At 32.3% G+C, this 72,089-nt stretch overlaps 3 protein-coding genes across 4 annotated transcripts in view; 1 reads left to right on the top strand and 2 right to left on the bottom strand.

The window, feature by feature from the left end:
• Window positions 1-7,271: 7,271 nt before the first annotated feature.
• Window positions 7,272-38,824, bottom strand: LOC134274829 (integrin alpha-4-like). Its single transcript, XM_062757069.1, is given in 23 exon segments — window positions 7,272-8,458; window positions 8,948-9,070; window positions 10,510-10,524; window positions 11,307-11,408; window positions 15,053-15,175; window positions 15,596-15,742; window positions 17,270-17,435; window positions 18,000-18,460; window positions 18,723-18,875; window positions 19,498-19,553; window positions 19,556-19,699; window positions 21,089-21,289; window positions 21,625-21,747; window positions 25,124-25,229; window positions 25,811-25,981; window positions 28,377-28,430; window positions 28,931-29,016; window positions 31,902-31,982; window positions 33,631-33,667; window positions 34,049-34,300; window positions 34,720-34,811; window positions 36,298-36,425; window positions 38,594-38,824. Coding segments are annotated over 23 exon segments (3,615 nt in total). The 5' UTR covers window positions 38,746-38,824; the 3' UTR covers window positions 7,272-7,816.
• A 5,495-nt stretch (window positions 38,825-44,319) lies between these two features.
• LOC134275029 (receptor-type tyrosine-protein phosphatase alpha-like) lies at window positions 44,320-64,238 on the bottom strand. 2 transcript variants are annotated; one of them, XM_062757273.1, is made up of 20 exons: window positions 64,147-64,238; window positions 63,222-63,365; window positions 62,758-62,860; window positions 61,027-61,115; window positions 58,900-59,063; window positions 58,636-58,729; window positions 55,058-55,122; window positions 54,813-54,846; window positions 54,353-54,450; window positions 52,380-52,508; window positions 51,156-51,304; window positions 50,124-50,259; window positions 49,732-49,875; window positions 49,411-49,504; window positions 47,111-47,184; window positions 46,327-46,461; window positions 45,883-46,002; window positions 45,027-45,181; window positions 44,705-44,840; window positions 44,320-44,441 (listed from the first exon to the last, which is right to left on the bottom strand). In XM_062757273.1, the coding sequence occupies exons 1-20, from the start codon at window positions 64,220-64,222 to the stop codon at window positions 44,400-44,402; spliced, it is 2,181 nt and encodes a 726-aa protein (XP_062613257.1). In that variant the 5' UTR covers window positions 64,223-64,238; the 3' UTR covers window positions 44,320-44,399. The 2 variants fall into 2 exon arrangements, with proteins under 2 accessions (XP_062613257.1, XP_062613263.1); XM_062757279.1 differs by having other exon boundaries at window positions 46,327-46,451; window positions 47,107-47,184.
• Window positions 64,239-68,063: 3,825 nt separating this feature from the next.
• Window positions 68,064-72,089, top strand: part of LOC134274838 (sodium/potassium/calcium exchanger 4-like) — a 5,782-nt gene continuing 1,756 nt past the window's right edge. Inside the window, exons 1-6 of the mRNA XM_062757082.1 lie at window positions 68,064-68,082; window positions 69,431-69,625; window positions 70,354-70,457; window positions 70,744-70,844; window positions 71,548-71,852; window positions 72,019-72,089. The exon at window positions 72,019-72,089 is cut by the window's right edge and continues 145 nt beyond it. Of these exons, the coding sequence (XP_062613066.1) occupies window positions 68,064-68,082; window positions 69,431-69,625; window positions 70,354-70,457; window positions 70,744-70,844; window positions 71,548-71,852; window positions 72,019-72,089 (795 nt within the window). The remainder of the gene's footprint in view (window positions 68,083-69,430; window positions 69,626-70,353; window positions 70,458-70,743; window positions 70,845-71,547; window positions 71,853-72,018) is intronic.

The following is a 72,089-nucleotide window of genomic DNA, read 5'->3' on the forward strand; positions in this document are numbered from 1 at the left end:
AATCTGAATGCAGAATTTTTTGTTTTTTACATATTTTTTTCAAAGTGCGTTAAGTGTCTCCATGATAAAATATATTGATGTAAACTCTTAACGCACTTTGAAAAATTTTTTCAAAGTGCGTTGATTTTGTCCCAATTTTAACGCACTTTGAAAATTTTTTTCAAAGTGCGTAATTTTTTTAAAGTGCGTTGCCACAATGCTGAAATGTCAGTAGCTCGTTTGTCCTGCCTTGTCTGTCCATCATACAATTAATTATGTTTTGATTTTAAATTAAATTTTTTAATTAAAATTTCTGCCAAGATTAAACTGTACTAAACTTCAAGATCAAGAGGACAAAATAATAAATACAATCCGAAAATTTGGTCAAAAGTAACGGACCTGTGGAAAAAATATGAACATCCTATTTCTAAACGGCAAAGTTAACATTCTAGATAAGTAGTTAAATTTCAAAGTCAAGGTACAGTAATACCGTGTAAGTAGAATTTTTAGCGAGGATTTAATTTTGGCATTACTAGCGAGGGTGCTGACTTCGCAAAAAAATTGAATTTCGCTAATAATTAATTGCGCATTATTTGTAATAGCTTCTTTAGTTAGCATTTTAAAATCGCTAAAATTACTTCTCGCTAAAAATAAAATACCAGGTTTAAAGTATAAATCAATTAATTTGCGTCTCACTAAAATTACCACTTATACGGTATATCTTTTTGAAGAAGCTGTCAAAAGAAATGTAAAATATATGAAAGTTAAATTTTCTCTCGTTTAAAAATTGAAAAGAAGGCCATACTTTAAGGTCGATAGTTTTAAATCCCCGAGTTTAAAAGATATCTTGTTACACGAAGAAGAGGGTACAGTTTGAGCTTTATTGTGCCCTAAAAATTTAATGTTCTTAAAAAGTTATGAAATTGGCTTTAACAATAGTTGAGAAGATGAATATGATAAATCATTAAAGAATGTGGCATAAAGGAGGGCCTCTCCAGAAATATGACGTCATTAATTTGGTACATTTCTACGTTTTATGCAGAAAAGACCCAAAATGACTTATTTCTCTGCTTATTTTCCTTTAGAAAATAATGTCTGCCACTGTCGCCCGCTTTAATTTTTGGATATATTATGTAAAATCAGGGTTCGACACTAACTTTTTTACCTTGGTGGACCACAGGTCCACTTGTCAAAAATTATTGGTGGACCTTCTCAATATCTGGTGGACCTTTATAAATGTTTGAATTAATGAATGAATCATTATGCAAGGCATTAATTAAAACTAACTCTTAATACATACCGATTCCAGTCAGACTAATAAAGCATTAATCTGACCAGTCAACAGAATCAGATCAATTAGGGACTAGTCAGATATTTTTTTCAGAAATATCGTAAAACTAAATAAAAAAGGTATTCATCTACAAACCAGGGACCTATATACTAATACATGTACTAGTGATGGGGAATCGGAAAAAAAATCAGAATCGATTATCGGTAATAATCGGCTGGGCATAATCGATTAATAATCGATTATAATCGAAATTTTGAACTTTAACAAAATTAATATAGAAAAGTTGAAACTTATTCACATTTCTGTCAGACTTTTACAAAAAAAAAAACATTTACTTACATAAAATATTCAAAAATGTTAATTGAAATTTCTTTTATAAAAAATGGAAAATAATATTTTGTTTACTTTAAACAATATAGGACTATATAAGACTACTGAAACAGAATGGGAATTTATTTTATTTTTTTTTATAAAGTTCATTCAATGGGTATTTTACTGATATTATATATTAAATACATGTATATTTTTCTTAAAATTAGTTTTAATTAGTTAAAATAATAAAATTGCAAGTCTAAAAAGTAATTATCCAGAAGTTAGACTTGTATGTATGATAATAATTACGTTTAAAGATTGACTAGACTAATTATGTTTTCCTTTGTATAGTAAAACCTTGCAATATTAGCATTTGCTGGTATTAGTCTAACCCCATATTTAATCATGGCGGTAAAAGTATCAACAAGACACGGAATCCTTCCATGTTTTCAACGTTCATCACTACTTTTATGCTCTTTGCACTTGGATTTGGTAATAAAATTAAAGTATGACAATTTTATTTTTTGTTAGCGATGTCGACGACATTTATTTTATCATCGATTAGTAGCATCGAAGAGCTTCTAACGACCGACAATCGATTGTCGGCGACAATCGTTCCATCACTAACATGTACTATTATATAGGTCCCTGTAAAAACCAAATTTGTTTTTTAATAATTATAATTAAGTTACAATGGTGAAAACCTGCATTTATTTCACTTGCAAAGGTAGATTTAATTTAAAATTCCAATTATTAATTAAATTGTTAAAATATTAAACAAGTGAATTTTTCAGGTATCTACATGTATGGCTAGGTCATTGTTATTTACTACGATGCAAAACTGACACAGGTATATGTATGTGTATTATTTCATTTTTTTTTTCTAAATTTATTATTTATTCAGTATAAGTATTGACATAATGTATATCAAGAAAAAATGTTAAACTGCAGATAATACTTTACCAAATGTAAAATGCGTCTATAAAAAAGACAACAATGCAGAAATGCAGCTGTCAATCAATTCTAATTATCTTCAACAGTGTGCGTTCAGGCGTGAAGCGATATCCTGTTACCCTGTTTAATTTTCACACCTTTCTAACAGAGAAGAGACTGGCTAAATTGATACGGACTTTTCATGCTTCTTATTCAAGGTCCGTGTCGAATGTTCTTGCGCTTCAATATCATTATTAATATTGGAGTTATCAATTTTACATGTAACAGATTTCGATTTAAAGAAAAAAACCTTGGAATTTCACTGTATTTAAATACAGTGTTTAAAATTTTAAGTGGACCGACGGTCCACCTAGTCCAGAACATTTGGTGGACCTTCCAATTTTTTGGTGGACTCGGGCCGCCGGTCCACCGTTAGTGTCGAACCCTGAAAATACTATGAAAAATCACATATCTCACAATCTTTGTGGGCGACGGTGGCAGAGTATGTTTTCTGAAAGAAAATTCCACTGAAAATTGATGTCTTCTGCAATACGGGAAAACGCACAAGTTAATGACGTCACAATTAGCATTTAGGAGGTCATATGAGAAAAACGATTTTTATATTCTTACTACATGGAATTCCAATGAATCAGGAAGAATGAATTTTAATTTGTTATATCACTTTTATATTTTAGAAAAATTCAGGGCGTAATTTGTAGAGAAACTGTACCTTCTTCTTTACATATCAAATATGAACGCAGTATCACCACAGTTAAAAGTCGACTAACCTTCAAAGTAATTAAAGTCAAGGGTTTAAATGAAGATAAATTTTAAAAGATCTTGTCACAGATCAATAATAAGTCACTGTGAGCTCCTTTCTACTCTTTTTAAAAATTTTATCACCAAATTTTGAAAAAGTATTTCAAACTTCAAGGATCAGGCCCCGTGGCCAACGTCATAGCAACTTGAAAGGTCTTGTCATAGAAAAATTAACCCTTTCTACACGCATTGCAAATTCTTGAACAAGGTTTAATTTTAAGGTTAAAAATTTGCAGATGAATGAAAATTGATGCCCCCCTCAACTTTGCAAAAGCGGGGTAGATTGAAAGCATTCTAAAAATTGTAAATTGCTAGAGGAGATAGAGTTGTTGCATGCATAGATAATTAATGCGGATCTTTTAGATACTAGTTTTGGATGATGATCAAATGTTTCAAAAAATATTGTTTCAAAAGTTTTTTTCTGTTCATTAACGCCCCTTCAAGAATTCTGTCCTCAATTATTGAGACACCAAGAGCTTACCGGGTGGAATGTTGCAAATAGTGACCTATACTCAGACCTTGTGGCAACTGAGCAGTAACATGACCTCAGTTCATATCGTCTTAGGATCGGATTTTAAGGACCAATTATATACTCTACGAATCTACAGCAAACGCTTTGACTACTTCCGCGAAAATACGAATCTGATTTACAGTATATACTCTACGAATCTACAGCAAACGCTTTGACCACTGCTCTACACGACCCAAGTGTTTCTCTGTGTGTTTGATTGCTTTGAACATATTTCAAGTTATTGTTAACATTATGTCAACGTGATTTGGATTAAGTTCCAAAAATTTTTACCTAAATTGTTCTCTGCATTGTCAAGTGTAATTGCTTGATTTTTAATTTTACCTTTATTTTTCCTTTCAGCATCTTTTTAATCTTTGGAGGAAGATTCTCCAAAATCATTTAATGAAATAAATATATTTGACAGTCGGAAAACAACTATTTGTTTATAACTGTTTATGTTCCTGCTGAAATGAATATAAAGCATGACATATATGGCAGTGATATATATACATATATATCCATGGGATTTCATATTACATGTACTACATTACACTCGATTCATACACAAGCTTCTTACACATTCTTTATAAACTACAAATAACTTCAATTATAAATTACTATATAAAATCTGAATAGTAAAATTTTACTTCCAACAATATTTCTTTTCACATTTACACAAATATGTACCAGTACAAGACATAATTATGTATTATATCCATATATATATATATAAATGTCTTTCAAACAAAGCAATCATCATTCACAATTACAAATACAAAAAGAATGCTGGAATGAAATTAATCATTATTGCAAAAGAAACAGACAGCGATAAATAAAGCAGCAACCATATTAGATATTTGGAACATTGTCTTACATATACTAGTATACATAAACCCTTTTAAAACCTTTTTGACGATTTGCGTAATATTTAACTACATTTCGAAAACGCTTTTTTCATCATACCTATGAAAGATACAGTTGCAATTGGTTCAACTTGTCTGACGTTCAAGGTGCACAATTTTTTTTTTTAAATATTGTCCTTTTTGAACGTTTACCATTACTACCTTTTCTTATACCAAACACATTTTGACTTGCTATTCCCCCCTTTCTCTCTGAATTTATAATTTATAATTTATGTGTCTGTGCAGTAATGAATATATGCATCTCTCAAATTCAAGAAAAATACATATGGTATACAACAGAGTATCTACCAACATCTCAAATTATCTGTATTATTATTCAATTTGAGAAAATATTAAAGTTAAATTTATTTTTCGTTGCATTATTCATTGACACATATTCATTCAGATATGTTGCATAAGGTTTGGCGTATTCTAGTTTTGTTCCTCTATTATGACGCATTACGTCGACGTGGAAAAACTTCTTTAAAGATTCCATGTCCTCTGAATGATCGCTTATCAAAGCTCATCGTAGAAGTTATTTGTATTCAACTTCAAGTTACCATATACATGAAGAGGTTCATAAAAAGGTACACAGTTTTCTCTTTCATCTTTAGAGCCCATCAAGTAATAGCTATAAGGAATTTCATTACATTTTTTAAACATTTGAAAATGGAGAACCAATTGAACTAAGCAACCACTTAGCTGTGAATATTTCAACTATAATGGTAACAAAAAAGAGAATATACCTATCAACTACGTCATAAAGATAGTAACCTCAATGCAGACTTAAAAAAAGATAATGACTACTATTTCATGAATTGTCCGGCATACAGAAGACAAAGAAACAAACTAAGAAAAATCTTATGAGTCTGGTGTACCATTTGAGCAAAAGATCCTTTTACATGGGAGATCAGAGTTTTCCTGTCAAACGAACCTCAACATTATAAACCATGTACAAGAATACATCAGGGTAACAAAACGCTTAAAGTGCATTTCATCTTGATACATTTTTCTTTTTGTTGCTGAATGTTATTTATACAAATTATTTGTTATACTATTTCTTGATCCGGATCGATCTGTGCGAATCAGTTGTGCTTATGTGAGAGAGAGTGTGTGAAAGGGTGTGGGTGAGGGTGTTCCTACCCGTGTTGCATTATAAAGTTATATCAACTCAGTTCATTGTAATGTTATCCATGACCTTGTACAGAGAGAGTATTTATAGGCAGTTTCCCTCTTGCCCTATCTATTCAGTAAATCTAATAAATATAGTTTAAATCAAGGATCAAGACCAGAAAATATAACCTGTTCACGTACAATCCCATGCAAAAAGAAAGAACCTTTTGCCCAACTTTCATCAGCTCCAATAAGGGAGTGACGACTAGGAATTATCTGATCTTTGTAGCTGTCTTTACAATTTATAAAGTCTTTAGACACAATTATGCATGGTAAGATGGAGGATTTACGCACAGAGGTGGTAGAATTTTCTCATATTAATGCAAAACAAAACAAAACCATGTAATTATATAGCTGTGAAATGCATGAGCATATTCACCATTGTTGTTTTTGGAAAGAAAAGATGCAAACTGTACGATGCATTCTTATGTTTTAATACTACTAAATTAACGATTACTACATCTCTTCTTTTTTTTAATTATTTTTACATGTACTTTCATTTTAATTTAAGAAAAAACTAGAACATATTCTAAAGCTTTAAATGATTCTTTCTCATCTTATTTAATGTTTTTGTTTCTATATCCTAAATTTTATAAAGATTAATCAAAGACTATTACGTCATAAAAAATATCTCAAGAAAGATATATTCGGACATAAAATACAAATAATAATCACAACTGTATTTATAATCGGTACACATAATAATACCAGAGATGTGAATTTAAAAGCTCTTTAAAATTCATGAAATGCCTCCTGTATTTATCAACCCCCTTTACAAACGTATTAGTAACGATACTATTTTATACCATCCATGCTCAGTGTCATGCAAAGGACATTACATTATCACATAACTAAAATCTGCTAAACATGAAACGTGGACTGTATGTATGCTGCAATAGTCGAATGATTAGTAAAGCAGACAAAATAAATTCTATATACAATGCGTCATCTCATTATATTCCAAACAGCACCTGCATGGACTAACATTTTTAATAAATTGAGATATTTTTAACAATTAAGATTTCTAAATCTTTTAATCATTTCACGTTACTGTTCAAAGAAGTGAGAAAGAGAAATTTTGCAAAAAGGTTGAAAAAAAAAGAAACCGCCTGCACGGAAATACAGAATTTTTTTAAGAGCATAGTGAAAGAACATTTACTACAATGTGACTTTTTTTCTTCTGTGATTTACGAATAGCAATCATGTAGGATAACGGTATAAGTGAATAAATAATAATTAAGCAACATCACATATATTGTAAAAAACGTGCAGTAACTGATCAATCACAACCAAGTAAGCCCAGAGGAAAGAAACAGATTACGCTGCTTTATGAAATTAAGGTCATCCTGACCTGGATTCTGGTTCTGATACTTCCGGTGACTCTGGAGCTGCCGCCCTGTCTGTGATACCAATGTACACTGTTACTAATATTATCTTCTAACATTACAATCAAGTTTACGTAAATAAAAGACTATAATCAAACCATAATAAACTTAAACAAAACAAAAAAAAAAAGACATTAATATTAATTCCAAATCACTAAAAGCCTTTGACAACAGTCTGATACTTCTTGGTTGTTAAGCATGCAATAAATAAACGAGAAATTGTAGAATAACCATATCCCTCTCTGGGAACACCATTTTGGAAAGAACTCAAAAATTAATGTCTTCTTCTTCTTCAGCATAACCATCTAAATGGTGTCAGTGTGAAATGATGAAAGGGACCAGAGACCCCTGCTAAATCAGTCATATTATCTATCAGTCAAACACTTAAAGCTGACCATGGCCACATGATATGTGATATGTTGTTAAAGCAATTTCACAACATTCATGAGTACACCTGCGTTTGTAGACAACCATTTGTTAAAACATTAGAAGAAACATACATTTTTTTTCTTCAAGAATCGTCTTTTTTCTTGTTTTTGTTAACTACAGCATAATCAGGGATTTCATTATCCTCTGATTTTGCTGAATCTCCTAAAAGTGGCTCTTTTTGAGAAGTTTTCCTAGATTTATCTATTTTAGCATAGTCAGGAATGTCTTCTTCAGTCTTTGCTTCCTCATCCTTCAGACTGGAAGGTTCTTCCCTAGGAATCAAACTTGTCCCTTCAGTCACTTTTTCTTCATCATCCTCTATATCATCATAGTCCATGCCGGTAGGCTTAACAACAGCATTCACTGGGTTATCTGAATGTTTAGATACAGGGGCTTCTACCACTGGCCCAGACCCTGCATCACGACCTGCCTTAAGATTCAAATCTTCCATTAGCTTATCTAACCCACCCCAATCAGGTTCTTCACCTTTATTGGTTTCAAAATCTAAATCCTCCTCCTCTTCCTCTTCTTTCTTCTCCTTTTCTCCCTCCTCTGTTGGAGTTGTAAAAGTTGATAATTTTGGCTTTTCATCGTCTGTTTCATCATTCACTTGAACAACAGTTGCTTGATGAAGATTGTCAAAATCATCATCTTCATCTGGTTTTCCTTTGCTTGCTTTCTGTTCTTCCATTCGAACTTTGTATTTTCTTTTAAAGAATCCTTTCTGCAATGTTAACAATAACAACAATTCATTAATCACAAAATGGGTGAAAGTTCACAAAATAGCATAAAAGTGATACCAAGTGAAACGATGTCAATCGATGCATTCTATCACAAAAATTATACACGTTACATATATAACTGCATTGAAAACTAAAGTACAATAAAAATTCATGGCATGGAATCAATAAAGATGAATTTCTATGCTAACTAAATGTATAAGAACCATATTCTTTTTATGCTTTTTTATGACCAAACATATGAAAAAATATTATTAAAACACTTGTATATTGTAAATCACTTTTTATATTTTACCTTCCATAAAACGAAAACGATGGCCCCAAGAATAATGACAGCAATAACAATAGACTATATAGAGCAATTACCACAATTCGTGAAAATTTTGTCTCGCTAATAAAGAGTCAATGACTATCTCGTGAAAATAAGGTGTCACGAAAATTAAGTGATCTACAGTATGTTATTCATATTTTACCTTCCATAGACCGAAAACGATGACCCCGAGAATAATGACGGCAATAACAATAGGTAAAACAATAGCCCAGACAGGAACGTCCTCTTCCACTGGTTTACAGTCAATTCTAGTCACCACTCTGACCTATAAAATAATAGACGTGTACAGTCAATTCTAGTCACCACTCTGACCTATAAAATAATCATTTAATTCTGGTTATAACGCAGTATCTTAATGGGAAAAAATACATCTTATTAATATAATTGGATTGCCTACGTCACAATGGTGTCAAAACTAACAATCCTCCTGGCGTTACATTCCATTTTTTTGTAAAATTTGAAGTCATTTTCAAGACAACCATATAAAGCGTAAACTGTCCCAACCTTATACATGGGTTAACATGATTTATTAGTGTTCAGTCCATTTTTGACACCACTCTGACCTATTGAAAAATAGTGTACATGTACAGTCATTTTAGTCACAATTGCTATATCATATTGATATATGTACAGTCAATTTTGATGGCTACTCTGATATATCAATTAAAAGTAAACAGTCAATTTTGGTAGCCATTCTGTTCTATCAAATAAAACTGTGCAGTCAATTATGCCATCCTCATATCCCTCATTAAACACATCACTATAAAGCAATTTGTGATCTAAAATACTGTTATAACTTAACTGCACTAAAAAGTTCAACAATTCTGCTTACTCTTAATTCTACTACACATACTATGTACAGTACAAGAGTCATTCTCTCATTTTCTCTCTTTTTTCAAACAAATACATATATCTACCTACTTAACATAACTAAAGACAGACCAAAGATTTTTATTAACATAACTTTGTAAATAAATGAAAGAGCACAAAAACAAATGTTATATTATTATCATCATTGAATTTTATCTTGTTCAATAACATGTACATGGTTTACATAATTTACACTATTTAATTATATTTAATAAAACTTGAGGAAGGTTTATCTGTACAGGTATGTGGTAAATTTTAAACTTCCTTTAAACTCAACTAAACAAAAGAATTCTGTTATTTTCGAAGATTTTTTTTTTTAATAAGATAAAAATTGAAATTTGAAATGAGATTTAGGAAGGAACATGATAATGCTTGACCAGATAAGTTTGAACAATGTACATTTAACAAACACCTCTTGATTACCATTTCTTCAACATTGTCACAAGACATCAAAATTAATGTATTATTTGTTTTGTAATGTTAAATAAAGAATAGACTCCAGTTAAGAAGGAGAGTTTAAGTAACTGTTGCAAATCTATCAACAAAACTCTCATCCATTCCACAGTGATTCATGCAATTGTTACCTTAATAAGTTTTTTTTCCATTTTTTCGTTTATACATATTTATAATCAATGTACATGTACTGTATGAAAATATATATGCAATACTCGGTCACTCAAATATTTAATTAAATGCAATTACATGTAGGTATCATAACACAAAATGCATATCTTTTTTTTTAAAAATAAGATTATAGATTGTTTGAAACGTGCGCAATAACATACTGGCATCAAAACTGTTGTTTTAGTTATGGAACTCCCTAATGCTACTTACTACGCAAGTCTCGTTCTAAAAAAAGAAATTTGCCTTTCATTTTTTTGTAAGAAAAAAAGTCATTCAGAAAAAGAAAGAAATCAAAGTCAAATTGGAACATATTATAGAGATAAAAAAGATTGAGGACATTAAATGAGCTCAAAAATTTCTACTAAAAAATAACTTTACCATACATGTTACAATGTAATCATATTTTTAATTTTTACATTAATTATGCATTGCCATTTGTTTATTGAAGTTCAATGTTTAAAAAATATATAAATCATAGGTAAATCTTTATGCATAATTTCTAAGTTTTAATATATTTAATTATCATGAAATTTAAAGCATAATATATATACTCAGATTATAAATATGAATGTCCTTCGTCGCATTTTTAAAAAAAATATATTCTATATCTTTGTATTTAAAATATCAAGATGAGGATATGTCTCTATATTTTTCACTACTCACTGTACAATTGGGGTTCTAAAAATAGTTAAAATTTGTTAATAATTTATATGGCATTTTCCCAAATTTAAATTTCAAATTCCCTGATAGTCTCCAAACTGTGTGTTTCTTAAATAAATTATAGTACTCCAATTAATTAAGTTTAATAATTTTTTTTTAATTTCTGCAATAAAATATAAAATTTGTAAACAGCATATCAAATGAATAAACAAAATCAGTTAAATGAAAGCAGCACTAAATTTCAGCAACAAAAAAATGAATGTTCTAGTATTAAAGTTATTAATTGTGTGTTAAACATTTAAATATTGTCAAAAAACATTTTTCTACCATGATATACATGTACATACCATGGCCTCTCCTTGAACCTGTAAATTGACTGCTGGGTTATTGGTTTTTGGTTCAAAGGTGGTTACTATGGGAACTTCTGGTATTACATTCCCTGTTTGATCCTGTAAATACAATATTGTAATTCTATTACAATTAACCAAGAATGATTGACTGTTTAAATATAATACTGTAATTTGGACTAATTCAATAACCACAAGTCCTATTACATCCTGAAAATTCAATAGTTTAATTCTGGAACAATAGCAAACATGAATATCGGATGATGTAAATACAATATCGTAATTCAATAACAACATATAAAATCTTGAATACAATATTGTAATTCCAATGCAAGAAATGTCTTATCTTGTCTTGTATTCATTTTTAAAATGATTTTTCACAGGATCAAAATGTTAACCTCATTAATTTTGAATTTAAATCAGGGTTAAGAAATAGAATAAATATCTTAAACACATTAGAATTTTGTCAATAAATAAAATATAAATTAAATATAAAAATGAGGAATCTTATCCCTTTTTCATGAAAAATGTGTCTCTGGTTAACATCACTGAAAATCTTTATTATAAGATAAAATATGCTTTGATTAAGGCACTATGCAATGCTATTCAACTAAATAAATGCACGTACATATATAATTCAAATAATACAAATTTCTGATGCAATACAGGTTACATAAATATTGAAAATCAACATTGGATCAATGGGTTTGATATTCCAACTGAGTAATTCTTAAAATGTACAAATGTACACATAAAAACATAATTTATAAATTGTAAATCATAATCTCCTAATCTGCAAATTGTTCTATCATAATTTACTATATCCAACATAACTCCATTGATGTCAACATTTTATAGTGATTCATAGAATTGTGATTGGTCAACTTATGACAAGTCAACGGTCTTCTTACTATTTGTAAAAGGAAAAATTTACACCTTGGGAAATCAGTTTACTATTTACAAATTAATTAGGTTCATGTGACTGTTTGTTTTAAAATTACCAAGTTGGAATCATGATAATGAGCAATTTAATATATTGAATTTTTTTTTTTTATGAACAACAGAGAGCCACTTAAATATTTTCCTGGCCAATACATTGGAATGACATTTCATATATCAATTTAAACAAAACTTAACACAGATTTTACAATATATACATATGTACTATTTCATTAAAGCTGAACACTTCTCATAAATAGGCACTGTCAGATTGGTATATAAACCCTTCATTTTCGTTACACCCGATTGCACACTCCAAACTCAAGGCCGACATGTAGTACGGTACTCCTTTCGTTGTCTTAAATTTTTTGCGTTTATTTCTTGTTTTTATGTGCATTTTCTGTTTGCATATAATGTATTGACCTGTATTTTTCATGATACTTTTGTCCTATTTTGAAAATATAAATTAAATTTGATAATTTCATCGTGACAGAGTTGCAGGGCTGTGTAAGATGTACGTCTACACTCGTCAGATCTCTACAGCAAACTACATTGAATTGATAAGCGATCTGCTCCTTATATATGAGGTTGTAGGGAGAGCGTTGAAGAACAGGAAATATGGCGGACTATGCCTTTTTACCTGTAGTGTTCAGCTTGAATGCATGTAGTATTACAATTACAGCTACATTATAGTTTAGGGCCTATATTTCAAATTTATTCCCTAAAATCAAACAAAAGGCAAGCATTAACTTGACCTTTTTTTTTATGACAGTCAGTTTGAGAGATTTGATAGATATGCAAATATTGTACAAATTCAGAGGATTTTTGGAGTAAGTATCAATTGAAAATTATATTGCTTCAATATATACCTCTTTTAACTACTTACAACACTTGATGAAGCTATGACAAAACTCTACAGAAACAAAATATATTATTTTTTTCATAAGTAGATTTTTAACCCTTGAATCAATGGTAACATCTTTTTATGAGTATAACGATGGTAATTTTGTTTGTATATCAATTTTTTAAATGCAGTTAACATTAAGTGATTTTTAAATCATGCCCTTTGGAAAGGAAAGAAGAAATCGAACCAGGAAAAAGTTATTCAACATGCACAGTTTGGGGTTTTCCTCTTGTGGCAAAATCAATTGAAAATTACTTATTTGAAAACTTAAATGTAAAAACATTTTTTATCAGAGTGGTTTTGCACAGAAAAAAATTTGAAGAAAATACATTTTGGCCAAGTATATATTTTTAAAAATATTTCATGTGTAATTGAGTTATCTTTCTTTTATAAAAGGTATATCAATCACATTAATCATTTTAATCACTTTTGTCAATGAAAAGTCACTCAATCCAAAAGGGATATCCTTATAAACACTTGGTAATGAACAATCACTTCATGGCTCAGGTATAATAATCATTTGCAAGTTATTTGTCAGTGTTTCTTTATATACATATGATAATCATATGTTTTCAATGAAACTATTTAAACACTATACCAGATTAGCAGAGATACATGTAGTTGTGATCTTTGAACTTTTTTTTTTACAATATACATGTAGTTCAATAACTATATAGTGTTACTTTTCAAAAGGGAATGTTAAATAAAACTAAAGGGAAAAAACAATAACATATATTACAATGTGCCAAAAGTGAAGATAATTTTATTTTTTCTCTATATATTTCATTGAAAACAACATTTTTTAAAACCACTGGTATGACATCATTTCTGGACAGATTTTATCACAAATTTCTCGGTAATCCAATAAATTGTTGTAGTTGATATAAACAATAGTTTTTATCTGATCACTATTGATATTTTAAAAATATTGTTATTTTACTTCGACATGAATTTTTAAGTTACATACTCACAATGAAATATAGTCAACGTTAACTTGAATTTTAGAACTGATGTCAATTGAAAACTTTTGTAAAAACTAAATACTTATTGATCTTTTAAAGAAAGAAAACTACACATTTTCTGGTTTAAGTTCTGAAATAAATAATGAAATTGACAAAAATTGACCATTTGCCAATGATTTAAAAAATGTTGTTTTCAATGAAATATATAGAGAAAAAATAAAATTATCTTCACTTTTGGCACAATTACAATTACAACATAAACAGGGAGCAATGAAAATCAACACATTTAAATACACAGATAAATCTTACCTCCATTCCCTATTAAACAAGAAAAGTGTGGGACAAGAACATGATAAAACAAGCCATTCAATTCATTATTTCATTTCTAAAGCAAAATCAATTCACAAAGAAATAAATAGTTAAATGATGAAAGGAAAACTTTTGTATGGGATTATTGCTCGATTAAAATAAGGGCATTACTGTAGATCTACTTTTGTGTAGCGATTGGAGCGACACTAATTTTAATTAGATTAGGATTATTGATTCCAAATAATAATTAAAATCCTTAAAATTATCCTTCACTCGGCCAATTTTTCAAATGTTCTGAACATATCTTAATAATTTTGTTCTGCTTCTATATAAAACACATCTATTTATGCTGCATTTTTTTCTCTGAGTATGATACAGACCAACAGCTAAATGTAAGAAGTAAGGTCTTAACCATCTCCTCAGTAGCTCGATAAATAAGGGCATTATGATCATAGATATACGTGTATTCTAGAATTACGTTAGAATATTACTAGCTTAATGTACAGATAGCAAAATGTAATTTATTTTTCCCCCTTGCAAATAAGCATGAAAATGTTAAAAGCTGTAAGCACTGGAAAAATCAACAGAGGATTATCCTTAATTTTACAATTTGCAGCATAAATCATACTTACATTTATTATATCGTACAAGTTTTGGACAACCTCAAAAGAAAAATCCACTGAAATGAAGCTGTCATACATGAAGGTTCCAATATCACACTCCAAGCTAGAGCATGATCCTCCAACACTGCAATCCTGAAAATATTTGGAAAAACACAAAGCTTAACTGCACATGCTGACTTAGTATACATTTTTCATACTAATTTTGAGGCCATTATTTACACTTTGAAATGTCAACAGATTTTCCCATTATTTCTAGACCATGACAAGGAAATGAAGGTGTGACTGGGGATGCTCACTCCTCCATGGCACCTGATCTCAACTCTGGAGGTGTGTGTGTTTGCTCTGCTCCTAATTTTATTGTTTAATGTACTTTTGAGCTTAAATACTCTTCGTTATCTCCATATATTTCATGTTAAAAATCTTGCCAAAACATGGCTGAAAACTTGCCGACTTAGCGGTAAACAATATTCAATCAATCTTTTGATTGTAGAGAGTTCTGAATGGACATCTCATTAAAAAACAATTTTTTATTCAACATGAATGTTTACTTACAAAATTGGTCCCTGATCTTGAATTTCTAGCTTCATCAAAGGGAACCGTGAACGCTCTGTAGGTTAGATTGGTCATACCCTCAGGCTGTAGCCGGAGATTCTGGCATCTTATCAGTGTGTCATCAGTCGCAGCGGAAACATTTAGAACCTTGTGGATAAAAAATAGGCATACATACAGCATTAAATTTAATATATTGAAAAATTCTTAAGCAGTACTGTATGTAAAGTGTTTTACAAAGTGATTTTAACCTAAAACAAAATCACAATAAGCAAAATTTTTATATCTCGTAATGGTGAGGTGCACTGAATAACAACTAGCTGATGTGACTTAAGAATTCAAGTTATTAAAATATCGTTGCCCGCGTGGTGCAGTGGTTAGAGCGTCTAAAGTCATGAAGTAAAGAGTTGATCCCTAAGTAGTGGGTTCGTATCCAACTGTGGGACATGATCAAGAGTAAACAAATTAACTTTACACCTGAGTCACTAGATAAAAAAAGAGGCTTTAACTATCAAAGTTTAATACCAAATACCATGTAAATGTTTGCTTTAAAATTGTCCTGCAAAACAGCTGCTTTTTAAAAGAAATTAAATTTAATAATATTGCTATTAAAACCAGAAGTCTCTGTCGAGACTGAAGCTCTCCTGGTTTGTACTTATAGCAAAGGAAAAGAAAAGTACTTAAGCAGTTGGAAATTGAAACTTTTCAACAGCAATAAATTGAATAATGATCCTCGATTAAGTCTCTTTATGTTCTTACTGCAGTCTACTTGCATGCCACATTTATATTATAATCAGACTAAAATTGTATTTGGAGTAGCATTTTGAAAGAATTTCACAGAAATTTCTATTTTTAGTAACCACGGCAACACCGTTCATCGAAATCAAAAACTGATATACAGAATTATGTATCTTAGTGTAGTCTACTTGTGTGCCAAGTTATATTGAAATCAGACTAAAACTGTAGAAGGAGTAGCATTTTGAAAGAATTTCACAGAAATTTCTATTTTTAGTAACCACGGCAACACCGTTCATCGAAATCAAAAACCGAAACACAGAATTATGTATCTTTGTGTAGTCTACTTGTGTGCCAACTTATATTGAAATCAGACTAAAACTGAAGAAGGAGTAGCATTTTGAAAGAATTTCACAGAAATTTCTATTTTTAGTAACCACGGCAACACCGTTCATCGAAATCAAAAACTGATAAACAGAATTATGTATCTTAGTGTAGTCTACTTGTGTGCCAAGTTATATGGAAATCAGACTAAAACTGTAGGAGGAGTAGCATTTTGAAAGAATTTCACAGAAATTTCTATTTTTAGTAACCACGGTACCACCGTTCATCGAAATCAAAAACTGATATACAGAATTATGTATCTTAGTGTAGTCTACTTGTGTGCCAAGTTATATTGAAATCAGACTAAAACTGTAGAAGGAGTAGCATTTTGAAAGAATTTCACAGAAATTTCTATTTTTAGTAACCACGGCAACACCGTTCATCGAAATCAAAAACCGAAACACAGAATTATGTATCTTTGTGTAGTCTACTTGTGTGCCAACTTATATTGAAATCAGACCAAAACTGTAGGAGGAGTAGCATTTTGAAAAATTGTTTACAGACAGAAATTAAACAGACAGCTAATATCGCATTAAAAAAACTAGGTTGTCAACTTACAATTTTAATAACTTTAACTTGGCTAGACTGCGGATAATTAAGGTCAAAAGTCAATGTGTCCAGTAGATTACTTGGCCCAGTGTTAACTATTTGTATGCTGTGGTAAACTTCTATGGTGGGTTTTTCTGGAGCTGTTTTGGTTATGTGAACCTCTGGGTTGGCAGCACTAAAACAAAAAGAACATCAACATTAGGTCACAAATAATAATTGGTCTTCTTGTTATAACATTTAATGTCACATTTTAACTTAAACAATCTGTTGAAAAAAAAGAACCACTAAATGATTGTCTAACTTTACTTTAAGTTAGGATAATCCACCCATATTATGCTGAATCATTCATTTTTCCACCAAGAAATTAGAGAATAGACAAGGAGAACAAATTTTGTGGGTAACTTTCACTTTCAAAAGTAAATAATGTGAATGATTAGTTTGTTCTAAAAATCTTTCACTTTCCGGAATACTTTATGTTACCCAATGACCTAATTTCATTTTAATTTCTTCAAATTACTGTGGACTTTCCATATGATTCTGGATGATTTTAATCACTATACGAGGGCCCTTATTTCCTGACAATTGAAAAGGGGGGGGGGGGGGTGTTACAGGGGCGGTGGTGTTAAAAGGGATTATACTGTATGTTAGATTAATGCAAAAGAGAAAAAGTTGGTTTCAGTCATTGTAAAATTATCAGAGGTGAACGAGTTACAATAAAAAAGAAGAGAAGTATACTTACAGATTATAAGTAGCATCCACTTTTGTAATTAATTCCACAGATTTAGTATAAACATTGTCCTGCATACTAAGATCATTACTGTCTGATTTCACCTCTACTCTCAAATTAAAAGAGTCAGTCAATGGCAGGACTTGACTACTGTCCAGTTTGATAGCAAATTTGAATGTTTCTCCTCGGGCCATCTTTTGCTTATTGAGGGAACACTGCACTGAACCAATGTCTGGTGAACAGCTTACGGGAAGGTTTTTAGTGATACTCATTGTGTCCGAGAGGGTCATGTTAGGGTGGAATTTAAAGTAGACTTCAGTGTTGTAGGACGGTTCTCCATCATTACTGACGGTGGCTTCAATGGTGTATTCAGCCTGCGGTCCCGTTATGATCTCGTCGGGTGCCACGACCATAAGTTTGACATCTGACTGGCATATGTTATCCGTTCCACACCCATCTCTTGCCAGCTCGTACTAAAAATAAATTAAGTTCATAATAAATCAATAGTGTGCAGTAATCTTATAGACATAAAATTGTACTTTTAAGTTCTTAAAATTGTCAAAAAAAAAAATAAATAAACAATATATAAGGCACTATTCATGTAGGCCTTTCAAAATCTGCCTGTACCTGGTACTTTTACCAGAGCGAATAACTGAAAAATATGATGACACTTTTTTTTAATTTAAATTGCTTCTCAAAGGTACCTTAAGCTTTTTTTAAGCACTGTGCACTCACTGAATATTTCCGAGTCTTGGCAAATGGGTCGTCATTATTAGGATCAAACTTATTGACCATGGGACAACCCACAGTGCACTCTGTACTCCCACTGGTAGATACCGTAAACTCCACATCAAAGACCACAGGAACAAACAATCCCCTCATCTTATTCTATAAAACAAAAAATATATGCATTATTATTCTGTATATAAAGGCCCAAAGGGCTGTAATGGTAACCAGCAGCTGAATATCATACAACCCTGTAAAGGATTTATAGAATGACCATTTGATACCTATTAAGTAATGTTATGAAAATTACTCATCTTTCAATTTCTCTGAAATCAGGACAAAACTTTAGGAAGAGAAAGAGTGATAAAAACTGTGGATTTTTTTTTTTGATCGGAAACGATGGTTATCAAAATTTTCGCGAATTGTGGTTATTGCTCTATATAATCTTAAAGAATCTATTATAATGACTTGTAAGAATTAGATTTTCTGCCGGAGCCTTGAATATGGTGAAACTTCCCGTCATTGTGTCTACACAAGTTTTATCTGATTGTTTCTCGTGAATAAAAAGTGATTTATCAGCTGTTAGTAAAGGAAAATCAGACATGTTTAAAAATTTTTCTGAAATCAGGTCAGAACTTTAGGAAGAGAAAGAGTGATGAAAATAGTGTATTTTTTTTTTTATCGGAAACAATTGTTATTGTCAAAATAAGGATTTGATGCTTATTGGAATATAAATTTTGTTGCATCCATTTATGAACCAAGCCTTGATTGAATAAAACCTTACCCAGTCGTCTTTGATAAGGACTTGTAATGGAGACTTTGGGCAGGTTAGTTCTGCCAAAAAGGAGCAAAACTGCCTTGAATATGGATGATTGAGGTCATTGTGTCTACACAAGTGTTATCTGATTTAATGAAGCATACACGATCCACATTAGAGCCAGTGCTGGCCCTAAATTCTGTATCAGCTGTTACTGTAAAGGTCACCACTGAAAAAAAAGAAATCTTAAAATAAAAAATGTGATTACTGTAAACCAACTTTTATTAGCGTGCGAGAAATTTTCGCAAGGTTTGTGTCATTGAGAGTATTTCTCGCTGCGAACCAAAAAGTATCCATGTCTTTTAACAACAGATCCAAAAGGGCTTGATCGCATAAATTAATCGTCGCGAATTACTTTAATCCCGGTAAATTATGACATAAAGTAGTCGTAAATAAAAGTTGATTTTGTGCTTTATTTGTTTTTGAATTTTTAAAATTGATGCTTAAAATTGTAAATTTATAGTAACAGTAGACTTTGTTCTTTTTAATAAATATTTGTAGAATGGCTGAGTCAGACACAACTTTTTTTAACTGTCATTTATCAGTTTTTGAAATATGTTTTTTCAAAACAATGAATATATCCATATAGTACATGTACAGCATCTACAAAAATACATATTTAGCCTCAGTGAGTTCAAATTTTGAATTCATGGTTTGAGGAAAATTTATCTGTGTCTTAGAATTTGATTTCATGGATGAAGAATTCTTTCATTATTTTTTCATAACATTTCACATTTTAATTTTTTTTTGTATAATGTTGTACAACACAAGACTTTGTGGTACTCATCATACCTCAAAAAGAAATAAAAATTGAACCCTAACAAAAATTTAATAATTTCACAATATAACAGCCCCTGCCCCTTACGGGTTTTTTTCAATATAATCCCCCTGTACAGTGATAAAAATCATCTAGAATTATATCAAAAGTCTGTTACAGTAGTAAAAGTAAAAATGAAACTTGTTTTTTATCCCATTTTTCAGGGGGAAAATGTATCATTTAGCATAATTTGGGTGGGTTATCTTCATTTCAAAACAAAACAGTAAGATTTATTTTAAATCTGAATCCTAGAGCCAGGATCAATTGCGATATTTTAGATTCAATAAATTTACGTGTTCAATTGTAAAACAGTTAAGACTAAATCATAAGGTCATAGCCCACCTGAGAATTTTAATACAGTGATAAAAATCATCTAGAATCATATCAAAAGTCTGTTACAGCAGTAAAAGTAAAAATAAAACTTGTTTTTTATCATGTTTATCCCATTTCTCAGGGGGAAAATGTATCATTTAGCATAATTTGGGAGGATTATCTTCATTTAAAGAAAAGTTAGACATCATTTAAGTAGTTCTTTAAGTTTTTTTTTTTTTCCAAAAGATTTTTTGAAGTCAAAATATAAACATAATAATAAAATAATTATTTAAAGAGAAAACATCAAAGTTTTTTTTTTCCCCAAAAGATTTTTTGAAGTCAAAATATAACCCTTTTGCACAATTTTCTAAGCACCCAAGGCGATTTAAAGGGATTATACGGTATATCAAAATGTATACAATAACTCACACACATCAGAAGGAATATTATTTCCCTCATAATCGAAGCACACATTTAGTGTGAACCCCTCCGTGTTTTGGGGTATAATTGTAGCCTTTCCCCCTCCCGCTGGTAGTGATAGGTTGGTCTTTGTGTCCACTACCATTGTGATTGGTCGATTTGTGTACAGGATAAAGGCCATGTCCGAATTGTAGGCACCAACAGCTAAATCTGAAAAATATTAAAATATACAAGAATGAATGAAGTTTCTTGTATATTTACCTACAAATTATTAAGAATGAATATTCTTCTAGGAGAAAAATATTTCACAAAAGAGAAGCACTAATTCTTTTTATACAGTTGACTGTTTACTTTGACATTTAAAGTATATACAATAAACAATAAAATCTCTGCAAATGGTTTTTTTGCAAATTAAAATTGAATGCTAGCAAAAAATGTGAAAACAGATCACCACAAAAAAAAATGGATATAGGGTTTATTGCTCATGATAAAATCATACAAATATAAATACCTGCTGGTCACAGTAATTGGGTGCTAGGGGCTACCAAATGTGTACTGTTGAAGGCCTGCAGTAATTGTCTGTGTCAAGTAAAATCCTCTCCTGTACCCCATATACACATACACCGCTCCCTGTCCGTCATTCTCAAAAGGTGCCCCAATAACTACGTCTTAAAAGGAAAAAAAAGGCAAAGGTTAAACAAGTTAACATTCCAGGGGTAGGAGAAAAAATATTATTCTACACTTTATCATCACATCACAATTTTTAATACGCAAGTTTCAAGATTGTAACTCTCCTACTATAGAGGCGCGAAAAGTATCCATTTCAGCATGGAGGTGGCACAGGTTGTTTCTGTATACAAACGTGCAGAAATAAATGAACGATATTTATGGCTTTTAAAATTTACTAAATATTATAGAAAGATAATAATGTTAAGAAGTGATGCATTTGATGATTTTATCAAGCTCAACTATGCATATTTACAAATCTACTTTCAATTATAGGGTACTTGAAAACCAAAGAAACGCCTGACGTAGTCTTTATAAAAAGTAACTGATTTTCCTGATTGTACAAACATTTTCTTAAGAGGTTGGAGGGTTTTTGAAATACAATAAGGAAAAGAATCAATAAGTCAAAATATAATAATCAGATGCAGAGAGTATTAGAGGTTCCCCTGAAAAGTCTCACATCCACTGATATTTTCTTTTTTGTTACGATTTCTTTCCTTTAAAAATTTACGCCTTTACATTAATTCGGTTATTCTCCAGTTGTAAAGTACATCCTTACAATCATGTAGTTATGATACACCAGTATATCAATGATGCAATGTATACAATATATTTGTCAAGGGCGCTTTTCTGGAACATCAAAAATATACACAAATAAACAAATAAAATCTCTGCAAAATGTGTGTTATTTTTATGCAAATTAAAATTGAACTTCAAAACAAACAGATCACAAAAAATAAAGTGAAAACAGATAAGCCCACAAAAAAATGGATAAAGGGGTTTATTGAACTTTTTCAGTAATGATAAAATCATACTTAAAAAAATATAAATTTACATAAAGCAAGAAAAAAATAAATAAATAAATAAAAATTAAAATATATATATCTTCTTTAATCTATTTCTTGTTTTAAGAATTCAATGAAATCAGAACTCATTGTGTAGGGTATTTCAACAAAAAAACAGTAAAAACATTAATACTTCAATCCACTTTTAAAGGTCAACTTAACAAACATTTGCAGACAGAGGGCTAACATTCAATGCTGACAGATAAAATAGCTCTGTGTCAAATAAAATCCTCTCATTGCAGTATTCAGTACAATGGGAACCCATATACACATAATCTACCCCACCACCCCAGCTCCAAACCAGAGGACATAGAGAAACAAACTTAGCATCAAAATATGTCTTTTTGCCTACTGAACTACCATACCAAATTTGAACTTAATTGGGCTACAATAAAAAAAAAGTTATTAGGAAAAAACAGAAAATTTGTGGGGAAAAAAGGCAAAGGTTAAACAAGTTAACATTACACGGCAACGAAACTCACCTCCTCAATGAAAGAGGGCATCAAGGGAGATAATCTCGAAACTTGCATATTGAATCTATCAATTTTGAATCATTCCTCCATTAGAATAGCAAAGCTCTAAGTCCTGTGATGCTTAACATCAACAATCCGATGATACATGTTCAAGTTCTTTGAAATCACTAAATTTTGGTTTTCAAGGTACAAAGAGACCCATGAATTTAAGTCCATCACAAAATCCAATTTTGCACATATATTACTACTGATCAATTCTTCAATCATGAAATCAAATCCCCTTGAACCAATATATTCTACTCAATCCACTTAAATTTGGCCCTTCTAAAATATGTGATTTTACAGTATTATATTCAAAACAAAGATTTATTCCCTTTGGATAACAATTCATATATATCCTTGACTTCTGAATGCAACATATTAGTAATATCTTGTACTTATATGCAAATGTGAGAAATGATTGTGCTCAAAGCAGAAGAAGTTGCATTTATGAAACTATGAATGCAATTGATGGGTGCAGGTTCTAAGTGGGAGAAAACAGAGAAAATGCAATGAAATATATACAATACAAATGGAGATAAAAATAATTTCCCCCAAAAAAATTAGAGGAAAAAAATCCCCTACCCCAATAGACCAGCCAACAGAAAATTGTAACCTATTTTAGGATTAAGAAGATTAAGGTAACATAAAATACATGTACAAGTGTAGAAACCAAACTTTTTTTCCAGTTGGGGGGGGGGGGGTTGTCATTATTCAGTGGAATCATAATTTCTGTAAATTTTAATTCATGGTAATAATACATAATAATGATAAAATACATAATAATTATTATAAAATGAAACACATTTTCTTTGCCTTTGTGCATGTATCAGTATGTCTTCTAATTTTTGTGTAAATCTTATGACTGCATACATACATGTAGGACAAATTTATCCCGCACAGGAAAATGGGCTTTACCATATTACATAACAACAGACAAGAATGTGATCTAATAATAGTTTATAAAAACAGAAAACAGGAAGGACATGTATCTGAAAAATTTTAATGACTTAATATAAAATTAATGTTCAAGTTATATAAAAGTACATGTTGTTAAAGACAAGTACAATTTGCAATTTTTTTTTAAGTATCTCCACTTTTTAAATATCGAATTTTAAAGTAGACTATCAACGTTTTTAAGTGTATCTACTTAATGGCTGTCTTTTCCAAAGTACTTTTTTCAATTATCACTGGCTATATATATTTAACTTGGAAATCCATTAACGAAGATATATAGAAAGTGCAGAAAAGTTAGGGAAAAAGTATTATTTAGCATTCAGAATTGATTGTGAACCTAAGTTCAACCCAGAAGTAAAATTTACAGAACTCATTAAGTCTGCCTCGTCTGTATGTTCATGCAATATTGGTAATGATATCCATACTAGCCATTTTCCATTTTTCAAATTAATTTTAGAAGAAAACATATCTTGTCACAACATAGTCTAAGGACTTACATTTGAAAAGAGCTTAAATATATGGCTACATGTATATAAATAATGTCCATATAGCAATTACACTTACAAATGTGCATTTGAAAAGCATTAAAATAAATAGCCATTATCTGATATTATTTTCTGACTTATATGATATCAATTATTTACTGTAAACCAACTTTTATTCGCATGGGAGAAATTTTTGCAAAAGTCTCGTCATCACGATTATTTCTCGCCACTAAATGGTCCTGAAGGTGTCTGTGTCCAAAAAATGCTTGATCGTGAAAATTAATCGTCGCGAACTAGTTTACCCTCGGTAAATCGCAAAATAAAGTCGTCACGAATAAAAGTTTGTTTACAGTAACTAAACACCTAAATATAAGAGGAGGAGGTGGGGGTGGGAGAGGAAGGGGTGGGGGAGGAATATTGACTTTTGGACGTAAATGTTATCCACATTCAACCTTGTTGCTTCAGTAAGCCTCTACCATACTTGGTATTCTGGTACGAATATATTTTAGATAGACTTACCATTATAACCATCCTTGTTGAAATCATTAAGATTGGCCATGGCAAAGCCAAACCTGGCCCCTCTAGCTTTGGATCCTTCTAGTGTCTGTTTCACCTCTAATTTGTTCTAAATAGATACAAAAAACCTGGCTTAATGGTTTCTGAATACTGTAGAAGTACTTTTTTCCGTGTGGTATTAATTTACGCTATGTACGCGGTCACAAATTTTCCGAGGAAATTTGTTTATAAGTATTTAATATATGTAGGGTATATAAGGACAGTCTAAGAAATCCACATAATTTTCTACCTGCGAATTAAACAAAAAAAATTGTGGAATTATGACATTGTGGAAAAAAGTAAGTCTACAGTATCATAAATTTCTCAAGTGAGCACCCCCCCCCCAAAAAAAAAAAAAATCCTGCTTATTGTAACAATTATCATCTTGTCTTCAAAGAAGTCAACTTAGCATATAGAAAACACAATTTTTTGGCTAGTTTTGTCAATTTATTCAACTTGTCATTCATGTATAGTTTTGTATCTTTTTTTCAGATGTACATGATTGCATAATATGCCATAGAGCACTTTATGTATTGATGCACTGTCATACATTAGTTTCTCTTTTTCCATAGACTTTTCATTAGCCTGAAATTTTCTGTGGACTAATATGTACATAAGACTTGACTTTTTTCTGTAAACTTATAGACTTACATTAGTCTGGCTTTTTCCGTACACGTACACCCGCCCTTGCTCCTGATTGCTCTTGTAGTAGTTGGAGTAGGTCTGCATGTTACCGTACATAGGAGCTCCTACCAGTAGATGATCGGGGCCTCCATTCTCTCCGGGTACGACACACAAAACCGACCCAAAATAACTCCCAGGCTGCAAAAAAATTAACAAATAACCGACCCAAAATAACTCCAAGGCTGCAAAACAATTGACAAATAACCGAATAAAAATAACTCACAGGCTACAAAAAAAATTAACAATTAACAAATAAACAACCCAAAATAACTCCCAGGCTGCAAAAAAAAACAAGAGGCCCATGGGCCACATCGCTCACCTGAGCACTGTGGCTAAGAAAAAGTAGAAATTGGTTTATAATTAAATACTTTAAATCCGAAAGTAGTCCAATGACCAATTTTGGCTTTGCTATTCTTCGTAAGATGATTTTTTTAAAAAGAATTTTCCTATATATGCCTATGTAAAATTTGATTGGCCATTGTAGCCCCGCCCTACCACCAAGGGTCATAATTTGAACAAACTTGAATCTACACTACCTGAAGATGCTTCCATATAAATATGATCAATTATGGCTTTGTTATTCTTGACAAGAACATTTTTAAAGAATTTTCCTATATATTTCTATGTTAAACTTTGGTAGGGCATTGTGGCCCCGCCCTACCCCCAGGGGTCATGATTTGAATAAATTTGGATCTACACTACCTGAGGATGCTTCTGTATAAATATTATCAATTATGGCTTTGTAACTCTTGAGAAGAAGATTTTTAAAGAATTTTCCTATACATTTCTATGTAAAACTTTTGTTGTTTTGCCCTAACCGGGGGTCATGATTTGAACAAATTTGAATCTACACTACCTGAACATGCTACCAAATAAATGATAAGCATTATGGCAAATTAAATCTTGAGAAGAAGATTTTTAAAGAATTTTCCTATACATTTCTATGTAAAACTTTGGTCGGCCATTTTGGTCCCGCCCTACCCCTGGGGGTCATGATTTGAACAAACTTGAATCTACACTACCTAAAGATTCTTCCATATAAATATGATCAATTATGGCTTTGTTATTCTTGAAAAGAAGATTTTTAAAGTTTTTTCCTTTATATTCCTATGTAAAACTTGGGTCGGCCATTTTGGCCCCACCCTTGCCCCGGAGGTCATGATTTGAACAAACTTGAATCTGCACTACCTAAAGATGCTTCCATATAAATATGATCAATTATGGCTTTGTTATTCTTGAAAAGAAGAAAAGAATTTTACCAAATAATATTTCTATAAAACTTTTAAAAGTGATGGCCCTAGGGGGTCATGATTTGAACAAACTATATATCTTATATAACTTGAGGATGTTTCACCACATATATTCAACTTTAAAATGGCACAGTAGTTCGGCATATATAGATTTTTAATATACATAGGGTACCAAATTTTCATTAATTCCCAATTATCTCCCCTTGAATGAGGGTGACAAAAAAAATTTGAACAAACCTGAATCCCCTTGACCCAAGGATACTTTGTGGCAAATTTGGTTGAAATTGGCCAAGCGGTTCTTGAGAAGATGAAAATGTGAAAAGTTTACAACAACGACAACAACGACGACGACAATGACGACAATGCCGACAACGACACAATTTTTTGGACAAATTGTGATCAATTTATTCAACTTGAGCCTTTGGCTAGTTTTGATCTTTTTTAAAAATTAACAAATAACTGACCCAAAATAACTCCCAGACTGCAAAAAATTAAGAAATAATTGTATCTGCCTCATTTCCACATTCAATTTTTTTTCTTATTTCATTCAAAACTGATACTACAGCATGTGGAATTAACGACAAATTATATTTAGGCCATATAAAATTGAAATCTTGGTTCTCAGGCCCGCGCGCATCCGTTTTGAGGTAGCCGCATTGCCGATTTTATTGTATTTTTGATAAAATAAAAAGTTGGTATTGCGGAGACCAATCCGGGAAAAAAAATTCCGACTTCATTTGTTTCGTAGTTTAGTATTCAAATATCACTTCCGGTAGCCATTTACAATGAGATTTTGGCCACTTCGTTTGCAAAAAAATTCGAGGAAATTACCTACGATGTTAACACGCTGTTAAGCAATGGATGCAGAAATTTTGACCAGAAATGGAAAGTATATCGGTGATTAAAAAAATTATCTTTATGTAAACAAGAAAATTCCCAGGGAATTTAAAAAAAAAAAAAAATACCTCCCTCATCTACTTTATTGCCAATAAAATGAAAAATAAAATGCTGCCTCTCCCGTATTCTGTTTTGGAGAAAATTTCATTCAGAAAGTGAATTAAATTTAGATAGCCTTATTTCATGCATTTTAAAACACCTTAAAGCTATACATGCAAATTAGGGAGAATATAAACATGCATAATGGTTGGCCATACGTTAATTTTTACTTGCAGAAATAATTCAACCATGGGGTACTGTTGTTTTATAACTTTTTCATCAAAGAATTCCCATCTTTTTATAGTTTATCAGTCCTTAACATTTATAAAACCCTGTCTTAATCTTACCTCCATTCCAGTCAATGTTTCTTTCACTGTATAATCAGTGCCCTTTATCATAACCTACAATGAAAGAAATTTTCACACTCTTAAAACACTTTAATCCATTTTTGGTTTCTGTTAAGTTCTTCAGAGGTTTATGAGGCAAATAACCAGCTCAATTATGATAGTCAGTTTCTTACATAATTATTCAGAGATGTGCTGTGAAATCACTAATTTCCGTGGGTGTTTAATTTTTGTGGTATTCGAGGTATGAAGAGACCCACGAATTTATGTCCACAATGAAATGCAATTTTATACATATATTGCTACTGAACAATTCGTCAACCACAAAATCAAATCCTCATGAACCAATATATTTTCCTCAAACCACGAAATTTGGACCCCTCAAAAATATGTGATTTTACAGTAAATGTTGGATGCTAGGTTGGGGGGCAATCAGAATGGTCAACTTCAAAATTAAGTCTTTGTTATATATTTTAAAAAATCAATTCCTACACTGCAGGCTTCTAAAAGGGACGTAATTCATAACATACTGTCACAGTAGAGGAAGAGTGACTTACCTTGCCTGAGCCACCATCCCTTGGACCACCGATGGCAAAGTGATATGTGGTTCCATCATAGAACCTTCCAACACCAATCGCATAGCCTGAAAAAAAAAATCTGCAACTTGAAGGTATGCAATCACAGAGCTGACATATCAAGTCAAAATCTTCTGATCAGTGTTTTCCATTTATTTCAAAGTTAAGGGTTAGAGATCAGTTGTTACAGGCTGGAGGCTGAGGTTTATGTACAAAATTTTAATAGACCTTACAGCAATTTAATTTTAAATTTTTATTTCAAAGTGGCATTTTGTTCAACTAAAGCAGTCAATTTGGCTGGTTAGCCGGTTCTTAGGGAAAACACTGATGATGAAACTAGTTGATTTTTTAATATATCTAAGACATCAATATAATTGAAAGAATCAAGTTTGCATGATTAACATTGTACAAACATGACATAATAGTACAATTCTCAGGTAAGCTTGGACTTTCAGTAAGGCATGGCATTCTTGACGTAACATAATTAGCATCGAAATTTACACAGCGTTCATTCACTGTTAAAATATACATGTTTATAGAAATTTGGGCAAATGTCATCCAGTGTATCAAATAACCAATAAAATTGTCTCATTCAGCAAAGAGGTGGAACTTAAGTTATCTCATCGTTGTCAACAGCAATTTAAAGTTCCTGATGTTTTCAATTTCTTAACCAATGAGAATCTATTCACCATTTGACAGACGCTAATTACTTAGCACCAAGACTGACTGAAAGTCCAAGTTTACCTGAGAATTGTGCTATAAGAAGCAAATATAGGTAGTGCTTTGTTTATTGGCTTTTAACCAGCCTTTATATGATATGAGTTTTTTAAAATTTCAAATCAGTAAAGGTTGTTAGTACCATAGTCAAAATGTTGAACTGTTTAATTGAATTAATGATTGCAAACCATATTGCCTTTTCCCTACATGTATGTAACTGCATCGATTATTACAGGGTGATCATGAATGTTTTATTGGGTACTTATGTTGCATGTCTACTTGATGGCAAAATTTAACATTAATTTTAGAAATTCAATTGACAATTAACATGATCAAGTTTTTTAAAAATCACCAAAAACAACATCATGTACACATGTTAGTAATTGAAGCTCAATAAATAAGGAAGACTAATTGTTATGCATTGCCATAGAAAATGCTGACTTTGGATAAAACTTTTTTAACTCCCTTAAAAGACAGTCGATATCTCAACCATATTAATTGCTGTTTTTTTGTTTGAATGGAAACACAAATAACAGTAATGTCTCGATTTCTTCATATTATACAATTATGGACTTCAGTGTAGGTCAATATGTGGTTATGAGTACTCATGGCAATTGATATTGACTGAAGACACAGAAAGTGATACTGACCAAGCCTGCGAGATTGCTATCATTCTCTGTTTCTGAGGTCAATATCAATTGCCATGAGTCCTTATATATTATACAGTTATGGAATGGGTACGAGATAAATAGCAAATTTATGGTTCCCCAAGGAAGGAAACTATTTCCTCAGGCGGCGAAGCCGCCGAGGGAAATAGTTTCCTGTCGAGGGGAAAAATAAATTTGCTATTTCCTGAGTTCCCATTCCATAACTGTTTTATTATACCAAAACAATCATAGGCAATTTAATTTTTTTACCAGATATTCCGACGTTAAAAAAAAAAAAAAAAAAAAAAGTAGAGGCAAAATTACACATGCATGTGGTTTAATACATTGTATGATAAGTAATGCATCTTGTCCTAAAACAATTAAATTATTTTTAAAATATTTTAAGTGACATTTTGAAGAATTATCGTTGTCTTCATTTTGCTAAAATTCAAGTATGATTTTGGCATCGCATGTCGAAATGTTTTGACGTCATAGTTACATTGCTAATAACATGATGTCACAGACTCGAGATTCCTTGAATGCTCCGCCTTCTGAACACTTTGATTGGTTAAAATTACTAATATATATTCATGAGGGACTAGTCCCAGGGAGTAGCTCTGATTTTCCAGGGAGTAGTCTTCAGCTGAGGGTAGTAGTCTCTTCTCGGGGAAATAGACAGTTTTATGGTATTAATTTTATATAGAGTAATTACAGTAGAGGTATAATAAAACCACATATTGACCGTCCACTGAAGTCCATAATATAGTTATATTATATAATCACTCAAAGTGAATGCACTAACACAATCATAACTACACAGATTTGGCTGTCATTAAGTCACAATGGTTAAATTCAAGCTTAATTCTTACATAATGACGTCACATACTACGTAACTTTAGTGCAGCCGAAAGCGTGTAGTGCGATATCATTTTCCACAGACTCGCTTTCGCATTAGTATCACAAAAGGAGGAATATCACGTGATGTACTGTCAGCCAATGAAAACTATGAAAATAATCTTCTTACATGTATATTTAAGGATTTGCCCGTTATGCAAATTATCCCATGTTTCCCACTATTGTTGATGCCCTGACATACTATACTAACTAGACAGTGATTCCTTATATTTCCATTTCATTGTGAAATAAAATTATAGATTTAAACTTTAAAAATGTAGACTTATCGATTTTAATTACAAGAGGACTCCCATGCCAATTTCAATAGTCCTTGCCCACTGACATCTAATACAAAGGCAGCCGCACGAGATTTACATGCATATTTGGCCTCCTTAGCGTAAGACACAGAGACAGATGTGCACAAGATTTGCATGCATATTAGGCCTCCTTAGCTCCTGACCTATCAACCTGCCTAATTTACATTCCGGTAGAATTATCAAGAAATAAACTCCCCTAACTTTCAAAGAGTTATCACAGAGAAAAAAATCAGAAATGGAAATATAAGATAATTTCAAATAGAATTATTCACTGTATGTTGAATTGGCAGAATTTCTTTTCCTCGGAATATTACAAATATAACACCACAAGTGAATTTCCTGCTGTACAGTATATCATGGTATATATCAATTACTTACCGTACATCTGCCCCTGTTTGGCTTCAGTTGTATCTTCCTCCTCTGGTGTGTATGTAGCTCCCTTCACATTGAGGACTCCACCTGTTATGCAGAGAATTTTTATAATTACGATTAAGGACAAATTAACACAATTAACTGTAAATTAACAATCGATCGTTTGTGTTATTGTTTATTCTTAATTTGTCAGTTTGAAATAAACTGCGCCCATAAATTTTCACAACTGAGGAAAATTTCTTTATGAATGCAAAGCAAAAGAAATTGTTGGATGCGATTCACTTTAGAGAAAAAATACAGAGCTCGATCCAGATAATTTTTTACCCTAAAGTGTATTGACTCCCTGATTTTCAAATCAATGCAGATTTTGATTTTCAGCAAAATGATTGAAGAGTATTTTTGTTTATATATAAATGTTTTGACCTTTATTTTGATTTTGAGCTTGTAATTGAAGTATGTGTTTTTGAAGAGGGTCTGGAAAAAACTTCAAAGGTCAGTTCCTGCATTTAATATTTAAATAAAATTTGCAAATACCAACAAGACTTTTTGCTAAGATTTAGAAGCATTCTTTTTTGACAAGGATGATTATACAGTAGGTCAAGGTACAATAGAATCAGAGACACAGAAAACTATTCCTTCATTTAAGATATCGTATCAAGAGTAAACTGGGAGAAAAGAATCTTTGTCAATATGGCAAATTGAGGGAGATGAAAAATTGGCTATGAAACCATAATGAAAAAAAGTTTTGCCAAGTGCAAAGTCTTTCTACATAGAAATTGATTTTAATCTAAATCTCCGATTCTTCCTCCCGAAATGGAGTTGTCGTCGTCATTTCCAAAATATTCCTGGTCACTAGAAGGCTTTTTAAATCTGTACTTTTTTTGAGAAAAATAAAACACTGAGTTAACCTCAATTTGTATCATTAAGTAAGTCGTACCTGTATTTTTCAACTTGTTTCATGCAGTACTTTCATGGTGTAATGCATATCTATGATTGCTAATGTGTAATTGTATGCTCTATTTTAATTTTCAATGCGTATTTTGTAAAATTTAATGCGTATTTCTGCAAGCTCTGGCTTACGTAACTCGCAGATATTTATTTATAGCTAATACAAGTTGGTTTACAATATTTAAACCAATATGATACATCAAGACTTATTTAGTCATCTAATTTTTCATTTTTTTGGTGTCAAATCAACACTTGCGAACACAGTGAAAAACAAAGCGAAATTATTTCTATTTCAGCAAAAAGTTTTGATAATTAAGCTAAATATAGGAGCTCCAGACCAACATGTATTGCGATTTGATAAGATTTTTGTCCATGCATGAGATACCTGGTATGTATTTTTTTATCATCAAAGTACTTTAAAATCACATATTTCCATGGGGTCAAATTTTCATGGTTTGAGTAAAAACTCTTAGTTCGTGGGAATTCAAATTTATGTATGTAACATTTTACATTTCATTTTGGACATGAATTTGTGGGTCTCTTCATGCCTCGAAAACAATGAAAATTGAAATGCCACGAAAATTTGTGATTTACAATATTTCTTAGCTACGGGAAGGAAAATGCATGTTTAAAATCTATCACAAAAATAAGGGAGATTTCTTTTTGAAAAATCTATCAATGTAATCTATTTTTAGGAGTGGAAGGTAAAATGTCCTAACAACAAGTTGTTTTTTGGTTTTTTGGTGTTTTTTTTTTTTTGAATAGAACATGTACTTAATTTTCTTACCTGCAAATTCATTTAAACCTGGAGATCCTACTAACACCTGAAAAAAAAATGAATTTAATTATCATAAAAGTTAAAACCTCATGCACAATCATGTACTATACAAAGGTTAAACAGCATTATCATAATCATGAACCATAATATTAGAAGAATTAATAAAGTATCTCTTTAGGTTCTTAGTAACATGAGTAAATTGGACATTGTAGCTACAATTATTTAGCCCTCTGATGCTCACTCCTACCCCCTCACCCCCAAAAAAGGTGAAGAAGGCAATGTTACTGCAGCTGTGTTATTAGAAACAAAGAGATTATTGTGTTTTGAGAAAAATTCTAAAATATGAGCCAAGCCATGTCCCTGTCATAACCATTCATTCTATATTTCAAACAGTTATTAGTCATTAGACTTGAAGAATACTGCTTACTTCTTCATTGAAGTACTTAATGGAGAGTCCTGATGCGGATACCCCATACTTCAAGGTCTGGTTAAATTTTGCTTGATCTGCTATTGTAAACTGGTCTGCCAGATCGGAATTGTACAATCCAACCAAAACAATGGGCTTTACGAGTCCTGAGTCATCTCCTTCTAGCCATCCAAATGGCACTTCGTAGCAGAGTCCGTTCATTGCGCGAACGTTACTATCTGAGGAATCTCTCATCCAACGTGGTCCGCAGAACTAAAATCAGAGAGAAATTGTGCCCTAGTCCAGTTGGGGTAAAGTCCACTATAAAGCAGTGAAATCTGACTGAAATGTGCATATTGCAGTGATTGAACTTCAACTCTACATTTTGAAAAAAATAAGCTCACAAATTTTATCTTATTTTATACTTGTACATGTTGAACATCTCTCTGGATACCTCAGTTATTTACTGTAAACCAACTAAATGTAAAATTCCTATCATCTGCAGTTTTAAAACAATCCACAACAATAAATTTTCACAACGTTAACTGAGGAAACATTCTCTATAAATACAAAGCACTGCAATTAATATTCGCAAAATAGAGTTGGTCAAGAAACTCGCAGATATTTCTCACACGTGAATAAACGTTGGTTTACAGTAACCATGGTAACTGATAAGCTTTAAAATGAATTACCGTCACTGCATTTGCAACCATTCCAACATCTACTGAGGAACCCAGCCACATTTCTGTGCGGTGTTCTCTGAACCCTCCACCTGGACTGACAGCTGTAGCAAGAAAAAAATTGGGGCAAACATTTTAGATTAAATCATAACCTTCGACAGTTTATCACATACAAAAACATTTTGAATTCTTTAACTTAAAAGTTCTTCCTGTACATTCAAAATTGTTCAGTTACATGTATTCAACTCAATGACCAAGGTATCTAAAGATAACAAATCAACCCCCCCCCACCTCACTCCCAGCTTTCCACCCACAGACACTTGTTTTGTATATGGGGTAAAAATAAGTAGAGATGGTGCCCTGAGTACAGAACAAGTGCCTGTGTTGCCACCCCCTCCCCCTTTTCAAAATAAATTTTTAACCAGAAGTCTCTGTCAAGACTGTAGCTCTACTGGTTTGTACTTATCAAAAACCATTGCACTATTTTATGTATCTTTGTGTAGTCTACTTGTGTGCCAACTTATTTTGAAATCAAACTAAAATTGTAGGAGTAGCGTTTTGAAGGAATTTCACAGAAAATTCTATTTTTAGTAACCATGGTAACACCGTTCATCGAAATCAAAAACCGATGCACTATTCTATGTATCTTAGTGTAGTCTACTTGTGTGCCAAGCTATACTGAAATCAGACAAAAACTGTAGAAGGAGTAGTGTTTTAAAGGAATTTCACAGAAAATTTTATTTTTAATAACCATGGTAACACCGTTCATCGAAATCAAAAACCAATGCACTATTCTATGTATCTTAGTGAAGTCTACTTGTGTGCCAAGTTATATTGAAATCAGACCAAACCTGTAGAAGGAGTAGCGTTTTAAAGGAATGTCACAGAAAATTCTATTTTTAGTAACCATGGCAACACCGTTCATCGAAATCAAAAACCAATGCACTATTCTATGTATCTTAGTGCAGTCTACTTGTGTGCCAAGTTATATTGAAATCAGACCAAAACTGTAGAAGGAGTAGTGTTTTAAAGGAATTTCACAGAGAATTCTATTTTTAGTAACCATGGCAACAACGTTCACCGAAATCTAAAACCGATGCACTATTCTATGTATCTTAGTGTAGTCTTCTTTTGTGCCAAGTTATATTGAAATCAGACCAAAACTGTAGAAGGAGTAGCGTTTTAACGGAATTTCACAGAAAATTCTATTTTTAGTAACCATGGCAACACCGTTCATCGAAATCAAAAACCGATGCACTATTCTATGTATCTTAGTGTAGTCTACTTGTGTGCCAAGTAATATTGAAATCAGACTAAAATTGTAGGAGTAGTAGCGTTTTGAAAAATTGTTTACAGACAGACGGACAGACAGACAGACAGAAGGACGGACGACGGACGCCTTACTATCGCATAAGCTCTTCTGGTCTCTGACCAGTAGAGCTAAAAAACTTGCAGTTCAATATCTTTTCCGCAAGAAAGGTGTTTCAATTTGCTTAATATGTACTTATAAAAAGCACTATAAAACAGAATGTGAATAATTAAATTTAATAAATGTTATAGAAAAATCGAATAATCAAAATCTGTACGTACGAGCGAAGCGTTTGACGTCTATTTCCCCGCAGTCCCCCAGAGTTCTCAGTCCGGCCGGCTTACAGTAGTACATGCTTCCTGTCGGCACGGCTGTAGAATCATTTGCCTTTGGTGAACCAACCAATAACCTGTTTAACATAAAAAAAAAAATTCATGAGCCAATTACAAATTAAACAAACAAAAAAACAAAGAAATTAAAAATAAAATAAAAAATAAAACAAACAATTTGAAGTATAAACATGGTAAAGTTAAAATTTTTGGGTCAAAATTAGAACATTCATAAACATGATAAACGGCTATCCGCCCCAGTCCCTCCATCAGCTTGGACGACCACAAGTGTTACCATCAAGGGGGACAATTATCTCTTCAATTATATGTTTTACTTTTAAAAATCAATCGTAAAATAAATATATATAAAACTGTATATTGGATTGTATATAGAAGATTAGTCTTTTTCCTGCTTTGTTTGAGTTTAATTGATCATAAAGGATTAAGTTACATACAAATTTATCATAATACATGTAACACATTATAACAGCAAAATAAAAATTTTCAAAAATGCAGCTCATATATTGCTTTAATATTTATAACCAATTAGATGTTGCTCAGGGTATCTCCATATTGCGACTTTAACCTATAGTATGTACGTCCTCTATTTAAAAATTTAATTAATACTCAACCTAAATTACCTATTAAATGTGAAAAATCACACAGCTGCTAAAGGGTTACTCTATAAACCTAGTGCTATCAGGAGTATGGTAGTCCATAGAGTTCCCAATGTACAGCTAAACACCACTTAATTAAATCCAATTTCAGACAAGATAATAGTTTACAAATACATCCCTAAAACTTTTTAAAATGTATAACATGAGTATACATGTATAAGTGCCAGATATATTGTGTTATTCATGTTCAAATGTTTATTATAATTGAGATATAGACATCAACAAATGTTTTATTCTGACAGAATCTAATAAAAGCTTACTTTTATGATTATAGCTATCAATGGAATTTAGGAAGTTGGGGAATGTAATGATTCAGTCCAAATACATGTACATGTATGTCAACAGAATAATACATGTATATATAAAGTGAAGTAGGAATTCAAAGGAGAAATGCATGCATAAAGAAAATACATGGTTGGAAAGGGAATCAAACCTGTGATCCCTGCATATACTTATAAATCAGGTGCTTTACCACTTATAACGGAAGTCATGCACCCAGGCAACACCCACACCCCTTATAGCCCAAACTTCTACATTCCTCTCTCTTTTTTAGTCTTTGACCTCGAAGACACAAATTCATGGGTCCTATCAGCACTTACTAATTTTGACATACTAACTTTAATATCTATTCAGCCCCAGCCTTCCCAACAATGCCACCAAATGTAAGCAGGAAACGAGAAATACATATAGAAAATATGTGGCTTGACAGGGAATTGAATCTGGCACCCCTATATTAGATTTATGCTCTCTACTAATTTAAGCTACCCTGCAGGCTGTTATCTGTGGTCTGTATAGCCCAAACTTCTACATCAATTGAACAATTGTTTCAATTTATCAAAGCAAATTGCTAAAATCTTTTAATTTCACCAAATAAAACCTTCATTATAAATATAATATGGTTTAGATACCATTCCTCAATATAGGAATGCAATGAAAAACATCCTTCTTCGTGTTCTTACTATGTAATCATAGTTAAATGTTTCCTATTGTAACAAAGTCAATGTACAGCTCACAGTAAACATGGTAAATATAGTGAGGCCACATGCACTCCAGTATAGTAGCTAATACTTAATAGCTAGTGGGTAAAATATAACCCTTAAAGCTCTGTCGGTAGAGCATTGGATTTTAAAAATCTTCGTGAGGGTTGTAGGTTCAAGCCACAGTGTGGACACCCCTTAGCTAATCAGTTAAATACTACTTTAGATGCAATTTAATAAACAATTGCATGCACATAACATGTTACACATTTCTACATAACATAATTCATGTAATATATATAGGCCTAATGATTCTTGACCCATTTCATATAATATCTTGCAGGGTTAACTTTTTATTTCAAAGCAAAGGGTTTGAGAAAAAAATCAGGAAATACTTCATAATAAAATAAAATCTCAAACTGAAAGTAGATGATCTACAAGGGGTGGGGGTGGGGTACGTGTGGACTCATCAAATTTGGAAGAAGGAATGTTTTATCCATGTAGGAACTATATAAGGAAGTCCTTCAAACTACATTAATTTTACATCAAGATAAACGAATAAGGCATTTCCTGAGTTATGTACATTCAACATACCAAACATTGTTCCCTCTGGTAGCAAAATCGAGCGAGTAGCCCAACATTGACCCACGACTTCCGGTCAAAATCTTGGCTCCTTTGATTCCGACATTAAATCCAGAAATCACAGGAATTATAAGAAGCAGTAGACATGTTTCTTTTCTCAACATCACGCCTTTATCTGTATCTGTAAAGGAAGACACACTTCATGTAGAATGACTCACGGAATAAATGTGGTGGCGTGCGATGAAACCGAAAGTAGAATTTCCGGTCTCTGTTCGAAAAGATAATCTATCGATTTTGGTAATCCAAAAATAAAAAACATGGATTTTTTTTTTCAATACTGGAAGCACTATCATCGGACTGTGTCGCAACCGTAAATTATGTCTGTTTTATTCTATCTTTTTTGTTTTCAAGACCATGATCATTGACTAAACAGCTGCTCAACTGTTAAAACTTGACCTGATTTACGCCGATTAAAAAGTTAAAGGGTACTACGGGTAATGTTTTTGCGGTGGAAGTCCAACTGCGCCTAAAAATCGAGTCATTTAAATTTTGAAGTGATGTCATGACATCTTACTCATAATACAGTACTAGTGAAGGTGGGGTCAACCCCAATATTATTAATTCTTTTACAAGACTATATGACAGAGCACCTTCCCTTAATGAGGAAGAATATGGCTTGTCTACCTGAGATTTACCTGGATAAGGTTTCTCCCTGAACACTGTATACACTAGACCTATTGTTTATTTATTTTCCCCGATTACCTACGTTGGGAATCACTCAATTTATTTTTAGATCGCCAAGATAGGAACCGAAACTGAAAATTATATATACTGTACCTACCTTTCTAAATTGACGACGCGCACGTGTATTTCAAAATTACAAAACGCACAGTCATCTATCTGCTTAATAATGGCAGTCCTTTTTTCAACTTGTATTTTAAGCGCACAGATTCGGTGCAATAGATAAACCTGAACTGTTCAGGAATTCATGGAATCCCACACTATACACATCTGGGCATAACCGAATGATATGCGCTCAATAAACAAGTCCGGCTACACTCTCTTATAACTCGGATGATAATATAACCCAACTTACCGTGTTAAAGTTAAGCAAACAAACCTTAAAACGCCCCGATTTTATGCGTTCTCCTTTTTCAAAATTTTTAAATCCTTGACCGCGATTTTAAAATCTATTTTTAGTTAGCTGGGATTCCTTAAAATCACATTCCTTCTTCGATTTCATGTACATGTTTCACAGTCATATATAATATAGATAAAGATTACTTAGAATAAATAGTTAAATTCCATGAAATGTTTGCAAATGTACTTTTTGGGGACGAGAATAAATTAATATTTTATAGTCTATTATAATTATGTTAAAAGCATTTTCTCCATAAATTTAATATCTGATCATGCATTCTATGAATCCATTTGATGATCGAAATGATTTTTTTTTATTTTCCTGAAACAAGAAATTTTAAAAACATATATTGATGGCTTGTAATATATACAAATGTATTTATCCTCTATTAATCTGTGTATGTAAAAAAGTGCACATGGTGAAACAAAAATTTTTAAAAACAAACATTGATGGCTTGTAATATATACAAATGAATTTCTCCTCTGTCAATCTGTGTGTGTTGCACATGGTGAGTAAACAAACAATTTTTTTTAAATAAATGCATTCTGTGATATCTAGCAAGGTTGGAGAAAGTTCACCCAATAAACAAAACATATAACATACCACACTGAATCATCCTGCATCTTCTCAATTTTTTTTAAAAGGAGGGGTTAGCTGAAAATCATACGAGGGTTGCTGAAAAAAGTGTTTGAAATTAAAATTATAGAAACTTTTACCAACACTGACAATATACAATACAGTACTATACATTTCAATGCTGTACCAATACAATACAATATTATTAATATAATATATTAATATTTTATAAATGATACCCCCGCTTTCCATATGATTTATAAAGTGTCAAAGATTTTATCATTTTGTAAAATATATTAAACCTTATACACACTGGTTTTTTTTTTATATATATATATATAATTATTATTATCATTAAGTCACCCTTATATAAATAACTATCTGCACACTTTTATATAGGCTACATGCTAATTACATGTAGGTTTCACAATTTTCATATAAAAAGCGAAATCTAAGACCTCTGGCCCCCAAGTATACAAAGTCATATGTCTTACAAGCGCCTCTTAAGATCTAAACTATATGAAATAACAAAAATAAAAATCACTTACGATGTTATCAACTACATGAACGCACGAAGAATGTTTTTCTGTAAACATGAAATGACAAAAAATGATGGGGAAAACAAAACCATAAAATAAAACAAAAATTATATATTATGGGCGTTGTTTTAAAATATGAAAATAAATTGTAAGAGGTTTCTGGAGGCGCGCGCGCGCGTGTGTGTGTTGGGGGGGGGGTGAGCATACATATATACAGTAAAACTATACTATCTTACGTCTGTATTTTATGATGTTTTTTTTTTCATTTTGAAAAATACATTAATTATACATGTGCTTGTTCTTAAAGTTTTTAGGTAACATTTAATTTTTGATTCATTTTCCTGTATCCTTTCACATTGCATGGTTAAGCAATTATATAGGCAAGGTAGTGTAAGAGATAACAAATGCACATGTAAACATGAATTTCTTTTGGTGCTCTCATTGAACCTGAATTGCATTTTAAAGTGTTTTGTGAGTACTGAGCAATTGCAATGTTCTATCTTCGATTAATATTGATTTCAAGACTTTTACATATATTTTCACAAAAAATTAATACAAGTTACATGACTGTATATATATATATATATGTAAAAGGTGCGTATAAAATTACCCATATGTAAAAATTCATTTCAGGATTAATATATAGGTGATAAGTTTTAAGATATAGAGACGGATCGAGTCTATAGCACTTCGTTAACAAGCAATTTATTCAAAGTTTTGAATGGACTTCCCAAAACACCATGCAGTTAGGTGCTAGACAAAACATACAGTAGATACACACTTGAAATCATTGACCTTGTGTGTACTGAAGTGAAATGAATGAATCTTAATCCTTGGGAAGACGTGTGTGTCACTTCAGAATTTGTGTTACATTCTGTTAACGCTCGATTAAAAATCGCTGACAGCTAGATGCCCAGCTTGCATATGAGAATTTCCTTTAAATATTAAAATGTAAGAGCTAGGAGAGAGAGAGAGAGAGAGAGAGAGAATGTTAAATATGATTATTTTGATAAAGGTAATTACGAAAAAGAGGTCTTTCATCATAAATACAGAAATATCGCATTCCCGTAGGTAAATATTTTTGTTATCTCTTAAGATTGCTTCAAAATACATGAACTGACATTAAAAATTGATTTGTTAAGTGGCTAGACTGTATACACATAACCGTAGGCAATGGATCTGAAACAGTACATACTTTACACAGATGGTTCTTTATTTATAATTTATATGAAATAAAACTGTGTTTGTGTAATATTTTGAACATATAAATGTATATACCAGGGATATTTGCAATGTATAATATACATGTTATATGTACGTACAAAACAGTTTCTTGCTGAATGTATAAGGATAATTATTTTGACCGTATCAATCACTGATAGTAATCTTGGAAAGGTCGTCAGAGTTAATGGATCGTTCATTAAAAAAAAAGAAAAGAAAAGATACTTAAATGATATTAGAAGGATACAAGTCAAGAACCAAACGGGGTAAAGTGGTATACTTCAAAAAATGCACTTGTCAAAAATTTAATTTCACGCTTTTCTGGGTTTGTAAAGCATTTCGATATGCATAATGAATTTTACATTATTTAAATTCAATCTAGACCACCGGATGGAACAAAAATGAGATTTTTTCCCCCAGATTTACATGTATGAAATTATTTAATTATTTCTCAATAGTATGACTGGTTCAGTAAACCCTTATATACACGTACATGTATGTAGTTGGTACATTGACCACATTTTGTGAATTTTATGTTAATTTTAATTTATAAAACTATAAATAAACTTCTCAACAAATTGGAAAAGACAGTAGTACGTTCAATGCACCCCCCCCCCCCAAATTAAAACTCCACCTTGAGTTGATTATTTAAGTAAAGACGATCTTTTCACAAGTGACATATAGGTATATCGATACAGATTCAGGCACGTAGCATTGGGGGGGGGTCCGTCTAAAGATGGCAACAATTGCAAGTTCCCGTGTCTGATCAAAGAAACACAACTCTTCATCTATCTTCACTGGCTAGTGGTACATTTATGCAAAATCAACCACAGTTGGAAACGTGGGATGTCTAAAATAGTCTGAAATGCACCAATTAAAACAAATGCATAGTCATATATATGTAAGAAGCCAAATTGATAAAAAAAAATATGAAAGACTATAAAAGGTCCCATTTTCATGGCATACTCAGATAGTTTTCATGGCCCCGCATATAAAAGTACTTTTTATTGGTTGTTTTACCATTATCACATACCTATCGAATTGGTGCCACCCTCCAATCAAGGTAAACCCATGATTGTAATATATGGGCTCCATTATGCACCACAGGGGGTCTTGCTCTAAGCTCTTTTACGTATCTGCCTTACCAATTTTATTGCTCCTACTCCTAGTTATTAAGAATCCTAATAGTAACTTTGCATTTCCGCTCAAAATTTTATTACTATTATACATTGGGTTGACTTGTCTTTTCTGATAAAAATCAAAAGATTTTATAGGTCATTGTACCAGCCCATCTAACAAAATAATTATATATCGTAGTTCATGTAATAAAACCTTTCAAATAATAGATTCACTTTCTTTCATTTAAAAAAAAAAATATAGCATTTACCCCATGTTGGCAAAGACGACAGAATTTGGTTAGGGACTGATTTGAGATTTAAAAAAAAATACAAGTTAAAATTGTGAAAGTTTACAATACCGGTAATTACTTTCAAATGATAGAACAGAACTGAAGAAAAGGAAAGTCAAGAAATTTGTGATCTTCAAGTGAATGCTATTTTATTATACTCATGATCCTCACAAGAGCTTTTTGATTACGAACTCTTGTACTGTTATGAGAAAACCCCATTCCAGGGGTTAACTGGGTCTTACACTAACCTTGTTTGTCAAGCTTATGATAACGATGTCCAGAGTGATTCAGAAGTAATACGTTAGTTGCCCGCGATCACGATGGACAACAGCCATCTTTACAAATACTACTAGGCTAGCTTGTAATTTTGTTCTGAAGAATCATTATTATCTTGGTCTAGCTCTTGTTTAATATAGCTCGTTCAAATACCGGTCAATTCAATTTATGTTACACAAAAAGAGAGGGAAAAGTAATATGCTAATGTGACGAAGTTCTACATGCAACCAATTGTTAATTAATTGTCAGGTAAACAAGTTAAAACATTGTTATTTGGATTATTGCTGACCAATAAACATCTCATTTTGCACATTGTTGGCTTGAAAGATTTCTTCAATTTTTGATGTTGTTGCAATCATATGGAAACGCATTGTCCAACTTCCTGATCCTTTATCATTCATTTGTCCAGTTAAAATATTGATCACAGAAAATTCACCTATTTGTAGGATTACAGGTATACTGGGAACAACGTCTTAACTCTTCTGGGACAGAATGGTTTTGTGAAGTTGCATTACACAGTCATGAACATTTGCATAATCTACAGTAAAACCATAACAGGATCCTCAGTATACGTTAAGAAGTTGAATGGTATGGACAGTCACGACTTTAATCTATATTTAGAGTTGTACCGCAGAAAGTACCATCTGTCAACATCCTCTACAATTCAGCAATGGCGCGGTAGCAGAACTCGTATTCTTCCTAAAAAAGACCACAAAAATAATATTTTATAAAGCACTGATTATGGAAAGAAGTCCCCCTCATCATATTATTGTCGAAAATATTACCAAAACACGCTTACAACTGAGTTCCAGGGTTTGGCTATTTTGCTTCGTTATGTATACCCGATACCTTCACAATATGTTTAAATTAGCGGGGAATGAAAATCACTTCGCTATAAGAGTCAATTCATTATAAGCACACGTGTTCGCTATAAGCGTGTTTTACTGTATATGTACATTTACCATTGTGGTCATCATTTCTGGCCGCCTGACGTGAATATCGTGTACTATACTGAACATATCCACTACTCCGTCCTCTCTCAACTGCTCCATGGCGTTATAGACAGCTATAAATACCCCACAACCTACCGCCCCGTCACTATAACAAATAATGCATCGTTATTACAAAAAAGTAATTATAAGTATTTTCTTTATTAGCTTTTAGTTTGACCTCTACTTGTTAGAAAAATTTAAAAAAAAATACAGGAACTATAGATATTAAGTGGAATTTGACTAAAGTATCATTTTATGAGAATATTTTGGTGTAATAATGAAATGAACTCACTATGACATGACCGTAATAGGTCCCCCTCCTTCCTGTTCCCTACATCTACTAGCCTCTGTGATGACTGTACTTAATAGCTTTGTGTCATGTGGTATGATGTTTTTTGTGCTCCATGACAGAATCTCGTACACATGGACTCGATGCAGTTCAGCGTTCTTAATCCAAAAAATTATATTTTTAAATTTTATAAGACCCTTTTAAGCAACAATTGAAAACAAATTTGCTACCATTATAGTCATTTAAATTATCACATTTGGTGTAAATGAGTCGGATATGAATATCAGACAAACAAGTTGTGGAAACAATAATATCAACAGTTTCGTTTAAAGTCATTATTTCTAAAGATCTACATGTATGTTTGATACAATGAACTTGTCAGCAAATACAGTTTATCATTAAGTCAAATGTTGACTGACATTTTCATTCTAATTTACTAGGCGGTTATAAACGTATTGAATTTACGACGGATTTTTCCGTTATTTCCCAATCATGACAAGGAGCACACGGACCAGTCAGCAGGGGATGCTCATTACTCCTTGGCACCTGATCCCACCTCTGATGTTTGGGAGGTCCGTGTTTGCTCTGCTCCTATTTTGTATTGTTTTATGGAATTTGATATGGAATACTGTTCGTTATCTCCATATCCTTCATTCTGCTCCTATTTTGTATTGTTTTATAACTTTTTGATCTTGAAGACTGTTCGTTATCTGCATATATCTCATACATACAGAGTACATGTAGCAATGACGATAATAGTTTCATGAAAATCATCAAATAATATTTTTTAACTATTTGACGAGTGATTTTTATATACCAGAGATTTGAATGATATTAAACAGATATTAGATTTACTTACAATAGAATTTTCTATAAGAAGTGTAGACTTCTGAACTTCATTTGTAACTTGTTCGTTTGCCTCTCTTTGTATTCTAAAAGGCGTAAGGATGGAAGTTTCCACAGGAAACCACGTTACAACCTGAAGACAAATATTAAATAGTAATAAAAGATGTATGGATTCTCAAAGATAAATGTAACAAATTACGAAATTCGATGATAGGATTCCCTGCAATTAATTATTATAATTTTTTCAATCTGGAATTTTTTTTTCAAAGATGATGTTTTAATTTAGTAAATATATAATGAAATACTACCTTCATTAAAATACATGTACCCATCTCTTATCATCAGATCATGGCAAAGTAATATTTATGTCTGTTTTTCAATTCAATGGAATATATTTTTATTTCTAAATTTCAACCAATGAATACATTTTGATTCTCTAAATATTCATGAATGATACCGAGAGTAGTTCAATGAGTGGGTGAACAGTGACTACCACTGACACCCTCTGCTGCACCAACAGTCGTATCAGGTCTAGCGCTGTATCCTCCCCGGGATACTGGGCAGCTATCAGGCTGTTATATTCTGTTATTGTCTAAGACGATGAATAAATATCAAAAATATTGTATATGCTTAATGTTTCGTTTTTTTATATAGCATTGAAATTAATCATAGTTATTAAGGTCAAGATCTAGTAAATGAAAGGTGCCTACAGATTTATCAAACTTGAGAGATAAATTCCTTTATTGATGCTTTACAACTTTAGCTTGGTCAAATAAGGTGTTTCGGGGCATAATTTGTAGGTAAACAAGATGAAAAACTGTGTTTTAAACTGTCATTTTTAATGAAAAATTAAGAAAATCAGTCATGAATATGGGAGTTTTTTTCGTATTCGGCAAAGGAAATGTATCCAGATTGCCTACAGTCTTTCAGAAAACGGTAATTAGTATGTTTATGGCCTCTTCTTTAAATCAATATCAAATTTAATATAGGTATCCGGTTTACTTTTCATGTGATTTCCAATTGAATGACATGAAAATACCATATTTTCTTCACAATTCTGCTAAAGCTGTAAAGTACGGGAAAAAGAAAGTTGAAATTGATTATGACGTCATAATGGATCTAGCACCAAAAAATTAGTCTCAAGTTATTTACTAGATCTTGACCTTAAGGTATAACTTACATTATGTCCATGCCAACATCAACTGGAAACAAATTCTTGTCTTGAAAGAAAGAAAACGTACCGAAAAGAATACAGCATTGTAATAGTCGTTTTTGTTGTACTCATCTGGTGAAAGGGGTACTCGAAACTCGTCTACTGCAATATATAAAAGGAATTTCCATTGTAAGGGATACTGAATCAAGACTCTTAAGTTAACCACTACATAAGTTATACTGTAATATTTCAAATAATGTTTATGAAGATTCTGAAGTTATATATTTTTCTTCTTAAACATAAAAATCATTTTACATTCTTGTGATAGCAGATGTAAAATGGTTTTGAATTTGCCTTTTAAAAACTACCAGGGAAATACAAACCACTTCAAATGACTGGTGAATTGTGTCATGGGTAGGAATCCTACGTCATTTACTAAATATACTACATATATTAACAAGAGATGTTTGTAAAACACTTCTGCCCCCTCTCACAAATAATTGGAGTTCTTGTAAGTCCAAGGGAAATAACTTTGTCAAAAATGGCTCGATCGTACCAGAACAGAACAGTTGACCTAGATATTCATATGATAAATCTCTATACCAAATTTCATTTCATTATGTGCAACCTTTGCAACGCAAAATGAACGGAAACTACAAATAATTAGAATTTTTCTTAGTCCAAGGGGCATAACTCTGGCCAATATGGCCCGATCGTACCCCATGCCAAACAAAACTTATCCTAAATATTCACATGATACATCTCTATACGAAATTTCATTTCAATATTTGCAACCTCTGTGAAGAAAATGAATGGAAAATGATGGTGGACTGACCGACTGAATGACTGACAGCAGCAAACTAAGAGCAATATGCCCTCCCTTCTTCAAAGGGGGTATAAATATTGTATGCCCAATACATATGTGCAATATTAGAAATAGGAATTTTAAATTCATTCAATATACGAGGGCTATTCAATAAATAATGTCCTGAACTGTATGACATACAATACAGATATCATATGACATTAAGCTTGACTTTTTCGCATTATTGAATCTTTAATGAATTTATAACAACTTATGTGACATCACATAGTTTCATTGTGAGAAGCTGGAAAACAAGGGCTATTCGAGACACTGCATTATAAATGAATGGTCAAGAATCAGTAAACTTAGAGTGAAATTAAACGCTTCATTAAAGCTGCTTTAAAAGTCGTTAAGAATCCCAAAGAAATATTCAGTGAAATACTAGGTATGTTAAATTTACGGCAACCAATATCTGTTTTATAGACAAATGAGCAGGTGGATTTCAATTATAAAAATTATGTAATGGGTATCTAAAATGGGTACCGTCCTTGCCAACAAAAAAATATAACAACTAATGTACTGTTCGACAAATTTCAACAAATAATCACTGATGATGTATGATTGACTTTAAGACTCATTGCAAATTTGATAGACACATCATTTCGGGGGTAGTTCACACTGTTTTAAAGAAACATTTGACAGTAAAAAAGCTTAGTACCCCGGGTCACCCTCTGTTTTGGAAAATGAGTAAAAACGACAGCGTGTAAGAATATCTAAACAATTATTTTAAAAATCAGTAATTGTAGATATCCATGTTTGTTTGAAATTCAAACAGATAATGAAACTTGTATATATTGCTTAAAACCCTCAAAACAAAATTTATAATATAAGATGTACTTGACAAAAATAGCAAAGGTCTGAGAAGAGCAAAGAATTGCAAGAGCACAAAGACAGATTTATATGCAAGTTTCTTAAATATTAGTGGTCTTGGTATTCAAATTCATATTCGGGGAGGCAGTTTAATTTCTGAAGGAGTTTAGAAAGCATTTTTTTTTTTTGCAAAAAGAATCAAAAGGTTAATGAGAGGAAGGAATAAGAATCAGAAATCAACTGCATTAAATTTCTTCATGACAGGTCCAAACCCGCACTTCCTGAAGAGTAAAGGAGTTTTTTTGGATAAAGAGAAAGTTATTTTTTTTTAATTAACAATTTTCGTCAGATCTGTCACCGTTTGACTTGTCTCATTTTCCAAACTTGAAAAAACATCTTTCAGAAGGAAGAGACAAGTCCAGGAAATCATAAGATCTGCCATTTTCCAGTATACTAAGGGTCATACCCAAAAATGAGTTCTACAAACAATCAGAAATTGGATAAAAAATTTTGCGGACATGTGTTTTAATTAAAAGAAAATATTAAGTTAAATCATTAAGACTAAATCATTAAAAAGCGTCCTTTGCTTCTTTCCGAGCACCGAGGTAATTATTTATTGGACAGCCCTCGTATATACGGATTCAAAAACATTGTTAAATTATTGGTACTTGAATTAAGTTTCAAATGAACTCTTAGAAAATAGAAATAGATACCTGGTAAAACGTTTGGCATCAGATTATGATTAATATTCATAAGTCCTCTTGCCTTGATACTTTCGTCGTAAATTGGTCTTGCTGACATTAACTCCTACATCAAAAAATGAATAAGTTTAATAAATACTAAATAAATATTCTAATAAGAAAAAAAAGTGCTCCAATTTTCAGTCAGCAAATCAAAATATTGCTGTTAATGGTTTCCTCTTTCTAACAGCAGTTCCAGACATGTAATTTTAAACAAATATACTGTATGTTAGTAATTTCTTGTAAAAAATTGTTCACAAACATTATATACTCATACAAAATACAGAATTTTACACAAAATTCTTTTCTGATGAGATTTTCGTTTTTTTGTTTTCCATTTCCTCCTAGCAGCATCTGTGAGATGTCTTCCTTTCTCAGAAGGTGGACATTTCGATGAAAAGATTCTTTCAGAGTGTGGTAGAGTAATATATACTGCTCCTTTTAAGAAAACGTCTTTTATACATAAAAAACAAACAATATAAGAATTCTCACAGTAATTAAATTATTACTTAAGACTTTTACATATTATATCTAACTTGTCCAACATTCATTTATGTATTTTGAATGCTTTTGCTTCCTACATTTGGTATTTTAGTAATATTTAGTCTATTAAAAATCAAATCTGAAATATAGTCCTCATTATTACAACAGACTTTAACATTGAGGGACCTTTAACAAGCAAATACCATGTTTTCCACCATATTCATCCGCTGTTCACACATTTCAGTAAGACATCTAGCTACATTGACCACTCCTTCTTTTAAACCAGACCTATGGAGTTTGTCCAGAGCTATAAAGACGCCCGTCCTACCGGCCCCTTCACTGTGAGTAGAAAGTGTTTCGTTTGACTAGTTCTGGACCCAAAGACCATAAACCGAGAAGATACGTTAATCAAAATTTGAAATCGGTATAACTGCAAATAATTTTGATAATAAATAAAATTCTCTTCATATGTTTGAATTGAAGTGTTTTGCACAACTACAAATATTTAAGATTATAATGAAACTCAAAATATTAAAAAAATTTAAAAAAAATTGATTTAGGTCTGTTCTCAGTTTATGTTTTTAGGGTCTAGCCACGGGATCATAAAACATCAAAATCTTAAGTCGACATCTACATATTGTAGTAAAATTTTGTAGGAAGCAAGTATTTCAAAATGAAGTACATGTATTTTGCAATATTGCTTTACAAAATGAAAATATAAACAGGATACGAGATTATTTCAATAATCAATTTATTAAACATTTTACAGGCAATAGAAAATTTGGCCCAGGTCTTAGTCTGGTTAATTATCCTTCCTGAGGAGCTGTAAGATTAAAATAACCCGAAAATTAAGTTACAATATTTCAATCTGACTAACTCTCACTTTCATGTTCTAGAAAAGTTATACCACATCATATGCGTCCGTCTTTACATGACAAATTCAAATAAATAAAACGTTATTATGCTCAATAATCATTTATGCATGTATATACGAATGTTATTAAATTTATTTATGATATTAACATTTCTGTCATTTAGTTCAATATATTGTAATCTTCACATATATATCAGTGATGATATAATAATATGGTGTGCTTATTTTCACGACATAAAATCCATTTTTGGAGGATTTTTTAAACACAATACATTTAAATTATTAAGTACAAACTTTGACTGGAATTATATACTTACTCGACTTTTCTCAGGACCCTTGGACTCAGCTTAAGAAATATTACCTGCAGTGGACGAGAATAGTGGATTTAGACTGAACATCATGACAATGTTTCACGTTTCTGTAAAACTGGATAAGCTCTGACGGGTAGGGAATCTCAATGTCGGTCCATTTAGTGAATTGAAAATGAAAAAGCAATCTACAGGATTTTGTCTGAAAAATAAGCACATAATAAGAATATTGCATTAAATGATTGATTGTTTAACGTCCCTCTCGAGAATTTTTCACTCAAATGGAGATGCTGCATTAAAATGAGAAATTTTCTCATTTGTCTTGAACGTATTATGAAAAAATGAAATTTTTATTACTTTTTCAATCCATATTATTTACCCTAGATCGAAATATTACTTGACTCTATGTCATTTTTTAAAATACGTGTGTATATGATTTTTTTTTCATATTTTCTGTTTCACACAAATGTTTACAATAATAATTGATATTAGAAATAAATATCTTAACAATGAAGAAAAAAGTAAGACTATTAAAGATAATATAATTTAGGGCGACCGATGTCCTAAAAAGCAATTTTAACCTGACCAAACACACTTATATCTAGAAAAAATCTGAAGTATATATTTTTGATACATTTCTAATGAAATATGTATATATGGAGTAAACGAACAGTGATAGATTTTAAAAAATAGGACTTACAAGCAGCACGAATTTGTTAACAGGGTATAAATTAGACCACCGTGAGATTTTAAAAAGGCATCAGATGCATTGGAAGAGTAATTATTTTACGTATATTCTAATTTCTTCCAAAACCTTCATATTAAGAAATTAACGGAAAAATAATCTGACAGAGGCAGAAATGTTTTTCATTATTTTAAATAAAGGTTAAATTTTGAGCAAACAGTAATATTATTAGCGCATTAAGAGATGCTTATTACACAAAGTTTAGATCTCGAATAGAAGTCGTGCTAATATCTTTACACATCTTTGACTTTCATTTATTTAAAAAAATGATAAAAGTTTTTTAAACAAGTGTTTATCGATCACATACTGTACGTGTACCAAAAAAGTTTCATATTTTAGCGGCTTTGGCGCGTACAAAAATGAGCTAATTCATGAATACTGCCAAGAAAACATTAACTAATGCAAAACAAGGCATGGACATGTGTAGCGCTAATTCTTGATTACGCTAACAACACTATATACACCTTGATTCCGCTAAATTTTGAATACGCTAATTCATGTACACGTTCAGTATTAGAAATGATAATCTTACCTCCCTGTGAACCAGCTTCATTTTCCTCAAGGTATAAAATGCATACACCTTTTCCTGCATCACTCCTATCGACAGTGGTCCCACAGTAAGAGTCTTATATCTACTCGGCCAGTACTTAAAACACTTCTCCTATAAAACAAATAAGACATGCCGATACTAGTAATTTGATTATTTTCATTCATTTCATATTAATAGTTTCTATTAATATAATTACTTCTTTATTTCCAAGTTCGTTTTAATTTATCCCTTTTAATTCAAAATAATAATAATATTACAAGTCTGATAAATCTTTTTCAACCTGAATATTTTACTGTAGAAAAAAAAAACGTCATTAATAACCAAACACGAAAATATATGATAAAAGTGATAACTTCAACAATTCTATCATCAAGGTCTCCTGTTTATGTAGCAATATACCACTATCACCTGCATATATAGAGTTGAGTTTATACTTAAACTGCATGTTCTACATTCAAACACTTTATAAAATGAGGCAGGCTATTGAAAAAAAAATATTCGAAGAAATATGTCGAGATAACGAAAAGTATTCGAGCTCAAAAGTCTGTTAAACATCACGAAATAGGAGCTGAGCAAAACACAAACATCCAAGACATCAGAGGTACGATATGTACCATGGAGGAGTGAGCATCCCACGCCAATCGGTCACACCCGCTGTGTGCTCCTTGTCATGTGAAAACGGTGATATATGAGGACAACTTAGTCGTAAATAATGGCCTAACAATCAGTATGGATAAAAGTCAGTCAGCATTATACATGTATTTAATGATAAATTGTATTTGCTGACAAGGTCATTGTATCGACCTTAGATCTTACGAAATGATGACTTTAAACGAAATTGCTGATATTCTTCTATCATCACCTTGTTTGTCAACAATTTACCTCGTTTTAGAAATGCTCATACGTATATTAACATTTTCTTCGGCCTCGAATAAATTGAGAGATATAAACTCCGAATTCAGGTGAGAAATAGATAACCATGATATACATTTTTTTCTACTTAAAAATTCAAATACGAACCGGATGTGTCAGAAATTTCAAGCTCACCGGAATAGATCGTGTCGACATAAGAATGGAAATAATTATTATTTATTGACAACAATGAAAGATGTTACAGCATTCTTGTATAAAGTCAACATTTCGCAAATGCTGTGTTGTATACAATAACCTTGTCAGCAAATATAATCTATGTTGAATGCCATTTTTCATATACAACATAGTTAGTCCATATTATCCACACAAATTAAGAATTTTCCTGTTTGCCCATTCATACAGGTAGCACCCGATGCTTGTGACCAATCGACAGACGGGGAATGCTTTTTCTTCCATGACACTTTGGCCGCCTCTGATGGACTTAAGGATCCGTATTTGCTATGCTCCAAATTTATATATTTTCAATGGACCTTCGAGCTTGATTACTGTTTGTTATCGTCATACCATACTTTTGATAGAGATGAGAGAGGGATGCTAGAATTCATTATTTGGTATATTTAATTTGCTGGCCTCTGTTTTATATCAGATATAGTTTTTAAAATATGAACAAGGCAGATAAAATTCTATATTCTTGTATAATATGTCAAAGGATTGCTGGAATACATGTTCATAATTAGCAAAGATGTCACAAAGGGCTGTTGGAATACAAACCATACACGTGTACTTTGCACAGAAATCACAATAGTCTAAGCTAGATAATGGTATGTGCAACCTCACAAGTTAAAGATAGCTTGTTTTTTTTCCTTTTTTATTTATCCCATATAACAGTTTATCACCAATCTAGCCCACTGCAAAGTCTCGTATCCTTGTAGTCCTTATTAATTCATATTTCTTTGAAAATTATAAATACTTTGATTTTTCCTTGCTTTGCAATTAATTACACATAGAAGAGCACCAATAGGACTTGACCTCTTGTATATCTGATACCTACTCAGTATTGCAATACGGTACATGTGACATACTTGGCTGTCTTCTGTGAGGTTCGTCATCATAACAACAACAGAAATCCGCTCCTGCCATATCATTGTCCAGTGATCCGCCACCGTGTTTTCCATTGGTCCTATTATATAACAACGATAACACCAATAATACTGGCACATTATAAAAATATTTTGATGTTTGCTATTTAGTTTACTTTATCATAATTAAGAAAGGTTTTTTCAATTATTTACACAGACAAGACATTAGGAAAATCTATATTTTTCCTGAAACTATTTTCTTAAAAACAATTTTCAAGTACCGGGCATAGAGTTTTGTTTAAAAATTATTTTTTTTTTAATTTTTAAAAAAAAATTCTTATATTTCTCCACTGAGAATTATTGAACATGGACATTGAATATTCTTAACTGAATAGTGTTAAGCCAATTTTTTGAAACCTCGAACACTTATTAATGAAAACCTATGAATGATGAACGTACGCACCTTGTGAGGCTATAAATTTGAATTCATCCGCTGTCTGTAAGAATAAAGGAAAAACATCAAGTTTTTAGTTATAACTACTTGGAAACGCATTGTAAACTTCCGACTTGCATCATTACACAACGTGTTAATTCAGTGAGAATAGGACACTTCAAGATCAATTATAGATGCGATATTATGTCAGCCAAAAAAATGGCAAAATCAAATTATGATTGTCCATCATAGGAAAAATATGTCTTTTCTGTTACCGAAATATAGTTTGCGTTTATGTAGTCCGATTTCTTCTTTTCCAACTTCACTCTCGAATGATCATCTACAAAATATCAGCTTTATACTGTATCATTGTTGTTTATTTAAGGAATGAAGCTAATTTCAACTTATTTTATCCGATATAACATAACTTGGGGCAGTTTACGCTTTATAAACCGCGAAGCGGTTTATAAGAAAGCGTAAACTGCCCCAAGTTTTGTTATATCGGATAACATTAGTTGAAATTAGCTTCATTCCTTATAATTTAATTTCAGTGTAGACAATGAGACAATATTTTCTCCTGAAAAAGGCTTCAAATTGAGCAATATTTTAAAAGTAACGTCAAGCGGAGTAATACGTTTTTGACGTAACTCATTGTGACGTAGGCAAGTTATGTTATACAAAATGTTATATGTTCCTCTGAATGATTCAGCCAATGAAATTGCTTGATACAAGTGAAATTAAATTATTATCATATCAAAGTAAATTATAAATTACTATATCTCAGTAATTTATGAATTATTATATCACAGTATTATTCAATTATTATATCACAGTACTTTTTGAGTTAATATATCTCAGTGATTTATTAAATATTATATCACAATTATTAATTAATAATCATATCACACTAATTTATTAATTATATCATATCATTGTTATTTACGAGGGTCATTCAAACAGTACGTAGACTTTATTACGTTTATAATTAACGTCATGTTACAACAAACTTTGGTACACATATTTTAACAAAAGATTCAAATAATTTCATTTAAAAGAAATTTCTAAAGACAGATAGATTTCAATTGATTTTTAAAAGAGCAAAAAGCGGACGTCACGGAGCGGCGAGTAGCAATAAAAAAATTTTTTTGCATTCGAGAAACCTCTACAACAAACCCTGAAAATGCTGGAGGAATAAGGAAATATAGAAGAAAATGAGGTGTGCATTTGAATGTAGTGGAAAAGACAATTTTTGAATATACATGTACATGTAATATTATGAAACATGCTGGGAGCTTCAATGTTGTGAAAGGAGAGTTACATGGTAAGGAATCTGAAAACAGCAATCTCAGCTACTCGAACAATTGTTAGATGTTATGGATACATTATTGTGAATTGGGATTACCCGACAAACTGTGTATGAAAAGAACAGAGAGAGTAATTTTCTCGACATTGTTTTGACGTTACAATGTTGGTAACCCTGCTCCATGGTGACAAAACATGTTGTTTTTAAAATTAGCTAACATTAGTTCCATTAAATCAAATGGCATGAAACTTCACACACCTGCAAAATAAATGTTAATACATATTGAAATTTGTTAATCTTTAATCTTGTAAAAAGAAAATTGATGATAAGAAACATTGTCTACTTTTTGAATGACCCTCGCATTTATTGACAAATTAAATTTCAGCAATGGTCCATTATCTTTTTAATCATATTTTTAGTCTATATTATTCTTTCTTTTTTTTTTTAAACAGGTGGCTCCCATCAGCCACGTACCTCCGATCACTTGACTCTACACTAATTTAGTGTTTCGGCGGTGTGAAACGAGGTAACAACAATTATTAGAATAATAATTGTATTTATGTATTGAATGCGATAACTTAGTTGGAGGTTTTCGATAGGATTAATTTTGGTAAAATGTGAAAATTCTAAGCATAAGAATACATAAATATTTTTATTAATTTATGAATTGATTAATGATGAAGAAATAATTTTCTTCATACTGCTGCAAATCCGCCTCATCAGGAGTTTATTTGCATTATGCATTTATGCATCTATACATAAATAACAAAACAAATCATTTAATTGTTGAGGAGGTGAGAATATCACCCAAGTTTTTATTGCGTGTGTAGGACACAATAGGTAATTCTGAGAAGACTTTTTGACAGTCTTCATCCTTTGTAAGAATGTGCCAATATTTTATTCGTTTTCTTTTTAATTGTCGTATACAGGGGTTGTACTTTGTGACGAAAACAAGAGGAATTCCTTTTTTCTTGATGTCACTTTTACTTTGCAGGGTTTTCTCTATGCTGTAATTAGCGTTTTTTGCATGTTAGATTTGATTTCAATTTCATCGTACCCTCTTTTTAAGAGATTAACCCCAAACTCACGCAGAATTTCAAGCAAGGTGATTTCATTGCTTGTATTTCTCATATGGCGTATTGTTTCACCTTTGATGAATCCTTTGAAAACAGAGGAATTGTGTGCACTGTTACGTTCCAAATATTGGATTGTGTTTGTTGGTTTAATGTAGGTTTTAAAATCCAGAATTTGACTGGTTTTAAATCTATTTCCTTTGAACACTGTAGTGTCTAAGAATTTAATTTCTTGTGTGGAGGTTTCATATGTGAATTTGAGTAGAGGATGGTGTGAATTAGCTATAATTTCAAATAGTTCATGAATGACAGATTCCGATCCGTGAAAAATTATAAACCCGTCGTCGCGATAGCGACCATGATATATAAGATTATTCTTCCCTGTAAATTTATCGATGATTTCATCTGTGATTTGGTGAAGGCGAATGTCGCACACAGATGGGGAACATTTAGAAGCCATCGCACATCCTATTGTTTGTTTATACAAAGCAGAGTTAAATTCAAATATATTGTTTTCTAGTACAAGTCGTAAAAGAAAGCAAAGATCAGCTGTAGATGGAGCTGGTATAATGTATTCTGCTTTGTTGAAGTTGGTATAGGCTATTTGAACAGCCGTAATTAGCTCCTCGAATTGCATATTTGTATAGAGCGAAGTTACATCATAACTGACCAATAGGCATTTTGGCTGTAGTCTGAGTTGTTCAACTTTTAGAATGAAGTCTGAACTGTCCCTAATATACGTGCTTAGTGTTTGCACGATGGGAGTCAAAAAGTAATCTACATACTGGCTAATGCGTTCTGTAGGTGAACCTATTTGTGAGATTATAGGTCGATAGACCTGGTGGAATAATTGGTGAATTGCAGCTACCATTGTTTTTAATTTCATTAAAAGTCTCAATGTTGCATAATGCAAATAAACTCCTGATGAGGCGGATTTGCAGCAGTATGAAGAAAATTATTTCTTCATCATTAATCAATTCATAAATTAATTAAAATATACCTCGTTTCACACCGCCGCAACACTAAATTAGTGTAGAGTCAAGTGATCGGAGGTACGTGGCTGATGGGAGCCACCTGTTTAAAAAAATAAATAAATAAATAAAAAATAAAAATTAAAAAAAAAATTTTAAAAAAAATAAAAAAAATACTAAAAGGATATTGAGTAACAGAAAAATCACTGTTACTTTCGCTATTTTTATATTTAATTACCATTCAAGTTTTGCATATTATAATTCTAATCATGTTAATTATAAATTGTACTTTTGTGTATGTTCTTGTTGATTTTAGTCAAAGAACAGATCATTCTAATAATATAAAATATCCAGTATCATGGATATGGAACCCTGCAATGCAGTGTCTAAACGGACTTAATTGTGAATTATTTTTAATTCATATTTTTTTCTGAACAAGAAAGGGAATTTAATGTACATTGATAATCCAGGGAATATTGCCGCTAACCACCATTTTGTATACCTACACGCTATTGTAACATGGCCTCTGTTTTTAGACATATTCCCATAATGCTTGGCGACTGTGCATGGAATCTGACACTGTTCTCCGACAGGAATCATCTAAAAGAATAGGCATAAAAATACTGTGTACTGGAGAATTTTCGCACCTCTTTTATTATGTCAATTTCGCCCTACTCAGAGGTGGGGAATTAAAAATGTAGCCAATTCAAAGAAAACCATACAATTATTTTTCTTATGGGTTATTTATGTACTTTCTATGTATTTCGTACCTGGAATTCCGCCACCAGTTCCTCATACCCGTTAATCTTGTCGTACCTCAGTAGATCCGCCAATCCGTTGACCTCTACATCCTTTGTAACAACTTGTACTTGGTTGTTAAGGGCGGACATCGTCTGACGTGAATTTCTCATCACATTCTCCAGATCAGATGGCACTACGGAACAAAGTCCGTTGTACGTACATATACAAGGAAAATACAATGTGTGTTTGTGGTGAAACACAGATGCCCTTGTATGACAGCTTATACAAGAAGTTCGAGTTTCTCAAATTCATGTCATACTCAAAGGGCAAGAGATTACTAATGTTGATACCTCAAGAAATGCCAATGAATATATCTGGTAAATATGAAAGCCAAAGCATCAATCATGGTCAAGGTTACTGTTTTCAAAAGGTGGACCAAACACCATGGTAAGTGAGTAAAAATTTTAAATTTACGTTTGTGAAGACATGCAAAATATAAAACCCCTAGGATCAGATGTTAAAATGATATGATGAAGTTAAAGTTTTCAAAATTAGGTCAAAGTCAAAACTGTTGATTTCAAGAGGAAGGTCTTGTCACAAGGAATAAAACTGTAAAATTTGAAACCTCTAGTCTTACCTCTTCAAAGGATATGGTCAAAGTTATTTTTTTAAAGTGGGTTAAACTCCAAGATTAAGGTCAAAATTATCAAAATCCCATAGAAAGGTCTTATTACGATAAATGCAATTGTGAAATATTATTAGCCCTATCTCCAGTTGTGAAATATTATTAGCCCTATCTCCAGCTGTTCAAAAGTTATGGTTAGGAGTAAAGTTGGGTGAATTTTTGCAAAAGTGGGTCTACCACCAAGGTCAAAGTGAAAAGGTCGAATATGTTGGTACCAAAAGGGAGGTCTTGTCACAAGAAATATACAAGTGAAATATGAAATCAAATTTGGCCGGGCTGTTTTTGTGGACAGACAGCTAGATAGACAGTCAGACGGAAAGACAGGGAACATTATATACATGTATGTACCTCCAAATCTTCGAGAACGGTATCTTAAAATGTAAGTAGGTCAATCTTTGCGATTATAAGTTAAACAAGATGTACGTGTTTGTGAAACACTGATACCTCGTATGGCAACCTATGACAAAATTTAACGTTTCTCTAGCCTAATACAAGTAAAACTCCAAGGTCAAGAGAACAAAAATGCTGTTAACCAAAAGATTGTCTTGTTTTAATAGATATACCTGGTTAATATGAAAGCCCAAGCACCAACCATTCAAAATATGGTCAAGGTTCATGTTTTCTAAATTAGGTCAATATTCAAGGTCAAAGGGTAAAAAATTTAAAGTACGCAATAAAGATCTTGAAATACATGTAAGTAATACACATGCAAAATATTAAAGTCCTAGCACCAATTGACTGATCAAATTTTATCGCAAAGACTTAATTTTTTTCAAAAGAAGGACTAGGTTAACTCAAAAGGTCAAAGTTGTTGGTCTTGTAAAAACGATTGATGATTAAATGTTGTTTAACGTCCCTCTCAAGAATTTTCACTCATATGCAGACGCCACCAATTGCCGGTGGAGAGGTACAAATTTTGTTCTATACTCTGCACTTAGGGCCATTAAGCAGTGAGGGATCTTTTTTGTGCCAGCACCCACTATGTCACGGGACTTCTATATATGCAGTCTAATCCGTACAATCGGTCTCCGCGTCCCACAGTGGGATTCGAACCCACGACTTAGGGTTAAACTTCTTACTTCGTGGCCCTAGAGCAGACACTCTAACCACTGCGCCACTCTTGCGACCCTGATCAAGCAGATGATATCTGAATAAGGCAGTATTTCAACTTTTATAAAAAAAAAAATGTTATAAAACGTGATGTAGACAACCGATTCCACGTTAAAACAACATACAATCATCGAAACATTGCATCATGTAAACAGGGACTCAAGGTCTGTTGAACTTCTTTTAGTCATACTGGGTGTTTTCAATTTGCAAACTGCCGTCTTAAATACCACAGCGAAATGTATGTTATGATATCATACCGAAAAGTTTAGAAAATATTAGGTTCAATCAATCCTTTGGCTAATTCCCTTCAAGCCATAAATTAATGGATTTTTTAACAGGTTTTCTTTTTATAAACACTTACAAAATATAGAACCTCTTCTATTTAGGGTTGGTCGTCTTAAAAATTTGTTTCTTACGAAATTTCTTCCGTGCTGACCAATATATTTTGATCTGCAAAACAGACAAACCTTAATATGAATAACAAACATTCAATGCATAAAAATTGTAAATTAATATGAATATAAATTCAAATTAAAATAAATGAAACAAGATGTGTTTGTGAAACACTATGCGCCCGGTGGCAACAAAGTTCGAAAAAAGCTATTTTTAGCATATAGGTCACAGTCAAGGTCATATGGTCATTGACCTTGATGTCATTTGAAAGAACTTAATTAGTAGAATATGCGTATCAAATATGAAGTCTCTATTTTTCATGGTTCAAAAGTTATGGGGAAGATTAAAGTTTGCAGAAAAAAACTATTTTAAGCATATAGGCCACAGTTAAGGTCACAAGGTCATTGACCTTCATGTCATTTGAAAGAGCTTAATTAGTTGAGTAGGCATACCAAAAATGAAATCTCTATCTCTCATGGTTCAAAAGTTATGGCGAAGGTTAAAGTTTGCAGACAAACAAACTCAAACAAACAAACATCCAGACAGACAGACAGAACAAAAACAATATACGCCTCTGATCTATTGATCCGGGCGCATAAAAATAAAACAGGACAAATTAGATATCGATAGATAATTGGGCACCGTGAACAGTGCATGTAACATACATTTTCCAGAAGTGAATGCATAGAAGACTACTAATTCAAACTGATTAACGTAAAAATGTTTAATACCGGATGAACCTGTTTTACACCAAACATAGGCGTAGTCACAGGGGGGGGGGGGCAGCGGGGGCACTAGCCCCCCCCCCCACTTTCAGATCTGGGGGGGGGGCAAGAGTATGTCTGTGCCCCCCCCCACTTTTTAATGAAGAACAGAATCACAGCTATTTTGAAATAAAATTAAACCTCATTTAATGGCATTTTTTTATGTTCAACAAATGAGTAAGCATTTCTCTTGAAGTAATAGTTGTATAATATAGTGATGTAATATGGTAATTAAATCGTCAAGACCTGCCCCCCCCCCCGCACTTTTTTCCCCAACATTACCTTTACTATAGGAAATGTTTATTGAAGGGATAGTTGCCCCTTCCCCCCTTCCCCACTTGTTGTTGACCATAGTATAGTGATATCGAAGAATCGTGGGGAATAAAATTGGAATTGAAAGTAACGTGCCTTTGAAAAAGTTGGCCACTCCCCCCCCCCCCCCCCCCCCCCCACGAAATAGGATTTTAGAGTTTTTTTTTTTTTTTTTTTTGCTTGTCAAAGAATTTCTGGAGTTGAGCCCCCTCACTTTTAAGTTTCTGACTACGCCTCTGCCAAAGGAACAACATATTTGATAATGAACTACAACAATACTTGTTACCGAAAATTTTAATACCGTAAAACAGAAGATACTAAATAGTTAATACCTGACTACAAAATGTTTGATACCGGAGGTCTAAAATATTTGTAATGGGCGTACACAATGATTGATACCGGGTGTACACAATCTGGGATACCGGAGGAACAAAATGTTTCATGCTGGACGTACAAAAGTTTGATACTGGACGTGAAAAATGCTTGATATTGGAAGTACTAGTATCTGATACTGGATGTACAGAAGGCTTGATATTGGATGAAGAAAATACATGATATTGGATGTTACGTTAATAATTGCTTGGTAACTAGGCCGGAAATACAGAAAGTACAGAATGTTTTACCGGAGGTACAGGGTAGTGGGAACACAGATGACAATCGCAGCCACAATAACACCGGAAATAATGAATATAAGCTCAATGGCGCCGAGGGCAAAAGGTTCCGGAACTGAAATGAAAAAAAAGAAATGTTATAAGTTTGACTTTGAAAAAAAAAAAAAAAAAACTTACTAAGTAAATAATTATGATTATTTGAAATCAAAATTCATTAATTTGTTAAATTTAGAATTTAGGTTGTGACCGCCCAGGACCCCTACCTAAACTGAAAGTTTCCTACGGGCAAAAAGAGCAAGGATAAATATGTAAGGCATAAAAAAATGGCATTTTAAATTCTTTACTAGCAATTCTTGACAAGGAATGTAGGTCAGATTATTGGTCCATACTAGCGGTTGAAAGGACTTGAATTATATCAGAATAAAATGCATACACGTATATTTTAGTTTGCAAAGGATGAAACTTTTTTTTTTTACTTTTGTCAGTGCACATTGGTCCAGTGTATTCTTGCGTACATCCATTGTCGCACAAACCGGTAGTAGAATTACAGGTGGCGTTGTTCCGGCAGTTTCCGCTACACCAAAGGAAGCATCCCGTGCCGTAAAATCCAAAGGGACAAGCTGAAATTGGATGAATTGAATAAAACAGTGTAATTGTATACACTTTTGTTGTATAAGATTGTTGTTGTTTTTTTTTTTTTGTTATGTTTTTTTTTCTTTTTTTTTGATTTTTTTTTGGTTTTTTTTTTTTGGTTTTTTTTTCTTTGTTTTTTGTTGTTGTTGTTACAGCTTTTACATGCATTTCTCTTAATTATAGCATAAACCTGAAGTAGATCTATGATTATAGTGCTACATATATATAAATCGGGGCACAAATTATGTTTTCTACTGTCTCAAACGAACTTCATATGTTATAAGCATTTAATGTAAATATACAATAAAAACCTTTTATTATCCGATTCAGGCGTCTTGATTTTGTCTTATCTTTTCTTTTCGCGATTTACTAGACAAATGATCCTAATGAAACACTAAAAATATTATCTAGGACAAAAAGATTTCGATGTATAAAAACGTCTTTTTAATGAAAGTCTAGCGGGTGAGTTTACTACAAAAAAAATTGCTTTTGATATTACAAAATTTTCTATAATTGAAAATAAAGAGCTTCCCCCTCCCCCTTTTATTTCTTCTGAATCCTTCATCAGCTACATATGAAACCAAGCTATAAGAAAACACAGGATAAAATTGACCTATTACCGGTTAATGTGAGACTGTAAATCAAAAGTCTTGGTTAAAAATAGAAATAAGGAAATAGGTTAAGAAATGAACATGTATATATACGCTTTATTTTCAATAATCTTACAATCTTTGTTTTGAATAAAAAATTATTTTTTTTAAATCTTACCTTTTACCGACTTCCATTGGTTAATCCAGAATATAAACACACCATAGAGGACCCTTAGCAACTTCAAATTTTCCATTCTAAGACATTCTGCACAAAACAACATAAGGACTAAAGGATGTATCTATATATCATCTCTATATAAATTGAAATATATTTCTTTGAAATGCTCTTACGAAAAATAAATATTATTTACAGTATTTTTGTGCAAAAACATAAATAACATGTGTTGGACATGCTTTGATAAAGAATAAAACCATACTCTAGGTCCTACCTTTTTCCATCTGTGTTCTTCATATGAATGATACCTCCTGCTAGGGAAAATATGACGTCACGTTACACAATAATTAAAATACGTCATAATTTACCCACGTGCTTGGAAGAAGACAATAACTGTATACGTATATACACAATGTTACGCCTATATGTACATAGATCTTTGTTAGCCATAAACAAATTAGAGTCTGTATTCGGCTTTTTTTTCTTTTAATTTATAATATATGCACCAAAAGTACTCCATATTTTCTAAAGCTGCTTCAACCTCCATGTACATATATGTACCAGACAGATATCCGACCGATGTGAGAAATCCAGTGTTTAAGGACAATTAGTTTAATAACGGCTTATTAGATCTATTTTAAACTCCAAGCTTATATTCCGGTTCACGACTTGAGGTGGTTTTACCATGTTTCAGACATTCGCTTACTTTCATTTCAGTTAAAGAATTATTTTTATTATCTGTTAGTCAACAAGTTAAAAAGGTCAGAGAGAATTGTAAATATCGGATCGGATCGAAAGGGGGGGGGGGGGGCTGCTCTGAAATTTTCAGTTATTAATCCCCACCCATCCTCCCTTACGAAATAGAATTTCCGATCTGAAAAAGCTGTTGTTGTTGGTTTTTTTTTTCGCGTCTGACATTTGTTAAATTGAAGCTGCATGTGCAATCTTTATTTGTTGAAGGTTTTGGATAAATGGCTACTAGTCTGGGCTACAGAGTTAATCCACTTAATTAATCTGTAGAGCACTGGAACGGAATTAATGGGAGAGGTCCTAAGGCAAAACTTTGTGTACCAGAGGCTTGTTTAACAGAGCAAGCGGTCGCGAACATTTTTTGGCGAGCGCTCGCGAATCTTCGCTCTGTTGAACAGAACTCTGTAATATTGAGCGCGCACGATGAGACGCTTGATCTAGTTCGATCCACTGCATATGGTGTTGGCACTTCAAACGAGATGAGAATATCTCATTCCTTATTATTGCACTAGTAAATATAGCTACTGACAAATAAGTGGAAATTACAGATGTTTATAACTGTCTTGTTTTAATCTTTACATTTTGCAAATCCTATGGTCGTTAAAATTAATCTATGTGTCATACGTATTTTTTGTAGTTTATTTGAAACGTTCCTATCCCAAATTGTGAGACCAAAGTATTAAAAAAACTACTCCGTTTATCAGTGGTCAATACGGAGGCCTCAGGGGTGGGGGGGGGGGGGTGATGGGTCAGTAGGGGATGCTTACTTCTTCTACTATGCCTTCGACTAAATCTCTGGTGCTTGCTTTTAATGTGATGGTGTTAACTTGCTGAGCCCTGTTCCCGATTTTCTGCAATCTTTGAGTTTAATCACTGAACGTTATCTTTATCTATTTCGTCATAAAACAAATAAAAAGCACGTTAAGTAATATCAACCTTGAATCACTAAAGGACAGACATGCTTAGGTGATAATAGAATTGTTAAGATTGTCTTTAGGTCGACAAGCACCCTACATATGGCTTATTATCTTTAACCTGATGGGTTACTAAACAAGTCATTGCCCCCATGTCACTTCGACCAAACGCCAAAACTGCTAAACGTGTTTAATAAAAAAAGAAGATGAACCTAACAAAAGCAATCTCCGTTCCTAAAAGAAATCACAAGCAATACTTTCTTCAAAATCGACGAAACTTAAAGCACGCATTTTTTGGTCTTTTACTTTCTATTTTTCTGGTGATTAACTTGCTTTATGCAATCATTTTAATATTTAAACCAAGTTATAGTGAAGCTATCAACGATTTCTCAGAGAGCAGATCCAAGAGGGATTCTAACTTTTCTTTTGGAAATCAGCTGCGGATTGATAATGGTGAGTTTGTCACTTTTAACAGGCATCCATCGCCATCAGCCCTTTGCTTATTTATACTGCTTTAATATTTTCAATAATATTCAATATCAACAATGTGAATATTAATTGGTTTCATAAAATTAATATTAAAAGATGCTTGCATTTCTAGGTTGACATTACTATACTATACATGTACATCATAGGCGTCGGAAGCAAATTGAAAGTGGGGTGGGGTGGGGGGCTAATAAAAAGTGGGGGGAGGGGGCTAAACCAACAATGAAAAGGTAAATCCCAGTTTTCAATGCCTTTATTATGTCTATCTTTGCAAAAAAGTGCTCCCTGTTATCAATCGGCAATCCTCGGCTGACTCCGCTACGCTCCATTCAAACCTCGGATGTGATTGGTGGAGGAATACGCATCAGATCCTTACATTTCTCCGCCGGAAACTGCCTTGTCACTCATTTCATATTTCGCTCTGCATAACGTCCTTCGAAAATTTTTCTTAATTTGTGCAATTCTTTATCGTAAATAGGTTTTGATTACACAATCATGTCAGTAGGCTTTGAAAGCAAGAAAAAAATGTTGAGTGTGGCACAAAATAATGCCGATTTCAAATGTATGACATTTGAAACAAATTCAAATAAGATCACATGACTGATTCAGCAAGATGGTAACTCACCGTTGACGTCCGAGGTTATGTGCGAGGTACGAGTCATCCGAGGAACTCCGAGTGCCCTGTTATAAGGAGAACTATTTTTGTATACATATATAGCAGAATTTATTACAATATTTTACATGAAAAGAACTATCTAGATGTTGCTTTGTCGCCTTTTATTCGACATTTATTTACACCAAAGACATTTATACACTTTATAAAACAACCAATTGTCGTGTCGCTTTATCAACTGAAAACTTGAGGTTTGGCGGGGATATAATTTTGTTGATTCGAAATTTAACCCCATTTAATACAGAGCCATATTACATGTAACACTGATAATTGATTACAACGCAATAGACGAATATTTCAATTTGCAATATTCGTTTTTAATCAAAGTTGATTTAATGTATCCTTTTAAATAAAAAGACAGCAAAAATTCAAAATTTCTGTTTCAAATTTGGAAATTTTATTAAAAATGGTAAACAAACAGTAAAATTAGATTTTCTATCGTTAGTTTTCCTTTCTTTAGTTACAATATATCATTGCATATACAGTTTGTTTCTCAGTTGATTTGATACAAGTTTAGGTTGCAAGAATGAAACATTTCTGAAAAAAAAGAAAAAAAAAAGAGGTAAGTTATTGACAAAAAAGTTCTTGATACAAGGATATTTAACATCAGTTTTTCGCAATGACCTTATAAGTCAGAATATTTCAGCGTTAAGTCAAACTTGGACTTGGTTTTTAAACCAATTGTTAGGCCATTATTCATCACTGAGTTGTCTACGGACTTATTTGTTTGCCCCATCATGACAAAGTACACACGGCGGGTGTGACTGGTTGACAGGGCAAGCTTACCCCTTCATGACACCACATCCCATCACTGATGCTTTTATCCATGTTTAACCATAGTCTCTGTTTTATCTGCTCCAAATTTGTATTGTTACAATAAACTTTTGAGTTCGATAACTGTTCAGTATTTGATATATTTTATTCAAAAAAAAAAAAAACAATATTCACGATACATGGAAACCTAAGGTGATATCAGGACATTACTTGAGGAAGTACATGTGCACGTACATTCTCCTTCAGACACAATGTGCAGTGTTATCTTCAAGATAATGATAATGAGACACATAATAAACGTACTAAAATTCGCTCCGACAAAAATGCCATATAAGCTTAAAAGTGTGTAACTAGTCCGATAAATAAAAACTGTTGGCACAAGAAGGTAAAGTGCAACATATAGTACAAATTTCAGGTCAAAGCTTAAAAGTGTAACGAGTCTTGCTCCAGTTACACACATTTATAACCTGGTAAAGCTGTATCTTTCTGCATAGAATGTCCTCCTTAAGAACTTAAGGACATACGCAACGTACATCACCTACTGATAATTTTTCAAGATATTCTAAATTTTAACTTACAATATCATTACATGTTCTTAGACAAAAAAATCAGCATGCGTTACCTGGGGTTTTGAAAAGATATCAAATTGTGAAAAATTTTGCATTATTCAAATACACAAAAATTACAAAACATAAATTCCAGATTTTTTTTCAACAAAAATTGTTTTAGAAAAGGTGTACAATTCCATATATAGACATTAAAAGTATTGCACACGGGTCCTTAATTTACTGGAACTCTTCAACTCCAGGGAAGAACCCAATAAATTTCAAACTACATTGTACATTGCGTATGACCTTAAGGTAACCTTTTTTTAACATGGACGTTATTCGGGAAAGAATACGAACTTTACAAAAACAGTTAAACTGAAAATACAGGGTATTTGCTTACACAATATTCATACTATTGCAAAATAGTTTGGTTGTTTGTAGTTTCATGTCCCTTTTTTCACACATATGGAGACGCCACCACTTGCCGTTGGTGAGCTGCAAATTTTGTCTTATGCTAGGTTCCTAGGGCTATTGAGCAGTAAGGGATCTTTTTCGTGCCAGCACCTACTGAGACACGGTACCTCGATTTAGACAGTTTCATCAAGAGGACCGGGTTGAATTGTAAGAGGGATAGAGTTGTGAAAAGGGACTAAATAGGCATCAGACTAGGTTAAAAATATACACTGTACTGGAATTTTAACTTTGTTCCTCATTAATTTGTCACTTTTTATGATATCCTGAATGATCTCTGGGTTAGATTGACTCAATGAGGACATTTAATGTCGTTTTAATGAATCTGTTAGCGAATATAATCTATCGTTGGGTGGTTTTTGACTGCCTTTTTAAACTACATATAACTGTTATGCCATGTTTTTATATACGGAGTTTCTACACGAAATTTTCTACCTCACCATATATAAGGATAAGGGCAGTTGTGACCGACTAACAGGGGATGCTTACTTCCACCTAGGCACCTGATTCCACCTCTGGAATTTCCATGGATCCGTGCTTTATGATCTCTTCTCTGATATACGTAAACAATGTGAAAATTATATCATTGAACGTATCGTTCAGAAGATTGTGTCTGGTTTCTCCTATGAATTTCAAAATTTTAGTTGGATTTTAACAAATTTTCTTCCCAGAGACAGACGAAGACGAGAGCGATGAAAACTGTACGGAGCGCTCCATCGATGAGTTTCCCGGAAATTTCCTGTCTCTAGAGCAGACTCAGGCAGGGGGCGTGGTCGTTCACATACTACTGGTACTTTACACTCTTGCTGCCCTCTCTATCGTCTGTGATGATTATTTTTGCGCCTCCTTAAAGGTCATTTGTGATGGTGAGCCTCCACTGAAATCTAAAAATTTAAAAAATCTTATAAATTCTTAGCTTTTGATTTTACATGTACTTATTGTAATGAAATTAAAATTTTCAATTCATTACTTTGATTTTTAAATAATAAGTTGATTTGAGTACGTATAATTCTGAAACAAATTTTGCTGAGATGTGTATTCATGGACGACATATTTTACCAAAGAACTTCACCTTCGACCGGATGTTGCCGGGGCAACTTTGATGGCTGCCGGAAGTTCAGCATCGGAATTCTTTACAACAATTATAGGTAAAGTAAAACTAACAAAGCAAAGGCAATTTAAGGCTTCAAAACTTATCACCAAATTAAAAATGGTCAAAAGATATTCAAAACACGTCTGAAGAATTCGTCTTCCTTTCAAGTTGCCTTTATACATTTGTTTTAAAAGTAAACATTATTCATTTGTTTATTCGAAATTTTCTTAACATGTTACATACCATTTGTTACATGTAGCTCTTTGCTTTTATATTACGGAATATATGGTCTACCAGATCATTCTGTATACTTACATCAGATTTATAAATCGACAGGGGATGTTCCCTTTGAGGCATCTGATCCCTCTCCGGTGCTTCCACACGTCCTTTCTGCTTTCTGAATTTATAAGATAAATCACTGTTCGTTATTTTGACGTTTTACTTTACAACATATTCAGTTCAAACGTGAATTAAATCTAAAAAAATAATTTTTAATTTTAGGTGTGTTCATAGCAGAGAGTGATATTGGGGTTGGAACTATTGTGGGAACAGCCGTATTTAACATTCTGTTTGTGGTTGCAATTTGTGGCCTTTTTGCTGGCATGGTCAGTCTATTTCTTCACAGTAACACTTTTTGAAAAAAAATGTTTAGGTCATCAACATCAAAAAGATGTATATAATATATTCAATGAAAAAATGCTAACAGAAAAAATTCCAATTTTACCCTCAACACTTGGTCAACATATGGGTACAAATTGATATAACTGTAGATAATAAAGCTGCTTTGATTTATCATGCAATCCAACGTTAGCAATCCAACATTGTATAATGTATTCTAATTTTTACGAATATCATCTGCTAGAAGTCATTGACAAACTATTTTGAATCCAGGTAGTACACCTGACCTGGTACCCCGTTCTCCGTGACTGTGTCTTCTACGGTATATCTGTAGCAGTACTTATCATTTGTATGTATGACAATCAGATTCATTGGTGAGTATTCATATCAGTTTTGAAGCATCCTCATTCATGCAACCTCAATAAACTCTGAAGTAGCTAATTTCCGTGAAAGTTTATTTCCGTTGTTTTTTTATGTATGACAGACTGTATGAAGAGACGCACGAATTCAGGACCACCACGAAATGTAAAATGCATGTTTTATACATTATTACTGAACAAATCTTCAACCACGAAATCCAATCTCTTTCAATCCATGATAGTTTTTCCTCGAACCACGAAAATGTTTCCCCACGATAATAAGTAATTTCACACTATGATATTACAGAATAGATCAATAAAAGTGTTGCATCCGTTAAACTGGGTAATAATGGCAAATATTCAGCATACCTGCGTTACATAATATAAGCAGGCATCATCTACATGGAAACTATGGCCAAATTATGACTTATAGTGCTTTGTTCAGAACTTATCATCAATTTCAGTGAAGTGTATCGTTTTGCCTTCCGTCACAACCTGCTCAAGGTAAATGGACTAAAATAGTACATGCCTACTTATCCATGACGACAGGTTGCTCGTGCAACAGACTATTTCCGTATCAATGTTAACAAATGAGTTGACCAATCATATGTTCACAGTGCATGTTTCGAAATATATATCGTGACGTAATGCGAAACGGTAAACTTCACTTGAATTGATAATAATCGTGGGTTATAATATTATCATTATGTTATTATAGGTATGAGAGTCTTATATTATCTCTAATGTATGTAATATACATATTGATGATGGTCTTTAACTCGAGGCTGGAAAATATATTCTACGGAATATTCAAATCAATGACTAAGGGAAACCTAGAGCAAGGTCAAACGAAACAACCGGGAGTGGGAGACAGTCAAATTCAATTGACTTCCGTTACAAAAACTAATGGAAATATGGGGGTTGGGAATCCTACCACCGATCAGCTGGAAGAGAAGAAAACTGAGTCCCAAGCACCAGAAAAAGAAACAAATTCAGTTGAAATTGAATTTAGCGAAAATTCAGGTAATTTTGAAAAAAATAAAACATAATTACTGTAGTATGCACAAAAATCAAGGGGGAGGGGGTATTTCAATATGAATATTCAAAGGAATGCACCATATTTATACTTGTAACACTGTGTCATATTAAAGTTTTTTTAAATAATAAATTGGTTTAAAAACTATTGTAGCAAAAGAGAATGAGTCTCCTTTTGATATGCCAAACACATGGATTTTGCGTGTGTTCTGGGTTTTAATGCTT

This window comes from Saccostrea cucullata, unplaced genomic scaffold, assembly GCF_032062105.1.
Source record: "Saccostrea cucullata isolate Sc308-1 unplaced genomic scaffold, CSIRO_AGI_Scuc_v1 ctg72, whole genome shotgun sequence".
Classification (NCBI taxonomy): domain Eukaryota; kingdom Metazoa; phylum Mollusca; class Bivalvia; order Ostreida; family Ostreidae; genus Saccostrea; species Saccostrea cuccullata.

What these genes read in the sequence shown, in the direction of transcription:
- LOC134275029 (XM_062757273.1), bottom strand. Translation starts at nt 64,222, where the DNA reads ATGGAAAATTTGAAGTTGCTAAGGGTCCTCTATGGTGTGTTTATATTC. An exon ending in ACCTCACAGAAGACAGCCAA is followed by an intron (nt 52,509 to 54,352) that starts GTATGTCACATG and finishes TTTGTTTTATAG; the next exon opens with GAGAAGTGTTTTAAGTACTG. An exon ending in CCTATTACGGTCATGTCATA is followed by an intron (nt 44,841 to 45,026) that starts GTGAGTTCATTT and finishes TATTTGTTATAG; the next exon opens with TGACGGGGCGGTAGGTTGTG.